Genomic DNA, 70,505 nt, shown 5'->3' on the forward strand with positions numbered 1-70,505 from the left:
AGATAACCCAGATAACCCAGATGAACCCAGTGTCTGCACAATCGCTTTTCATCTACACACGCGTGAGGACGTTATTTTGGAAGATATGCAATATTCGGCGTTTCAACTGACCTAGAAGGCAACTAGCCAGAGCATATCCATGAAATTGATATGAAATGAAGGCTGAATAACTCTACAAGTTATCTACAAGAAGGTGGCATCTATATATTCGTTCAGTAAGTGTTGGCATATTCATATACAAACGCATCCGATGTTAGCCACGTTCTTTCATACAAATTTTGGGATTTTGAGCTCAAGGTGTGAAACCCAGAAACTTTTGCATCTCGCCGATTTTGGTATCGAAGGTTCAAGGGGGTATCCCACCATTTTTACACTTTTCACTTACTGTTACATCAGGCCCGTGCAATTTGCCAATACTACCAGTTTTTTTCGAAAGCCCTCTAAGTAGCTCAGAATTTCAATTTAATGTAACCGACTCTGTGGGAGAAATCTCAATCGATTTCCTGTTCACCACTATGAAAGTGGTACATTTGAGTTGTCTTGCTTTTTCCAATGTGTGTGTTGCCATGTTTGCAGCTCACTAATGTGTCAAAATATTTGTGCATCAAGTGCTACGAAAACTTGAAACACTGCTTATACTAGACATGCAAACATGAAGCTTTTATCAGTTTACCACAGTGCCTCTTTTTGAGGCGCACTTTGACTTCGGAAATGGGTGCATCACATGATCTTCGTGATGCACTAGTTCAAACTGCGGCCTGTGCGTTTCTCGGCAACGTTTCCTTGCCCGCTGGGTTAATCCCAAATGTTCTGCTATTTCCACCCGTAGAGGTGTGCATGGTGGTTGTCATGACAATGGTGGCCTCGACTGGAGGGAAGAAGCGTAGTGCTGTTACAAAGCCTTGACAGCGTAATTTGGACTCGATAATAATTATGTTTGGTATCATTATGTCTCGATGATGCTACAGTGGCGCTACCCTGGGCTATTATGAGACGTAACTAGTGCTGAGGTTCTACTAGAGTAGGTTTTTGAAATATTTCCCAAAGGTGGGACGCTACTCCTAAAGGGAATGTACCACCTAAGAAAAGTGGTAAGCTGAAATAAGTTGGGGATGGGGCTTTTTAAGGCTTTCCCCTACGCACTTTTGTCCTGACTTTGTATACACCCTCCACTAGCTCTAGTTCTAGCTAGTTCATAGCGTGTGATTCCTAGTTCATAACTTGGAATTCCTTGTTTATTACGGGGTCTCCTAGTTTTTAACGGCGGCCTCCTAGTTCATAACGGGCCTGCTATTTCAAAACTGGGGTCCTGGGCCTCCTAGTTCATAGCGGGGCCTCCTATTTCATGGCCTAAATTTTCAGTAGTCTATGGGTCGTCCAATGCGCGTGTTTTTACATCAAAACGTGTCCCCAGCATCTGTGGCTTCGGAGCAGCGGCGGTTTTTCGGGAACACTGCACGGCAATCTACGGCATGTGCGGGCGGCGGGCGGCGACCGACGATGCCGCGGAGGGCGCGCGACGGCCGCCAGTGTTCATTTACGAAGTTATTTGTTATGAATATATGGTTTGAACATACGATTTCGATCAGGAAGGACCAAGTCAGATTGAGGCGCTGGGAGCGAAGAGTCCATGCGCAGAACAGAGAGCTGTGTCAGCCCGCAGAAAATTGATCCGATAATTGACCCCAAAACCTAATGTGTGCCCGTACGTCGTCTTTTTTATTTGACAGTCTTGGATTTGGGCTGGTCATTGAAGTTGATCTGACCTTACCTCTGGCTCATAGGCAAGGTTCTTCACCCGTACTTCACGGCAATGTACGGCATGCGGCAGATTGCCGTGCAGTGCTCCTGAAAAACCGCCGCTGGTCCGAAGCCAAATCCAATTTTTGTTTTATTTGGGACAAGCTGGCCCGTCGCCGGCAACTCACTTCTTAATTTTAGTATCTGCTTGGATTTAAGCTCTTTTACATGGCAGACACCACGTGCTTTGTCTGTTGTGCGCTGTATCCCTTGCCTTGCGAATCCCGGATTAAGTGCGCGAACTAATAAGAATAAATTTATTCTGTGTATGACTTCTGCAGGGATAAAAGTGGAGGCTGAAGGGCGACAAGTGAGCACTGTTGTGCCGAAGTTTCAGTTTGTTCTTGCCACTGGGTTCAGTTTCAGTGTTCTGTGATCAGGGACGAGTTGAGAGACGTCTTGAGCCTTGTTGGAGATCGTGACATTATTTATGTTTTGAGCTTTGTGTTCTTTATAAGAGTGTGAAGCGCAACAAAATTGATTGCTTAAGAAGAACGATGCATCACAGACCTTTGTGTTGTGTGAGCTGCACAGCATCAGACAACAGGGAATGGCAGGTGAACGATATTTTTACCAGAGTATATTATGTGCTCATTGAACAGATCATACGCATGCATCAAGCACATAAACCGTGAATAGGGAACACTTTATGAGACGCTCTTCCTTCGTTTCCATTTCTTTGAAGAGCCTCCTCTTGTATGGCCTTCATGCTTTTCATGAAATAGAGGCGCACAAGAACATTCTAAAAACCGCTTGAATTGCTCACATCTTAAGGCTGATGTCTTGAGCAATACGCGATGAAACGATCGCTATGAAAAGTGCCAAAGTTAAACTTTAACAGGGGAAGAGCACTTCGCTTCAGTGCTGGGGGTGGCTTGTCCCGAGCTGGGGCGGAGAAACTTTTTAACATTCTTGCATTTTTTGACAACTTTAGACGCGAAGACCTCTATAAATGCAATTATCCAAAGCGAGAAAATACGTTGAGCTTGCCGTAAGTACTTTAGGTGGTCCGATTACGCGCCACAGTCCAAAGATGTGATGCTTTTAACCAAACGAGGGGGCGTTTTGCCTCTAACCAGCGTGTTGAAAGAAGTATCAGGAATACTTGATCAGATATGGTGTAATACCTTATCAGATAGTGGCCTTGTCCCTGTCATTTCTGTTCAGTTTTATTGACGCCCGTGCCCTAAAAATTCTGGGATGTTGACATTTTGTAGAGTCGATATTTTACGTGTCGGTATTATGCGTTTCGACTTTTCTCATGCCAATATTTTGCGGCCCATACTATTGTCCGCCGTTGACTAGTGTGTCGATGTTTCACCCTGATATCGCCTTAGCCATATTCTATATCAGTCGTTCATTAACGTCGCAGCTCAATTTCAGGTGTGCGCATTGGCGAATGGCTTCGCACGCTGTGGTCGGGAGCCATCTTTGTACAGACAACGTCATACATCGAGACAACCAAGCCGACAAACGCCGCCGATTTGGTGGTCTCGTTCCGGCCACTTTCAGACGGACAAGGCGAAGTGGCAGGACCTATGTGGATTCACGTGTCCGAGCAGGGTCAGGGGCTGGAGACAGAGGGGGCCCAGGCGACAGAACAAGTGTTAGGCCCGCAACGGGACTGGGAACACGACCATGAACAGTCGATTGGCCTAAAACCAGCAGCAGTGCAAGAAACAGCGAGGGAAAGCCGATGGGGAGACTCAGAGCACGATAGGAAACGTCATCTGAGCCCTGAGCGGCGTGGCTCATCGTCAGACACAGAGCCAGAGCCGGAGCAGGGACAGCGCTCGGAGCCGGGGCGGGGACAGCGCCTGGAACCGGGGCAAGGACAGCGCCCGGAGACGGAACAGGGACAGCGCTCGGGGACGGAGCAGGGACAGCGCTCGGAGACGGAACAGGGACAGCGCTCGGGGACGGAGCAGGGACAGCGCTCGGAGCCGGGGCAGGGACAACGCTCGGAGCCGGGGCAGGGACAGTGCTCGGAGACGGAACAGAGACAGCGCTCGGAGCTGGAGCGGGGACAGCGCTCGGAGCCGGAGCAGGGACAGCGCTCGAAGCCGGGGCAGGGACAGCGCTCGGAGCCAGAGCCGGTGCCGGGGCGACGCGTCCGGCTCGGGCTCCTGGAGCCAGGTGTGCTCGGCCTGACGGTTCGGCTGTGGCGCGGCCTCGCCGGCCGGCCGTCCGCCCTCCTGCTGGCCAGCTGCGCCGGCGGTCGGCTGCGCATCCACCGCCGGCCAGCGCTGGACAGCACCGCTCGTGGCCGCGACGTCGGCTTCGGTGGCCAGCTGAGGGGCGTCACCCTACGCGGCAGCGTGATGATCGACGGACCGCCGCCACAGAACGGCAGCGGCCCTCTGCGCTCGGCCTCGTTGCTGGACCGAATCACGCTGAGGGGCGGTCGCATGACCGGCGGCCTGTTCTCTGTCGTATTCAACGCGCTGGCCGCCCACTTCGGCTTCGAGTACACGATCGAACCGTTCTTCATGACGCCAGGAGGGCCAGGCTGGGAGCAGGGCATTGCCGAGCTGGAAACGGGACAGCATGACGTCATTGCGCGCGACCTCTGGTACACAATCAATAATTGGAAGCGGTTCAACCTCATGCTCCCGCTCGTTGACGTGCATGCCAGCATCATCATAAAAAAGCCTGTCGTTGGCGATTATACGTTCAACGTCCTTTCGCCCTTCTCGGGTGCTGTCTGGATGACGGTCGGCGCGCTGGCCGCGGCTCTCAGCGCTCTGTTCTGGCTGACGGACCGCATTGACGAGCGGGCGGCGGCCGCCCCGCGACGCGGGCGTCTGGCCGGTGGTGCCGGCCGGGTGGGCCCGCCGCCACCGCGGCCGGGGGCAGCGGACGGAGCGGCCAGCGCGCTGCTCGTGCTCGGCACGATCGGCCGACTGAGCGTGCCGTACCGGCCGCGGTCGTGCGCCGCCGCGCTGCTGTACCTCACGGCCAGCGCGCTGGCGCTGATCGGCGGCAGCTGCTACTCCGCCGTCCTCCTCAGCCACATGGCCGTGCGCAGCGCGGAGCCGCCCTTCGCCTCGCTGCGCGCCGCCGCCGAGCGCAACTGGACCTTTCTCTACGACTCTGCTGGCTGCTTCACGGACTTCTTCGGGCAGCCGGGGTTGACGGGCAGCGCGGCCGCCTTTGCGGCGCGCGGCCAGCCCCACATGTCGCTGTCGGAGACCGAGCTGAGCCGGCGTCTGGACCGAATGGTCGGTGCGGCCGGACGTCACGCCGTCGTCACTCACAAGGGTGTGCTCGCCGCGCGCCCCGGCTGCGAGGCACCCGACGGCTGCACCCTCTGCGTCTGGCCCGAACGCCTTTTCCTCGCGCACAGCTCCATGGCGTTCAGCAAGCACTTTCGCTACGTCCGCCAGGTCAACTGGTACGTGCTGCGCATGCGCGAGACTGGTGTGCTAGCTCGCGAGGTGCGGCGAGCCTGGGGGATCGCAGACCAGAGCCTGGCTTGTGAGATAGGCGACAGGCACCCGGTGAAACTGCGGCTTGGGCTTCGGGGCGCGGCACCCATTTTTCAGTTGCTCTGCGGCGGCGTGGCCCTCTCCTTGCTAGTGCTCACCGCTGAGATCATATGCGCACGATGCTACCCGCGTTAGGGGTATGTCGGTCATGCACAACAGCCGCTGCATGGTCACGGCGTTTTGCTGGGATTGCAATGGATACACGGCTTGGGCTGTGATAATGGAAGCAGACATGTAGGTTTTTCTGTGGCAAATGCGCTAACTAGAAAGCGATGGTGTCGTTTGATAAGTTATCTATGTGGTTATCGCCCTCAGTGGGCGCTTTCTGAAAATGTCTATCTACGAAAAGACGTGTCGCCTGTCATGTAAGCAAGGCCAATGAATGTTTCTGGCAGTATTGCTGTATTCGTGGTATAAACTACGAGCACACGCACCTACACACCGGAACGAATGAAGTTTATTTGCGACTGCGCAACTCACTCGAGGAATCGTAGCTCGAAGTACTTCTAAATGTTTTATTTACGAACTGTGCGAGGCATTCAGAATATTGGAGATAGCCGCTCGCAACACCACCGCCACACGTGCAGAAAATGTGCCAGTACCGGTGCCTGGGCCAGGCGTGCAGCCAATGTCGGGCATGATGCATGGTACAAAATTTGCCGAATCTCTTCAGCTACTTAACTAGATACAAAACAAACCACTCATCCGATGACCACAACATGACGCATACCTTGAACATTTGGGCGTTGTGAAAGCGATTCCAACACGAGAGACAATGCCGGTTATCAATTGCCGCTCTCATAATTTTTACAGCCGTCACCCGGACAAGGCGCCATAAATTTCGGCGGCGTGGCGGCCCGCCGGTCCAGCATAAAGCCACGAGTTTGCAGATGATCTTCTAACATTCAAATGCATCGCAAGAGCGTTCGGCGCGCAAAGGTCACCCCTTCATGAGATTCAAGTGCAATAGGGCCGGGTACCGGAATCCGCCGCAGGTGCGTCTCGTCACGCGCCACGGGGTTTGTTGATATGTATGTATGTATCTCTTGGTCTGGCGCGAAACACTTGCGGGATCGATTCAGAGGAAATCGCGCAAAAACTGCTGCACAGCATGAAACGCCGAGTAAACGCCACGATGTGTGTGCCTGTTCTGGCCTGACCTGGGGCGGTGGACCCAGTTCCCCTGGGGCACGCGAGATGTCCCGAGTCGTGGCCCCAGGTCAGGTCAGGGATGCGACGCCAGTCTCAAGGCAATGCTGTGGCGGTGGGAATGCGGGGCGTAACCTTTACCGTAACACTGATGTTTCCTTCAAACTATGCGTGCTGGTAAGCGGCCATCTTTTTTAGACCGCATGAGCCATGACGTGATCTTGGAGATTTTGGCCTCAAATCGGTGAGGGTAATTACAGGCCGTAGCTAAATTATCGCCTATCAGTCAGCATCATTGCTCAGTTCTGCTCTGCGCAGACCAAGTCACTGATTTAGGCGCTTTACGGATTCTTGTAGGAACATTAGCGTTGACGACAAATGCACATCATCACAAGGAAACAGTTCACACAGTTAACTCACTGCGCCCACTGCACTGGATGACACAGAACACCGCGCAAAATGAACGCATCTAACCTAGAAAAGCGGCACTGCGCAAGGATCACCTGTAGATCGAGCGCGCATGCGCGACCACCGCAGTCCCGATGATTTGATTTCGCCGCCGGAGTCGACACTGCACTCATGTTTTACTGACTAGGCACGTGCCAATGGTTTGAACAGTCGCTCCGCGCGCCTCCGAGCCCCGTAAGTGGCGCTCAGGTGCTCGCGCGGGGCAGCGGCACTGGAAAATCAGGCTTCAGCGCGCGACCGAAGCGACTGTAGCCGCGGCCCAGGCCCAGCTCGTGCGCGCCGCAGCCGCGGCCGTAGCCCAGCTCCTGTGGACTGGCGTAGATGACGTCCCCGGCCGGCGGCGGCGCGCTGACCGGACGGAGCTGGGCCGCCCAGCGGCTGCGCTTCAGCCGGTACAGGCCCAGCCCGCCCAGCACGAGGCCCAGCTGGGCCAGCGCCACCGTGATCGCCACAGCCACCACTGTCGAGCGCGGCGTACAGATGGCATCCTGTGGCGGCGGAAGGCGGGGCACGGCTGGAACAGAGGTACGGTAGCGTCAGACGACGGCGAACGGGCCTCTGGTGATGGCGGGAGCAGAAGTGGGGGAGTGGGGACACCGGGAGGCGGGGATCGGCTGGAACAGAGGTACGGTAGCGTCAGACGACGGCGAACGGGCCTCTGGTGATGGCGGGAGCAGAAGTGGGGGAGTGGGGACACCGGGGGGGGGGGATCGGCTGGAACAGAGGTACGGTAGCGTCAGACGACGGTGAACGGGCCTCTGGTGATGGCGAGAGCAGAAGTGGGGGAGTGGGGATACCGGGGGGGGGGGGGGGGGGGGGGGGGGGGGGGGGGGCCGGCACGGCTGGAACAGAGGTACGGCAGCGTCAGACGACGGTGAACGGACCCCTGGTGATGGCGAGAGCAGAAGTGGGGGAGTGGGGACACCGGGAGGCGGGGATCGGCTGGAACAGAGGTACGGCAGCGTCAGACGACGGTGAACGGGCCTCTGGTGATGGCGGGAGCAGAAGTGGGGGAGTGGGGACACCGGGAGGCGGGGCACGGCTGGAACAGAGGTACGGTAGCGTCAGACGACGGCGAACGGGCCTCTGGTGATGGCGGGAGCAGAAGTGGGGGAGTGGGGACACCGGGGGGCGGGGAACGGCTGGAACAGAGGTACGGTAGCGTCAGACGACGGTGAACGGGCCTCTGGTGATGGCGAGAGCAGAAGTGGGGGGAGTGGGGGATACCGGGGGGGGGGGGGGGGCGGCACGGCTGGAACAGAGGTACGGCAGCGTCAGACGACGGTGAACGGACCCCTGGTGATGGCGAGAGCAGAAGTGGGGGAGTGGGGACACCGGGAGGCGGGGATCGGCTGGAACAGAGGTACGGCAGCGTCAGACGACGGTGAACGGGCCTCTGGTGATGGCGGGAGCAGAAGTGGGGGAGTGGGGACACCGGGAGGCGGGGCACGGCTGGAACAGAGGTACGGCAGCGTCAGACGATGGTGAACGGACCTCTGGTGATGGCGGGAGCAGAAGTGGGGGAGTGGGGACACCGGGAGGCGGGGCACGGCTGGAACAGAGGTACGGCAGCGTCAGACGACGGTGAACGGGCCTCTGGTGATGGCGGGAGCAGAAGTGGGGGAGTGGGGATACCGGGGGGCGCGGCACGGCTGGAACAGGGCACGACAGGTGTAGATGCTCAGATGGGAGCAATGCTGGAAAGAGACTGGCTGTCAAAGCACGAATACAAACAAAGGGGTCATGCGCTGAGCTATGGAATGGGTGTGTCGGTGGCTGTGCGAAAGGAAAAAAATTGAACTAAAGTCTAGATATCGTGTTTTTTCTTCTCTTCGGCGTGAGGCGTGATGTGTCGTCCGAAGACCGCTTAGCTGTGCGGAACCGCGTGCTGATGAATAAAAATCACTAAAATATAAATCACCATGAATAAAGTCTTCATGCCCTTACGTGATGCAAAACACGATTCATTAAACTGATTGACGTCAGTATTGAGCATTGGCACCCTTGCATAAATTATATCTGCATCGATGAAAGACATCGCAGCAGGATAAAGGTGGATGCCGCCTCACCTTCTGTCTGATAGGCATGACGACTCTGCCAGTTGTGCCCGAACACGACGTCGTACTTCTGCGGCTCCACCGCCTCCTCTTCTTCCTCCATCATCAGCCGCACCTTCTCAGACGAGATATCCGGTCCCACCAGCAGCTGGAGGCACGCGTGACGCCGGTCACGGTCAGGTGACGCACCCGAGGTGCGATTAGGAGCGGGAAGTGGTGGCCGGACAGCCACTGACGGTGCGATCAGGAGCGGGAAGTAATGGCCGGACAGCCACTGATGGTGCGATCAGGAGGGACAGCCACCGACGGTGCGATCAGGAGCGGGAAGTAATGGCCGGACAGCCACTGATGGTGCGATCAGGAGGGACAGCCACCGACGGTGCGATCAGGAGCGGGAAGTGATGGACAGACAGCCACTGATGGTGCCATCAGGAGGGACAGCCAATGACGGTGCGATCAGGAGCGGGAAGTAAGGACCGGACAGCCACTGATGGTGCGATGAGGAGCGTGAAGTGATGACCGGACAGACACCGATGGTGCGATCAGGAGCGGGAAGTAATGGCCGGACAGCCACTGATGGTGCGATCAGGAGGGACAGCCACCGACGGTGCGATCAGGAGCGGGAAGTGATGACCAGACAGCCACTGATGGTGCCATCAGGAGGGACAGCCAATGACGGTGCGATCACTGATGGCTCGTTGAGGAACGGGACGTGTTGATCAAACAGACACTAATGGTGCGAGAGGAGCGGGAAGTGATGACCGGGCGGCCGCTGATGGCGCGTTGAGTAGCGGGACGTATTGATCAGACACTGACGGTGCACTGACGAACGGCAAGTGATGATCAAACAGACACTGATGGTGTGTTGAGGAGCGGGAAGTGATGACCGGGCAGCCACTGGTCCCGGCCATGGGCGTCTGGTGATGAGCGGCGTTAGCTGATGTGTTTATGGATTACTGACGTCCTGATTTCAAGGGTTTGTTTCGCGTTTGCTGCAGCAATCGCTCCCAGCCGCTCCCTGAAATCAGGCGTTGTATGTAACAGGACAGACAGCGGAGTCCCCACCGCCTACTCACGGAGGTGGTGAGCGGCAAAGCCACAGGCAGCAGACTACCAGGCGTGGCGATCATGGCAGGGTGCGGCGCGGCCTCGACCGCCTCCTCCGAGGAAGGCTGGGGAGGTCGCCCACTCCCGGAGAGGACAGCGGCAACCCGCGGTGCCGCCGGCGCCTCGTCCTCCTCCAGCGGGTCCTCCGTGGGCGACTCCGGCCCGTCCTCCGGCGTCGCGCTCCTCTCGGAGGAAGAGGCGGTTGCCATCTCAGGCAGCGGCGTCACGGGGATGGGTGTGGAGGACGAGCTGGGCTCGGGGCGATCTGAGGAGGACATTCACGCCTAGTGATGGTGTCCGGGCAAGCGATGCAATCACAAGAGGGAAGTTCTCGATTATTAAGCCGACCACAAGGTGGGCACTGTTCGTAGCCGTCCGGGTGACCGAGCTACATACGCGTGGTACACGGGTGCGACGCATGGAAATTGAAATGCGTTTCAGAGTCGATGCAGCGGCCCGCTTTCATCACGTCAACCATAGACCGCCGCAGCTCATCAGATAAACTCTCGCAGCTCATCAGATAGACCCTCGTAGCTCATCAGATAGACCGCCGCAGCTCATCAGATATACCCCCGCAGCTCATCAGATAGACCCTCGTAGCTCATCTGATGGACTCTGGCAGCTCATCAGATAGACCCTTGTAGCTCCTCAGATAGACCCTCGTAACTCATCAAATAGACCCTAGCAGCTCATCAATAGACCATCGCAGCTCATCAGATAGACCCTCGTAGCTCATCAGATAGACCCTCGTAACTCATCAAATAGACCCTCGCAGCTCATCAGATGAACCGCTGCAGCTCATCACATAAACCTTTGGTGAGATTTCTAATCGCACAATCTTTTCGTACATTCACCCGTATAGCGCTCGCGAATAAGGCCGGTCAGCCGCCTGAGGCAAACACCCACCTGCGGTCGTCTGCTTAGTGGAGGGGCTAGCGGCGCTGGTCGGAACGCTGGTCGGCACGGTGGTCGGCACGGTGGTCGGCACGGTGGTCGGAGCCCTCAGCGTGACGCGGTTGTTGAGGCTGATCGGCAGATCGATAGGTACTTGAGCAGCAGCAATCGTCAGATCCATGGGTACCTCAGCGGTGGCGGCCGAGCTGGCGGGTTTCTCCGCGACGTCCTCCGCTCCGGTCTCGTTCAGCGAGCGGCGGCGACGGCCGTACGAGTTGCCCGAGGGGCAGCGCGCCTGTAAACGCGCTGCTCTCAACACGGCGCCTCCACTTGCAGCGGGCTCCGAAATGAGGACACTTTAGTGGGGATTTCAAACCTGTTCTGGACCGTTTCCAAGCATTTATCCAAGCTGAGTGGCCGGAGAGTTCCCGGCTGCCTATTGCGATTGCGCGCTGCAAAATGATTTCCCCAATCAAATCCCCTATGTGACGGTTGGGGAATCTCAGTAAAGCCCCCAATTTCCAAAAGTGGTTGTCAATATGCAGTTGCTCGATCGACGAAATCTTGGAAAACCTCAACCATTCCCAGAGCCGGTTGAGGACAACTGAGATTTCTCAAGCTTTTCCCAAGCTTTCCCAACCTTTCCCCAAACAAATTGCTGTCTGACGAACTGTCCCCTACCGGCGGACACTCGTCCTGGCAGAACTGCACGGTGGCGAAGAAGTTGACCCGCGCCGTGCTGGGGAAGCGGAACGCCTTGAAGTTAGCCATCAGGTTCTTGGACTCCCTGTCGATCTCCAGGGCCGGGAAGATGCTCGCATCCCGAGGACATCTGAGGTCATCGATGCAGATAGCACGTTAGTTGTGCGTTTCATTACAGCAAGACCGCAAAAACCAATCTCAATCAACAAGAGCATTGCTTGATTTCCGGCTAATTTAGTTACGAGGTCGTCGAAATGGATAAATGCATCATTGTGCACTAAAATCTGAAAGGCACCAAAAAAGGAAAAAAGACACTAAAAGGCATTAGAGATAGACTTCTCAAAAAGCACACGTAATGCTGGTTGCCTTCCACTGAATAATTGTCCTGCGCCGAGATTAAAGCGGTCCATCGAATTCGAAGCGGCTCGGCCGAGCAATAGCACAAAACACCGCAACAGCGCACAAACATGCGCTGAACCCAAACCAGCTGAGAGCTAACTATAAGTGGCTCCGCCGAGCAATAACACAAACACCGCAACAGCGCACAAACATCTGCTAAACCCAAACCAGCTGAGAGCTAACCATAAGTGGCTCCGCCGGGCAATAACACAAACACCGCAACAGCGCACAAACATCTGCTGAACCCAAACCATCTGAGAGCTAATCAGACGTTGGGCGCTGCTCAGTGGCGGCTGCCCCTCACCCCTGGTCGTCGATGAGCGCGAGCAGCTCTCCGTTGTCGGTGCGCGCCTCGACGCCCTTGCCGAGGATACCGAAGGCGCTGCCCGGGTCGGCGACGATCATGAAGGTCAGCTCCTCACCCAGGCTGACCTCGCTCGTGTCGCGACCCTGGCGTCCGACGATTCGGAGACTAACACTAGGGGTCGGCGCAGTGTTCGTAACCACCGAAGTACCCACGGGCCGAAAGGGCGCGCTGAAACGGAACAAGGTGGGGATGAGAGGGTAAGCGGTGGTGACGGCGGGATGGTGATGCAAACCCAGAATAGACAGCGCCGGTGAAAAAAGTATTAGGATGACCCTCTTATAGATATTGATGTTCCCTGCTTGTCAATTCACCCCACAGCTCCTTGAATAGCCAATGTACTCTGTTTGCATAAGCTTGCACTTTCACACCGCGCCAGACACCAAATAATTACTGCAAAACTTCCACACTCCCGTCCGGCAGCCGTCGCGGTCTCGTGACTGTGGACCGAGCGTCACGACGTGACGCCCGGCGTCAGGCCGAGCGTCGTGACGTGACGCTTGGCGCCGGACACAGCGTCGTGACGTGACGCTCGGCGCCGGACCCAGCGTCGTGACATGACGCCCGGCGTCTGACCCAGCGTCGTGACGTGACGCCCGGCGTCTGACCCAGCGTCGTAACGTGACGCCCGGCGTCGGGCCCAGCGCCGTGACGTGACGCCCGGCGTCGGGCCGAGCGTCGAGACGTGACGCCCGGCGTCGGGCCGAGCGCCGAGACGTGATGCCGGGCGTCGGGCCGAGCGGGCCGTGACTCACTTGACGTCGACGCCGCCGCCTTCAGTGAAGCGGTTGCCGGTGGGCGCGAGAGTCACCGTCTGGTCGTTGGCGTCGAACGTGCACTCCACCCGCACGGTCTTGTCCGACTCCTGCATGATGGTCGGGTGCTGCTGGATCACCACGTGGTTCACGTACCGGCCGCGACCCTGCGGCGGCGTGGCACAGGCAAGAGGTCAGCGGCGAACGGGGGGAGTGTGCGCGTGCTGGCCCGTCGGCGGCGTTGGGGACACGACCGAGGTAACTGCAGCAATGAAGGAGAAATCAGGCAGAAGAGGCGGCCAAAAAGGGACGCCATTCTATGGTGTCAACTTAGCTAGTTATTAGGTGTCAAGGGCGCGTCAACTGCAATGGTAATTTGTCTGATGTTAAAAAGATGTCAAAAAGTTGCACATGGTGTCACAAAGACCACATTGGCTTATACTCTTCGTTGCTAGAACATACCATTTCATTTCCACGCTTGCATTATCTGAAAGAGTGCTTTATTTGATCAGGCACCAAATCTGACATGCACGGAATATGCGCTGAACAGGAGGAAAATGAAAGGAATTTCAAGTCCGCAGAGATGGCAGGCACGTTTTACGTTACAAGCGTTTCGTCTTGGCGAGCAATCCCGTTTCGAATCATTTCGAGTAGTATAACGCGGTCCTACAACAATGCGATTCTGGCATGGACGAGCTAATCTCAACACCCTTGGCAACACCAAGGTGAAAAAAGCACGCATGGGGGAGAGAACTGCAAAACACAGCCTTTTTTACTATCCCTTCGGCATCCGCACAAGTCTCATCAAAGGGCTCATCAAAGATGAGGCTCTCAGCAACAGCACACTAGCAAGCTACACCCCGCTGTCGCGTGCGGACGCCACCGACCTCCTCAACGGTGCCACAGCGGCTGCCCAACGGGATGGAGAGCAGCACAGTCTGTCGGCCGTTGCCCATGTCGAAGCAGGCCTGCGCGTTGCCCGTGGCGTACACTCGGCCTTCGAAACGGCTCCCGAAGCTGAAGGTGACTTGCATGTCGTTCTTGCTGCACTCCACCTGAACTGTGGTGCGAGAGAGGTGTCGGTGGTGAGGCTAGGGCGACAGCGAGCGCCGCTGTCGAAGACGGCCGGCGCTTGAGGATGTGTGGGCAGCTCGCTCATCATTGGTCCTAGATGACGTCGGGTTTGTCGGCGATTGGTGATACGCCATCAGAGAATGCGGGCAGCTATGGGGTGACCTATCGCGGATCAGATGCTGATACTACCACCATTGCTTACTGAGACACTGCAGAGGTAAAGGAGCATGTATCTATGGGCGGGTATAGAGGCCACGCGATGCAGAGAACTACACATTACACAACCGACACCGCTATTAATAGTCCGCTTTCGACCGACAGACAAACTGAGCAGGCACTGAAAGTCGTTACGCCAAGTCCACGACATGCCACAGAAGGCAGAGGCTCCGAGCATGCTGAGAAGTCGGGAGGGAGGTAGAGGGAGAGAGAGAGACGGAGTACATCATGCCGTCTAGCGACCGCCGACTGCCAGCCGTCCATCGCCTCCTCCCGACCAGTCAAGCGGCATAAGAGGCGCTACCTTTCTCCGACGAAAGGGTTTTCTCCGAAGAGGGACATCCAAGTCTCTACTGTGAAAGAGGTTAGAGCTGATACGTTGTCAACCAGATAGGAAATGTGGTGCCATCTCGCACAAAGATGTGAGAAATTTCTATCTGCGATAAACAGTATACATAATTGCCCGGCATGAAATGCTTCAGGACATTGTGTAAAGTTGACTTTCGTGCATCTTACAATGCTTACAATTCAGTTTTGTGGAAGTTGATCGATATTATTAGCACAGCAAAGAAACTGAACATCTGGGCTTAGTGCATTGCAAATGACGCTGTAGAATTAGAGCATATTTTAGTACGCCTCCTCTGGCCCACTGTGCGTGTGCCGCGTGCCTTGCTGTCCTGGTGGGACGTCCTCCGCGGTGCCACTGTACTCCGTCTCTCTCTGATCTGGGTGTAGTCCGGTTTTCGTCAGGCCCGGCTTGGGAGCCTCTGCCTGCTGGAGCTGGTCAGACTCGATAGTCTCTGCCTGCTCCGGTCTGTCGGTTCCGGAAGCCTCTTCTTGCTCCAGCCTGCCGGGTTCGGGAGCCTCTCCCAGCCCCAGCAAGCCGAGTTCGGGAGCCTCTCCCAGCCCCAGCAAGCCGGGTTCGGGAGCCTCTCCCAACCCCAGAAAGCCGGGTTGGGGAGCCTCTCCCGGCCCCAGCAAGCCGGGTTGGGGAGTCTCTCCCAGCCCCAGCAAGCCGGGTTGGGGAGTCTCCCTCAGACCCAGCAAGCCGGGTTCGGGAGCCTCTCCCAGCCCCAGCAAGCCGGGTTCGGGAGCCTCTCCCAACCCCAGAAAGCCGGGTTGGGGAGCCTCTCCCGGCCCCAGCAAGCTGGGTTGGGGAGTCTCTCCCAGCCCCAGCAAGCCGGGTTGGGGAGCCTCCCTCAGCCCCAGCAAGTCGGGTTCGGAAGTCTCTCCCAGCCCCAGCAAGCCGGGTTGGGGAGCCTCTCCCAGCCCCAGCAAGCCGGGTTGGGGAGTCTCTCCCAACCCCAGCAAGCCGGGTTCGGGAGCCTCTCCCAGCCCCAGCAAGCCGGGTTCGAGAGACTCTTCCTGCTCCAGCCTGCCGGGTTTGGAAGTCTCTCTCCGACGGCCGGAGGCAGTGCCGGTGTCTCGGTTGCGACCGGTCAGCAGGGCTTTACCGGTGCGGCAGACGCTCCGCTCGCTGAACACGCTCTCCACGTCGGCCACGAGCGCCCGCTCGCCCAGACTGCCCGTGTCGTCACTGCTGAGCGTGCACTCCCTCCGCCGGTCGTTGTAGTTGTAGCTGCGGCACCTGAGGTCGGGAAGAGCGTGAGGGGCTGGGCTCAGACCCGCGGCGGCAGAGGACACAGAGCAGAGAAGGTGAGGAGAGGCACATGGTGTAGGGAATCTCCGGCGGTAACCGAGAACACCCGTTTCGGTTGTGGGCCCATAGTGCTGACGTTAAAAAAATTTGGGCGAGCTAGGTGCAGACAGCTTAACCTGAGACCTTGGGAGGCATCGCGCATTTGAAAACACTGTTACAGCTGAGGTGAATATGGCTCTGACAACGATGTTCGGAGGCGAGTACGTGGCCTCCAATGGCAAATTTGGCCTCGTGAAACGCAGACCTCTTTCGTTCTCCGTCCACTACTCTCACCTAACACCTCAATGAACAGCTCACATCACAGTTCGCACCTTCAACTTACCTTACCACCGTGGCCTTGGGACAATTGGCCCTCCAGTGCGTACCTCGTGCCACGTGGCCCCCTAACGCGCTGCGTACATGGTGATGGTCGCGCGACCAACACGCTACGCTGCGGTCTTTCGGACTGCCGTCTGCTTACTTGAAGTCGAGCTCCACGTCACAGCTGCGCATACACTCGGCTTTGTTGGCGACCCGCGCGATCATGCGGTCCACGAAGGGCAGGAACCGGCTCTCAACATCCCGGTACTCGCAGTTGGGCGGGTCTGGAACGGAGAGCCTCCACTGTACAGGACCGCCATCCGCCGCCAGACGGCGAGGCGCGTCGCGCTCACCGGGAGGTCATCGGAGGGAACCCACGGCTGTGCCCTACAGTCAGGCGGGCGGCGCAGCAGCCACCTACGGACTCGGCTACCCAAGCCCGGTGACCTCGGTTATTCAATGCCAGCACTGGTCAGCAGTGGTCGCCATCGCAGCGATGAAGGAGCGCCCGGGCACGACCGCCGACGATCAGCACCGCCCGGGCACGACCGCCGACGATCAGCACCGCCTGGGCACGACCGCACACGATCAGCACCGCCTGGAGCGTGAATGGAGCGCGCGGCAGCTTACCGGGTGCACACTGGTTCTCCAGGTATTCGACGTCGGCGTCGTACACAAACTCGGAGGGCTGGGTGCGGCGGGTCTGGGTTGACAGGGCGCACGTTTGCTCGCGGAAATTGTACTCAGCCGATCTGAAACGCGACAGGTCAGCAGGCGCTCGGGCGGCCCGCTCAGGCTTCAACTTCTGTCACCGCTCTTTCACCGCGCGTGCGAAAACTGAGTGCGTTCGGCAATAGAAATCGCTACCTATCTTAATGCTTGGACCATGCGCTAGGGTCACCTAGTGGCTCTTAGAGGCATGGACGGCATGCCTGGGCTGAACGGGGGGAGGGGGGCATAGGGCGCTCGCAAAGGCGCTCAATGCCTTGCCTTCCTACATCCAGACTTAGCTAACCAGACAACACCCCATTACGGACACTGTTGAAGGCTTGCTTACACAAAGGTGTGACGCCAGCAAAGTGTCATCAGGCAGTTCCATACATCGAGAAGTTCCGATGACATCAGCTCCCGTGTATGTTGAAATACTGACCGGCACGGCATGCGAATGTTCTGCAGGCAGAGCGTCTCGCACATCTCCTTGTTCCTGACGCGAGGGATCACCAGATCGTCGTGACCTTCGATCACGTAGTTCGGCACGCGCTCGAAGGTCCAGCCCTTGCCGCAGGTGCGCTCTGTGGGAACGCCGACCTTGAGTGCGGATGACCGACACATGCTAAGTGCTTCCAGCGTCTCCAGCTTAAGACCAAGGCATATCGTCCTGTCTTGATGCAGGCTTGCACGAAGCCTGCCAAGCTCCAGCACAGTTCCCAGCGTGGGCACGTCGCCACCCCCGGGTGGAACTCATCTGAAACAAATATTTACAAAGCCGGCGTCCTACGAGCGACTGTTTGTAAAACCCACTGTCAAGACAACCCCCCCCCCTCCCCCCCCCCCTCCCCCCCCTCCCCCCTCCCCCCCACACACACTTGGCTCACCTTCGATGCAGACTTTCTCGAAGTAGGACATGCCATCGGCGACGCTGAGCGTGCCGCCATCTTGGCCGGCCGAGGTCTCCAGGCCGTAGCAGCGCTCGCCCTGCTCGCCGTACTCCAGACTGATGCCCAGGCAGCGACGATTCCGCTCGCACTGAGGGGAGCGCCGGCCGTCGCCGTCAGCACGCTGCGCACCTCCCAAGACCGCCAGAGTATCGACAAACTGCGGCCAGTCGGCCGATCGACCCGGGGATCACCCGCGGGCATCCAATGTCCAGCTCTGCGGACAGTGCTGCAGACTGCAGTGCAGCAGCTGACGAAGCTGCCTTCCCTTACTCAGGGTCTCATGACACTAAAGGCGCATGGCACTACGTGTTTTCCGTCGGACTGTAGCTCGTGCAAGTCTACGGGAAGCAGCATGATAATCTCGGTTATCTTACGGAACGCGGGATTGAAGCAACCATTGCTTTAGAAAACAGGATGCTCTAATTGGTGACGTATGCAACTCATTACCGCACTCACTGCACACTCCACATAAGCGGCCTGGCAAGCCCAACGCTTCAGTCGGTCAACACCCTGGGTTACCGTCCTCCCGCGCCCAGCGCTTCAGTCGGTCAACACCCTGGGTCACCGTCGTCCCGTGCAGTGCTCCTCACCTGTAGCAGGCAGGGCACGGTGACGCCGCGGCCGCGGCCGCGTGCCTCGATCTCGAAGCGGCGAGCCGGCCGGTACTCGACGTTGAGCACCTTCTCGTAGGTGGGAGTGACGCGGCAGCGCTGGATGTCGGGCGACCGGCGGCCGCCGGTGTCCACCTCGTTGCCGCCTGTTGTGGTTGAGTCGTCGTCTTACATAAGGGTGACGGCCCGAGGGAATGTTAGTCGGCAGTGGCGCGGCTCTGGCGGTCTAGGCGGTCAAGCCAGGTCCCACGGCACAAGCGGGTAGAGTGAGGCTAAGGATTTGCTCGTGCAGATGGCTGGTTCGCCCGTTTTCTCCAGACGTGCCCGACACGGCAGAACCACGACCGGAATGTCGGCGTAACCACGACTCTCACAGGTGAGCCTCTCCTGCCATCCGCCACCTCTCGCGCCCAGCCCCGCTGAGGCAGTCGAATGTCACTGCCAAGCCAATGCACACACAACGCACCCGCCACCTGGCGGACACTCACAGCATCACAAGCAGGGTTCGATATCGCAAATACAACCGTATGGGGAACTGGCATGAGTGTGGCTTAATCGTATGTATATTCTTGATGATGTGAAAGCCCTTAGTGTATGGACTTGCCAGCTGTCTACTGCCAATTCTCGGGCATTAGCCTCCCGTTTGCAGCTGTAAGTGAAGTGCAGCGGATAATATTGCCAAGTGCTCCGAGTGCCTTACACAATAACTTGTACATTTCGGTGTATCCACCTCACTGATATGGCCGTGTGGACAACATCATGTCCAATCGGATCATGGGTGCTGCCCCAGGCAATCAGGCTCATGCGTGAGTTTTAGATTTCCCTGAACTATACTGCCGCAAACGTCAAGAGTCGATGGGGCCACTGACCTGCAAACTTACTGGTGTCTTGGAAACCAGTAGCGCAAGAGGACCTTTAGACTAACAAAGACAATGCTCATAAGCAAACGCTATCATTATTGACAGCTGTGTGCTTAGCTTCCCTGTGACCTGCCTTCATACCTGGATCGGGGCGGCCACCCGAGCCCGGCCTCCCGCCACTGTCGGGCCTTCCGCCGCTGCCCGGCCTTCCCCCGCTGCCGGGCCTTCCCCCGCTGCCGGGTCTTCCCCCGCCGCCAGGACGTCCCCCGCTGTCGGGTCTTCCTCCAGTGCCGGGTCTTCCTCCGCTGTCGGGCCGTCCCCCGCTGTCGGGTCTTCCCCCAGTGCCGGGTCTTCCCCCGCTGTCGGGCCGTCCTCCGCCGTCCGGCCTTCCGGACGCCCGGTCTTGGCAGATGCGCTCGGCGTACAGGGCGCCATCCAGGAACTGCACCCCGCTGCGATCCAGGTCGTTGGCACGCACCCCAGACAGCAAGCATGAGGCTTGCCGGTCCCGGCCCTGCAGATAACGCCGCGCGTGAGGCCGGTCACAGGTCGTCGCGAATGACCTCCGCTCGGGTAGTGGCGTGCCGTTTGGACGACAGTGGCATGTTAACTACAATGCACATCACTTACAGCCAATGTGGAAGTGTTCAGAGGTATGGTGCTTGTTGGACAGTGAGCAGTGCATCGCAGTTAGGAGCTTGTACGGAATATAAATCTACAGTCATTTTCGCTAGGCCTCGCCGGATGTAACCAGGCAGTCTTAATATGAGCTAATAAATCAGAGATACCAAGCTGGTAAGACGGATCCCTGGTCCTGGCAGAGCCATGAAAGAATAAGGAGCGTCCCAGCGCACGTGCCATCACTGACCGTGGCGAGGAAGGAGTAGGAGGCGCAGTTGAAGTCGCGCTCGCGGTCGCAGGCCTCGCGGCATCGCGAGTCACTGAACTCGGACACCGCCTTGTGCGTGTACACCAGGAACACGTCGCGGTTCTCGTTCCGGTACGAGCACTCTCGGAACTCTGCAAGCGATGGCGAGAGGCGTCAGGTTGATGCGGTCCAAGCCGCGTGAAGGAGACACCGGTGCTGCCGGCGGCCGTCCTACCGCCCACATCGAAAGGGAGCTGTTCGTCTGACTGGAACTCGCATCGCTCGTCTGGAGCAATACACCCCTGCGCCCCACACACGGCGTTACACAGACATGCGCGTTGTTCTGTGCCCTGTTTGGCATCGCAGCTCTGGTGGTGAGCACATGGCACGCCCGTGCCGTGTTGCTCACCCCTGGCGCACTGGTTCTCGAAGTAGTCCCTGCCGTTGGTGCGCCTCAGCGCTCGGGGGAGCGCTCTGTCTGTTCTCGCGACTCAGCAGGCACAGCCGTTCTCTGTAGTCGTACGTGACGGATCTGGCAGGCAGGGCAGCGCGTCAGTACACAGCACCACATCACGCACAGCTTGTACCTCGAGGTTTACATGTGCGTCGAGGCGCACCACCTGTGTTTCAGAATTACGTTACGCGTATGTCAAAACAATGCGTGACAATGTTGGGAGCACAGTAGGACACGTTGGTGCGTGTCGGCAAAAAGCAACTGCACTGACCTGCAGTCAAATCTGGTCTCCTGCAGACACTCGTCCTGGCACTCGAGCTTGGTGACGTCACGGACTAGCCTGTCCTCCCGCACGGACAGCTCGGCGTTCACCAGTCGCTCAAATGTGTACAGTTTGCCGCACCCTCGACCTGTCGGCAAATTTGGAGACCGCTGCTGACAGCTGCTCTGACGAGCATGGCGGTTTGGACAGATTACCGTTGGTTAGTTGCAGAGTGGATGTCAGTATCGCGAACGCTTCTCTGCAAGGGGTGAAGGTCGTGATTAATGCACCGTTAGCGTCCGCCCCTGCAGCCCATTCCCAATCGGTTAGAGCACCTGCCTCCTGACCTGTACGTGGCGGAGTGTGTGGGTTCGAGTTGCCTCGGTGCTGGCTATTTGCCACAGGCTTCAATGGCCTGTGGCTTTGACCCTTCGGGCGATTCAAATGTTTTGACTATTTTGCTTTAGTGTAGAATTTGGTTGCTCTGATGTCAGTGGCATGGAGCCACATCGAATTCTTCTCGTCCGGATAATCTACACCCACTCCAGCTCCGTGGATAACGACAATTAAGGGCGCTGGACTCACACCAAAAAGTTCTGCATCGCGGTATTCTGGAAAATGCTCTGAAAAACATCAACTGACGTTGATGCCCAAACAGTGAACTCAGCCAGCAACCACAGCCGTGATCAAACACGCATAACCTTGCACTTTAACCAAGTGCATGGTCGAAAAACGCATCCACACCAGCAGGCGGCACTCGCCCCGAACGCGCCGCTGGGCGGTCGCCGTGCTCACTTCTGGGGCAGATCTTCTGCATGAAGCTGACGCCGGGCGTGTCGGTGAGGTCGCGGGGGTCAACCTCGATGTTCTCGCGCAGCTCGAGGGCCGAACAGCGGGCTTCGCGCGCCCGCCGGTCCCGCCCGCGGTGCTCCAGGTTGAAGGCCGAGCAGCGCCGAGACCGGGTGCACCTGAGGTCACCACGAGGGGTGTTACGGCCGGGTGCACCTGAGGTCACCGCGAGGGGGTGTCACGGCCGGGTGCATCTGAGGTGACCGCGAGAGGGCATTATGGCCGGGTGCACCCGAAGCCATTGCGAGGGGGCGTTACGGCCGGGTGCACCTGAGGTCACCGCGAGGGGGTTTCATGGCCGGGTGCACCCGAGGCCATCGCGAGGGGGCGTTACGGCCGGGTGCACCTGAGGTCACCGTGAGGGGGTGCCCGGCCGGGTGCACTGAAGGTCGAGGGGAAGGGGTGAGATGCAGCTCTGAGCATGGCGCGTGAAGGCCAAGATAACAGGGATGTATTGGGATGAAAATAGGGCTTTAGGCTGGCAGAAGCAGACGACAACGCGCTGAATGTTCTTTAGCAGGGGAAATAAAGCACGCGGCATTAAGTTGGTGGCCTAGGAGCCCCTGGCATGTAATGTGGCACTGAAGTGTGTTACAAAGCGCTGTCCCCTCTCCCCAAAAAATTAAACAGATGAAATACACTACTTTGGATTTAGTACGTAATAACAGCGGCTTATGCTTGGCGAAGTGGCGACTTAGAAAGCAGATGCACCCGTCGAAGCCATAACATGAAACGCGTGGATAGTACCTGAATTGCCGTTAGCGCCAAGTCATGTTGTACTCACTCCCTGGTGCATTCGGCCATGATGCCGGGGTTGTCGAAGTCCGAGACGAGCTCTGAGCCCCGGATTTGTCGCATCTCCACGCCCGTAATGAGCTCGTACTGGTCACAGTCGATCCCGCCTGTCCCACGGAGGCACCAGAGTCATTCACTGCGAAGAACTATGATGGCGTTTCGGCCACAGCACCACACCATAGTGTGTGTTGACAAGGTTTTCATGCAATTGGCTGACTGGAGCGGTCAGAACACGATATACATAACAGGAAAGGGAATCAGCTGATCATATGCATTCTACGGCTAATCATGAGTATCATTATTTAAGTTGACACCGGTTTGACGGTGCCTGATCTGTGTGCATGAAACCTTCGTGTCACATCTATGCTGTTTGAAAACACACTTGCATCACAAAACGGAATCGGAAAAAGATGGATGAGCATCGAAAAGAGGCGAGTTGCATAGCTGCATACACGAGTAGCGGTAATATCCAGCGATGTGCAACAAAGCCTGCCCAGATATGTCAGCCAGATGTGATCTAAACAGACCGGCTCGCAACGGTCAAGTAAGGAGTGTTGGAGGAGGGGCGCAAGGCGCCTGCCGATGCTGATCCGATGTTAAAGACACCAAGGGAAATAAGACAGAAATGATCGCGCAGTGGCGGGGGAGATTTGCAATTAGACTAAGCGCTGTGGAAGAGGAAGGACGGATGCCTGAAAAAAACATCAGTCATATGGTAGTAAAAGGTATGGAGTAACCATAAAAATATGGAGTAATCGAGTAAGACTTTAGCTCTATAAAAATATGGAGATTAAGTACAGGACATAAGAAATAGGTTGAAAGGGTAATACCACCACCCAAAAATGGTTATAGGATGCTACAAAGTAACGATTATTGAGCTGTAGCCGGCCGTTCACCACAACTAGTACAAATACGTCAAGAGCAATTCTCAAGCAGATCCTTTCAGCCAAAGCATAGCCAACGGCCTTCAGCAAGATGCATCGGCCTGAAGAAAGCACTGATGGCTTACTCTGTGGCTGTTTCCGCCCGTCCATCGGCTTACTCCGATTCTGGTCGCGACTAAGAGCGGGCTTAATCCACTCGGCGCTGGTGTCGTTGCCGGTCGGAGAAAGCTCGGGGAACGGCTGCACTCCCGCCACCTGGCGAGTCCGAGCGAACGTCTCGGCAGCCGGGGGCGGGCCCGGCTGGGGCGGAGCCGACGGGGCGACTGGCCAGCGCCAGCCCGTAACTGGCGGAGGCACCGGCGGGCCGCGGCGGACGGGAGGGAACAAAAGCGACGGGGTGGGAGCGCGGCGGCTGGGCCCGGCGCTGTTTAACACATACAGGGTCCGGCGCCGGCGAAACGGGGTCCGTCCGCCTGCAGGGAGCGCCATGTTCGCACCTCCCGGCCGCCCGCTGTCTGGTCGTCCGCCGTCCGGCCGCCCACCATCTGGTCGCCCACCGCCGGGTCTACCGCCGTCAGGTCTGCCGCCATCAGGTCTGCCGCCATCAGGCCTGCCGCCATCAGGTCTGCCGCCATCAGGCCTGCCGCCATCAGGCCTGCCGCCATCAGGCCTGCCGCCATCAGGTCTGCCGCCGCCGCCAGGACGACGACCCACGCAGTCCCGCTGGTAGAAATCCGTCCCGGCGCGTGACAGATAGGCCTTCTCACCGGCCGAGACTGAAACAGAATCATCCCGCTGTTGTTACCGACAGAGCAAGTATCGGCGACTTGACCGGCACCGAACCGACCATGAATAGGATAGTGAGCTTTAATAAATCTAATAGAGTGGCTTTTAATGACTAATCAACGATCTCGAGGTCTGAGGGTAGTGCTATTTACACGAAGAGCCTTAGCACGCCTGTATCTCCCGCCCAGTAGACGCCGTTCACTTCTCAGCTCCGTCGCATTCGTCCAGCAGACGCCACCCGAACTCAAATTCATGCTCCCAGCTCCGTCGCATTCGTCCAGCAGACGCAACCCGAACTCAAGTTCATGCTCCCAGCTCCGGAAATTTGTAGCACTCACTCTCATCGTCTCCGCTCAGCAGACACTGTCCGGCCGTGGTGTACAGAGCGAACGAGCGGCACACGAACTGGCGGTTGTTCGTGCAGAGCCGCTCGCAGTCCGTGATGCGGTCCACGCGCGGGATCGTCAGGTCGATGTAGCGCGGGTACTTGTCCGTGGTCGGCACGTAGTCGCAGCGCGTGTCCGCTGCGGGTGCGACGCTCGGGTTAGCGGGCGTGGCGTCTCGCGCTAGACTTGTAGTGAAGTTCTGCATGAGTGGTGGACAGCAATAGTAACAGACAGCAGACGTCCGTGTTTCGTGAAGGAAACATAGCTAGCTGTCCAAGACGATAAATACCATACTGCACCATCTATCATGATCATCCCATCTCCACCCCACACCCCCCACACCCTCTCCCTCTCTCTCCCTCTCTCCTTCTTTCTTTCTTTCGCGCTCCCTCACCAAGTCGATTTTGTTTTACTTCGCTCTTAAACCTTCGACCCTCTCCCCAAGTGTGCCCCCTGCACGAGCTTCATTGCACCTTCGCCAGTCCCCAGGCCTCAGTCTCACGCCTAAGCCCCACGCGCCGCGTCCCGGTCCTCACCGCCCAGACACTGGTTCTCTAGGTACTCGACGCCTCGGCCGGCTTCCACGTAGTCGTCCGGGAACTGGCGCCGGCTGGCCCTGCTCAGGCGGCACTCCAGCGTCTCTGCGTCGAAGGTGGCAGACCTGGCCGAGTCGTGGCGGTGCGTCACGCCTGGTGCCGCGACACAGCGCGCTCCAGCGGGAGCGACGGGGAGGGTGTGACGCAGCGAGCACATAGGTGCGGACGTCTCTAACTAGGGTACAGAACACGGGCCGGAGGGAGCGGTGTTGCGAAACCGCCGCTGCCCAACGGCCACTGAGCAGGCTGTGGGGTTTAATGGCGTAACAAATACTAGCGTGAAAATATTCAGACTCAATTACAGCCTCAGCGACCACCTGTTCACAAAACTGAGGTTGGCTGATGGAAAGGCTTTATTCAGACACAACACATACCTGTTAGTGCCCAAGCGGCTTATGTTGTGCATGTCGCAGCTATACACACGTGATCTCTGCGTTGTGGATGCGTGGCTGGCCCTGCCGCGAACGGTGGCCGGCGGGCGTGCCTACCTGCAGTTGTCAGCCAAGCAGGCGTTCTGGCAGTCCTTGCGGTTAGGTACCGCCCTCAGCACACGGTCGTCGTGGTCTCTCAGCTGCATGCCTGGCACACGCTCGAATGCCCAGGTTCGGCCGCGGCAGCTGGTGGCGGCGGGTCCTGAGGGTAGCCTCCTCCCGTTACGACGCTGGTGGCGGCGGGCCCTGAGGGTAGCCTCCTCCCGTTACGACAGCTGGTGGCGGCGGGTCCTGCGGGTAGCCTCCTCCCGTTACGACAGCTGGTGGCGGCGGGTCCTGAGGGTAGCCTCCTCCGTTACGACAGCTGGTGGCGGCGGGCCCTGCGGGTAGCCTCCTCCCGTTACGACAGCTGGTGGCGACGGACCCTGCGAGCAGCCTTCGCACGCTACGAATCCTGCGGGCAGCCTCCTCCCTTTACGGATCCTGCGGGGAGCCTTCTCCAGTTACAGATCCTGCGGGGAGCTTCCTCCAGTTACAGATCCTGCGGGGAGCTTCCTCCCGTCGCGGGCACTGCCCTTCTCCCGTTACGGACGGCGCCTGGGGATGCTGTGGGCACCGGTTTCGCAGTTGTTCGCGTTGGTTGCAGAATGGGAACCGAAAAAGGGTCTTCGAGAGAGCGACTTAACAGTCTCAGAAAAGCAGCCAAAACTGAGAGTGTCCAGCTAGGTCGCAGCTGTGACCTCACGGCTCCGCGGTCAGATGTGGCGATGTCGACGAGACTGTGCTGTATGACGTACGGTCCTTCGGAAGAGGCGCCACCACAAGTAAAGCACCAGGTACCGATCGCGGCCTGTTTAGGGCACATAAGGGCAAGTGGTGCAGGCATGTTCGGAATGGCGGAGTCTGCAGACAACTTTGGGTGTCGTTCACGCGTATGTTAACACGAGAGGGTGTTTCAGAAGAAGCAGGTTGAATTAATGCCACCTGCCCGTATTTCGTCCGCCATGCTGGAGCGCCAGCGATGTTTTATTTAGTAGGTTATGTGTGAACATTTCTTTTGGGCGTTAAACCTTCAGTCGGCAAATCAGGCCATTCAAATGACCTAGTTTTCAGACATAGGCGTTTCCAGCCTCCAGATAAAAGCAAGCATCTCATTTCCGGACGACAACGCATAACGTAAGATGTCAATAAGATGTCAATAAAAAGCTTGAGTATTTTCAGTGTGTAACATTCTACGTTACGTCGCTGCCCCCATGGTATCGGAAAGAAGACCTGAACACGCCTCTGATTTCTCTGAGCTGGTTACGCAACGCACCCATCGTTATAAATCAATGAATTGATGGGCACCATTTTGGCTGCCCAACTACCATGATCGTGTTGCGGCTCGAAATGCAGTTAGGTAACGGGGGGCGAGGTCGTGTCGAAGCGTATTTGGTTAGTGCCTGAAAGTAGGTCACCGACCGTGAACCGGACTGGTGTAAGTGGTGGGGGCGGGGGGGGTTGATTGATCATGCATATTGCCAGTCATCGAAAGAACTATGTTTTATGAGCGAGTTGTTTGACTGTTTTGAGTGATTGGGTAGAGCTTATTTGCATTTGTTTTACTCGAATATTGCACTGGTACCTACGGGTTAAGGGGGGCTGCGACGCTAACGAAAGTTGTTGATCTAACAAAAAAAAAATACTGCAAGCGAAATTTGCAGATTACCATCTCTTTGCGTGAGCCAGACTGTTCTGCGAGTCATCAGTTAAGGTCAACCCCATTCCCCTGCACGAATTGTCTAATTTTGAAGCGATGATGAGGCTGCAATGCATTGTTGAGGACTCAGCCGACCGCTGATCACGAAAAACGGCCTCCCTCGTGCCTCGCGTGCGACAGCAGGCATTGCGTTCACGCCTGAGCCGTGCGCGTGCTCAAACGCTATCGGCCTCCTCCATGCATGAGAAACCGATCCGTGGCCATTCATTTTTGACCGTGATGCACGGCCTCGCCGAGCCCACGCTTCTCATCTGGGTCAGGTCACGAGATCAAGGGTGCAGAGGCGCATACGCAGCCGGCCGGTCAGCCACAGACACGAGCCTGAGCAATGGCCAGAACCGTGACCTCTGCACGGGCTGTCGTAGATATCAAAGCTCTATTATGTTCTGTGTGGTGCGATTTAACTCGCGCCTACTTTGAGTCGGGTTCTGAATATGCACAATAGTTACATATTCAGACAATACGCTGTAATGATATCATCGCCGACTGTTAATGGTCGCGCTGTAAATGACAAGTAAGGCGACAGGCAGACCCAATCTCATGGCAGCGTTCCGGAATCCCACAGCTGTAACAATCATGTCGCACTAAACTTGTTTCATGCCTATGTCCCCTTGAGTTCCAAATAACCAAAGGGCAATGGCGGATTTTGCCCATGGCAAGACTTTAAAATTTCATATCACATGAAATGCTCGGCACCACAGCCACATTATACATTACTTAGATCACAAGTCCTGATCATGAAACAACGCCACTGTTGCGTCCTTTTGTCATGGAGCCGAAAGCCCCGGAAGCCCTCATCTTCTGCCCCGGTCCCGGTCCTGCCATCCTGGGCGGGCGGGCCGAGACGGAGGCTCCTCCTCCAGCCCGGGGCAATGACCGTCAGCGCCCGTCAGCCAGCCAATCCGCGCCTTTCAACCAGCCAATCCCGCACGTGCATAGAGGCGGGAATCTACCCGCCTCCAGCAGACACTGCCGGCTAGCACCGGCGGCTCGCCGCCCGGGACAGGTATGTCGCCACTTCCGGTCTGCCGCCGGCTCGCCTCTGCGCCCCGGGCCGATTTACATGGTTAATGACTGTGCGGCGCGCCACCTCGGCAATTATCGCCGGCTAACAGCCGGGCGTGCCCCGCCGTTCCCCGCCAGGGGGGAGCGGGCGGCGTCCGCGCCCGCCGAGCCGTTCCAGAGCTGCATAATGGATGATATCGGATGGCGGATAATCAAATCAGGCGGGTGCGATTGAGTGTGCCATGTCTGGTGTGGGTAACGGGATCGTTACGCTCTAGGCGACGGCACGGATTTTCGGACGCGTGACGGGTCTGTGCGTGTTAACGGCGGTATTTCTCAGGGGAACGTGTTCGCTCAGTCATCACGCGAGGTATGAGGATGGGAAATGGACAACAATAGACAGTTGCAGCGATGAATCAGGACTGAGCAGCATTTATCAGAATCAGAGCCAGGCTCAAACCCAAGAAACCAGTGAATATCTCAGAGGAGCCCAAAAACTACAAATAACCCAAGCATACATCGGCCAATTAAGCTCAATTTGCATTAAAAACCGATCAGTCTTGCCACCATTATCAGACATAACGGCCCTGGCATAGGCAATTCTATTCGGTGAAATCCAAACAATACCGTAAAACCAGCCGGTGCGGTCAAACAACGTAGTTCAGCTGAGCTGCTGCACTATTGTTCAGACCTCGCACGAAACAAAGCACGGCGGCGGCATCAGCTGCCGGTTGCGTCAGCTGCCGCCACAGCCCGCGACCCCGTGTCGGACCGAACCGTGGGTCTCGGCGTTCCTCGATCTTCCGGCCCGGCGCGGGCGGACAAAGCGCACTGCAGGGAGGGGCCGCCGTCCGCCACTGCCACCGCGCCGCCGACCGATTGGTTCCCAGCGTGGCCGGCCGTCCGATCTGGTCGGTATCGTCTGACCGATCAACCGATGTCCGGACCGGCGGCCGTTGACCGCCGCCGTTCGCGCCGGCCACACCCCTGTCAGCGGCCGCGCCGCTCAGCTGCGCGTGCTGTTCGGACGGGTTTACGAGCGTCTGTGCAAACACGCACGTGTTCACTGGCAATGTAATGAGGGGGGGGGGGGGGCTGAGATTGTGATCTGTACGCTTTCGGTTGGAATGGTAAACCAGGCTCCTTTTGTTACCTGGTCCAAATTGTTTAAAGGGCGGGCGTGGTCCACACGGTTTTTGCGAACCACCTAATAGTTACACGATGCGAATTTGCGACGTATGCGTGAAATATGGGTATTTATGTTCCCGACACTATCGAAAAAGGGACGACACATGCGGCAGGCAACCCCTTCAAAAAAACGGGGGTGCCTCGGCAGCCTCCCATAAGCTGAAGCATTGCACGTTGCGAGCGCCACAGCGCAGACATCCTACGCCGACTGACCCATGAGGCAGATTTTCTCGAAGTAGTTGAAGCCCTCCCTGGCCTGCAGGTCCTGCACCCGGCCTTGCGTGTTGCGGTCCAGCCGGTAGCAGCGCTGGCTGAAGTAGTCGATCACCAGCGCCGGACATTCGGTGCCCGTCTGCAACGACCCACCTCAGGTCATCCAGCAGGAGCGGGCAGGGTCTGGGCACGACCTGACGTCGGTCAGTGCACGTCGCTGGCCCACGTGTCAGCTTCAGATGCACGTGCTGCAACTGGGCCGAACCGTGGTTAAAGCAGGAGTCGCTTCCTTTGAAGACAAAGTGCGATTTCGTGCCACGCACCCAGGTGGCCGGTTCAATGCCCGTCGCTCAGGTGGGGGTGGGGAAGCAGCAATTGACCCCCGGAAATCACAATAACTAATACAGCTAGACACCAGTTCATAGGGTGTGTTGCCCTGCACGTGAACTTACCTATGTCGCAACGTGAGGTTCCTAGTTCGTGACCTTCGGATAATATAAGATCCGTCGAGGTCAGCCCCAGACCTTCCCATGCAACCACCGTGACCTCAGATACTTTTTCTGAGCAAAAAATAACTGGTGTTCATCTAAGGTCCTATCTTGCCTGACCTTTAGAAGGTCATGGTGACCAAAATCATATAAGACTGCTTCGATTTTTGGATGTGAATAAGCATCAGGGATTACGCTAGGTGGTACGTTGCTAAAAACAACGTATTGATCTGGAGCATAAAAGGTCAGTGACCCACTCCGAACTTAAAGTAGTCCACGGGAAATGTATGATGCGGTGCCTTTTAGGAAAAAATTCAAAATGAGCACTAGATACTATCCCGTACAGCAGCCTTTCGTGTAAGAGTGGATTGGTTTTGACCTTGGCCTGACCTTTGTACCCGACCCTAGGTCAGTGGAATTTCAGCGTTCTTCTTAAGTTAGCGAATTAACGATGGTTCTAGCAAATAATTCGAGCACTAACGGCAAGCTTATACTCGGGCGTCGACCAGACACAGCAAAATGAGAAAATAGGGCTGGGGTCATCACATGCTGTCGGCCGTACCCACCTCATCACGTTGGTCACTGCACGGGGTGATGATGCCCTGGTCAGCCTACCCACCTCATCACACTGGTTACTGCACGGGGTGGTGATGCCTGGTCAGCCGTACCCACCTCATCACACTGGTCACTGCACGGGGTGGTGATGCCCTGGTCGGCTGAGGGCGGCAGCGGGAACGGCTCCTGGTTGGCGCCCCGCAGAATATGACCGGTGACCTTCTCATACGTCAGCACACCGTCGTCGCATGACTCTGTGGGAGACAGGTCACGTTACGCATCACTAGCACTGGACTGGCTGTAAAACGTGTGCCTCTGACATGGGACACGTTTAACAATGTCCTCAGTTTTTGTCGCCGGTGATGTCTGACGCCGCCCACATTATTTCTACCGAAAGGCAATGCATCATTCAGATGGATCACGATATGATCTCGAATCAATGGCGCTGAGCGAACTCATCGCATATCGAAGCTCCCAGAAGACAGGTCAGCATATACCGTTGAATGCAGAGGAGGTCAATGATGAAGTGAGGAACCATACATTCCCGAAGGCACACGGTATCTGCCGACCGCACCAGCTTATGTCCACGCGACCCACGCATTCGAGCTCCATGCCCACGTGAGCTCTACCCCCACCCCCACCCATTCCCACTGACTGTCCACCCCTCTTCGCCGCCCGGTCCGACCCACCAAGCGTGCAGACGCGCTGGCTGGTGACGGCGCCCTCCATGGCCGGCAGCTCGACTCGGCCCAGGCTGACGAAGTCGTCCCCGCTCAGGTAGCAGCGGTTCTTGACCCGGTCAAACGTGTACATGCGACAGACGAAGCGACGCTCGCGGGTGCAGGCGGCCTCGCAGGCGGCTGACGACTCGGCGAAGTCCAACGAGTCCGGCGTCAGCACCATCACGCCCCGCTGGGGAGGGTCGTACCGGCAGTCGGGCAGCTCTGGGGAGGAGGTCGCAGCGTCAGCACCATCACGCCCCGCTGGGGAGGGTCGTACCGACAGTCGGGCAGCTCTGGGGAGGAGGTCACAGCGTCAGCACCATCACGTCCCGCTGGGGAGGGCCGCACTGGAATTCGGGCAATTCTAGGGAAGGGGCCACAGAGTGAGCACCAGCAGGCTATCGCATCACTGTGCGAAGTTTTGGTGACTGCAGTCTGTTCGTTTCCAAGTGAGGGCAGTCCGGTGCAGCCAGAACAGGCGATTCATGGTGAATATGTGTCGAACCGCCAAACGGACCTTGTCAGCAGGCACAGACGCCGGTTGGACTGCGGTCCACGCTAACAGTTATCTTCTGCTGACGAAGGTGGCAATGCAGTGAAGCTCCAGGACATTTAGCGGGTGAAGCACGGGGAAAATACCCCAGTGCCCACACCCGGCCCATTCCCCTTCCCCACTGGCTGGTTACCTCTACTCTTCCTCCACCCACGTGGTCGTGGTGGGGCTAAAACGGCTATGGAAGGAGTTCCATAGCTGTCTTAGTTAGTCCATCATGGACCGGTATACCCCCATAATATATGGCAGTCAATTCACCACATATTTTGTGTCCTTTTCCTCTGAACGCAAGGATAAGGTGACCTCCTAAATTCAAAGAGAAATCCGAATTTCGGGGTAAGTTAGGCAAACCCCTATTGCGGGTATGTCACGCCAATGGCACGACCCCGCTCCAAATTGCTTAACACGCACTCGTATGGGAGTCAAATTGACCCCCCAGGGGTTTCCAGAATGGTTTCCGAATAGCGCGTTGTCGCTGCGCCAAATTTTGCGTAGTTGTAGACAATGTAGTAGCAAATAGTTCGGTATGAAAATTTAGATGAATCTTGTAAGGCCGCTGATCTATGGCAGGTCAAAGTCAGGCCATGGTTTCAGCGAAGTCAATTTCCAGAGATCGTTCAATCTGATGCAACGGCGGAGTGCTAGACGAAGCCACACATCTCTGAGATGCTTTCTTAGGCAGCACAAATATTGAATGTGCAAATTATGTTGATCAAAGGTCAGGTATGAAGGTCAGACCAAGGTCAAAACCAATGTGTTTTACTACTGTAGGGTTTGCTGTATGGGATAGTTTCTGTTGCTTATTTCGAATAGACTTCTCAGAGGGCAGAATAGGTTATTAACCTAAAATGACCCAGGTCAACATTTTGTTTTTTGAAACATGCTGCCTATCGTAATCTTTGTCGCTTATTCAAATGCAAAACTTGGAGCAGTCTTGTATGATTTTGTTCACCATGATCCTCAAAAGGTCAAACAAGGTCACTGACCTTAAAGGAGCATGTGACCTTTTGCTTAGCAACAGGCTCTGGGGGCACTTTGTAGGCCGAGCTGGAATTTGACCTTGTTGGACCTTATTTGATCCGAAGGTCATGACCTAGGAACCTCAAACTTTGACCTCTGTGACTTCATATACAGATCAACATACTCTGTAAATTTCATGTTTCGGGTAAATTTATATTCATAATCAATACCCTGTAAATATGCATAAAGATTTATATATATATATATATATATATATATATATATATACATATACATATATATATATATACATATACATATATATATATAAATATATATATATATATATATTGGAATATTTTGGCAGAATTCTTTCTTTGATACATGTTTGATTAAAGATAACTGCTGACTCAGCATTGACGAGCTTTTTGATGCATCGTCCTAGTTTCCGGGCCTTTGACTTTGCGCCATCGCTTAGATTAAAGATGGTTCGCACAAAATTACTCATATATTCATCACTCTGGTCACCAAGGAAACTAGAACGATGCATCAAAAGGCTCGTCAATGCTGAGTCAGCAGTTATTTTTAATCAAACATATATATATATATATATATATATATATATATATATATATATATATATGTATATATATATGCATATATTCACAGATTCATAAAAAATATAAATGTAAATATAAATACAAATTTATGAATTCATGCCCTGTAAGTTTCATGTTCACGTACAAGTCAACATAGCCTATAGCTTTCTTAGTTTCCGAGATCTCAGGGGGTCAAATTGACCCCCCCCCCCCACATCCGAGCGAAAAGTATCTAGCCGGTCACCAGGGCGTGTGTTAGGCACCTGCCCTTCTCCTCTATCTCGAAGTCTTCTATATGTAGTCACTCTATTACAGTCTTCCGAGCTTAGCCGTCCCTCCCCCAGGTGCGTGATCATGAAAACGGGTGCAGAGCTCCGGTCGCCCCTCCCCCCCCCCCCCCCCCCTCAGCCCCAGACGTTTGGACACTCACGCCTGGCGCACTGGTTCTCCAGATATTCGATGGTGCTGCGGCCGCGGCGGAAGGCCTGTGGCTGCGTGCGCCGGTCCTCCTTGCTGAGCCGACACACTCGCTCCACGCTGTCGTAGTCGGCTGACCTGGCCATCCGAGAAGCACGGGGTCAGGCGCAATAGGGTCAGGGCCGGCCTGCATCCCACGCACGGGCTTCTGCATAAGTGACCGCACTAGAAGAGACAGGGCACGTCCGTTTCTGGGCTGATAGGGTATGGTATCTGTTGGAACGAGAGCGTCACAGCACGATGCTGCGTGGTTTGCAGAATGCCTCGGCTCACATACATGAGAAAAAGCAAGATACCAAATGTGTTTACCAAGTATGTGTGGCAATAAGCATGCATGCTATTCCGGCCCTGAAATACATGATGCGCGATGCTAATTCTATTACGCCATGAAGCACTAGTGCTACTCCAACAAAGGTGTGCCCACTGTGACCGCACCGCGCGGACAGCTCTCTAGTCGCCGGGCCCCCGCTAGCCGGCGGCGGTCGATGACTGCCGACCTGCAGTTGAAATCCTTCTCCGTGAGGCAGGCGCGCTCGCAGTCGACGCGACTCTGGACCGAGGGCATCTCCTTCGTGTCGAACCCATCCAGCATGGCGCCCAACACGCGCTCGAACGCCCAGAGCCGGTCGTCACCGCACATCTCGGTGAACTCCTCCGCCACTGCCGAACAGCGCGGGCCCGGGTTCACATGCGCACATGGTCACCAGAACACACAGTTCCGACTCTGACTATGAGTCACGCACGGCCAGTCGACGTCAGGAGACGACATGGTCTTGGACTCTTACTCAGTCGCATGCATAGTCACCCACTGTCAGGAGACAGGACTGGCACTGCTCGTGCGTACTATTTATTCCCGTCGGAAAACGGTAGTGGGTCATGAATTATGAAACCCGTCGCTTAGCGTACACAATACAGTGGTGGCCGTTATACCCAACGCATATAAGCGGCAGAGAACGACAGGCGGATCCGCACAGGCTGCCGAGCCAATGCTCCAGGCGGCGGGCCGCCCGGAGACAGATCTCACCGCCCCGGAGACAGATCTCACCGTCCCGGAGACAGATCTCACCTCCCCGGAGACAGATCTCACCGCCCCGGAGACGATCTCACCGCCCCGGAGACAGATCTCACCGCCCCGAAGACAGATCTCACCGCCCCGGAGACAGATCTCACCGTCCCGGAGACAGATCTCACTGCCCTGGAGACAGATCTCACCGCCCCGGAGACAGATCTCACCGCCCCGGAGACAGATCTCACCGCCCCGGAGACAGATCTCACCGCCCCGGAGACAGATCGCAGATCTCACCGCCCCGGAGACGGATCTCACTGCCACGGAGACAGATCTCACCGCCCCGGAGACAGATCTCACCGCCACGGAGACAGATCTCCTCGTAGTAGCTGGTGCCTTCTTTGTCGATCAGATCACTCTCTCGAGTGGCGGACTCCAGGTCGTACGACACGCACCTGCCCTCCTCATAGTCTGGAACGAACGTCCGGGATGGTGTCACGCGTGGGAACAGGAGCAGCCTGGCCAGGGTGGGGGTGGTGGTGTCTGCAAGTGCAGGCTAGTTCACAGGTGTGTAATGGTGGGCGTGTTGTCACAGGCTCGCCGTGTGCATCTGCGCACACATTACGCACATCTACGCACGCTTGAGGTAGGATATGTTTTGGAATTTTGCTTGGCTCCGTGATAGAAATACCGCATTTTGTACAGAAAATTGATTCCGATAACCAGGGATTACCGTACGGTTCCGGTCAAGCACCAGCTTCTTATGCACGCAAGCCTGCCTCGGTGTTGACATAAAACCGGCATAGATGAGTTCACGCACTGTTACAGAAGCACCCATGCTGGTCCACTGCAGTCTGACGGTTCCGAGCCGATATACTGAACCCTTGCACCGCATACCGGGTGTGTGACTGAGACAGCGTCTGTTTTCTGAAGAATTTCGCTCAAATCCCCCAGCTCCCAAGGAGCAGCGGGGCAGTCCCGTTAGACTGTCCCACCGTACGTTGGTGTTCGGCGGTACAGCATGTGGCCGCGTTTGCTTTGCGAAGAATGTCTCGAAGTTAAGTATTGGGCTTGGCGGCGCCCACCCAACAAACGAGTACTTACGCTTGTCACGACCGCTTGATGATGGAAGCGGGATTGAGCTTTTCAGACTGTTGTGATCAAATGGCGACCGTGCAAAATAAATGGTAAAGACCTACGAACTAAATATCCCTGCTCCCCAGCTCTTGTTCCATTCACATGGAATTGGATTGGATTGGGTCACGACCGCTTGATGATGGAAGCGGGATTGAGCCTTTCAGACTGTTGTGATCAAATGGCGACCGTGCAAAATAAATGGTAAAGACCTACGAACTAAACATCCCTGCTCCCCAGCTCCTGTCCCATTCACATGAGCCGTACGTCCCTCAGCAGGAGGCGGACGCTTCCACCGTCGGTGACCGGAGGGTCAGTGGGGGCGGGGGGGGGGGGGGGGGGAGGGGGGAGGGATGGGGGACGGCCGCGCCCGGCCCGTAACCTCACCGAGCACGAAGCCGCTGCAGTAGGTGGCCTGGCTGCAGATCGCCGTGCAGTCCCGCAGCACGGGAGAGTTGGTGTTGACCAGCAGGTCACGCTTCTCGGCACCCGACGGCTGGAACGTGCGACCCACCGTCTTCTCGAAGGTCAGCGTGCCGCCGAAACATTGCGCTGGGGGCGGAACAGGGTCGTTAGAGGACACCTGCCACGCGGGAAAGGGTCGTCAGAAGGCACCCGCCACACGGGACGGGTCCTGGAGGTCTCAGCGGCTGCAGCGACCTTGTAAAAGGGCGCATGAGCCATGCGATGACATATATTATATGTAGCTGCATAAAACATTATTGTTCGAGTTGTTCCCCACAGAGCAGAACAGGCACAGCTCGCAGTGCTTCATCCGCATCATCACCTGAACAGGCGCACGGGTGTGGACGGTTGAATACCTTACGCCTGGACGAAGGTCACTTGACTCCCCCCTGCGATCTAAAAAAAAAACTAAGAGAGCCGAAGATGCCAAATTTACAGGGTGAATGATCCTGTAGGAAAACTCGTTTGTGTCAGTATTTGAGCCTCCTAGGTCATTAATTTGGGGTCAAATAAGGTCAAACAAGGTCAAACCCAGAGCGCTTTCCAAAGTGCCCCCAGGTCTCATCATGGAACGGTCTTTAACCTGGATACATGTTCTAAGCAAGAGGTCACTGGTGCTCACTTCAGGCTAGTGACCTTGTTTCAACGTTAGAGGGTCAGAATGACCAAATACCTATGAGATTGCTAAGATTATTTTAAGATCTGAATCGGCGTCAAGGATTACGTTGGGTTATATGCTTCTAAAAAAGGTTGATCCGGGCCATACCAGGTCAGCGACCTTCTCTGACCTTTGGGAAGTTCATGGAAGATGTCTGTTGCGGTTTCTGTTGTCGGTTTCTGTTGTTAAGAAATTGGAGATGAGCACAAGAGGCTACCACATAATTATCAGTAAGATCGCTACACACATCGGGAACATAGGTCCACACATCTGCGGCCTGTCACACAATCCAGAGTTGAGCTGAGGTCACGATCAGCGATCCATACGGATCTGGCCGTTCACCGGCACGGATATCCGCTCAGCGCGGCCGGATCCGCGCCCATTAAGCCGTCCCGCGGCAGCCAAACGCCACAACACGGAGCCGGATGTCGCGTACGGCTCCGATCGAGCCCATTTGGCGGCCTGGTGGAATGTCAACGGTGTCGGAGCATCGGCCCGACCTGGTCAGAAGCCCGAGATCGGAAAGCAAAAAGTATTTTGAAAGAATTGAGCTTCAGGAGAGTTTGGTATGTGAGCTCCAGCAACGGTTAGAGGCTGCATATGCATTGACTGACAAGGACGAGGACGACAAGACCCTTCCTCGGCTAACCCGGAATGTCTGTGACAGGCTTACACTGGCCAGTCCCAACTCTCCATGTCTCCGCAGCTGCCGATCGTGTGGGGCGGGGCAGTGGGGGGGAGGGAGGGGTCCGCCCCAGCGCGGACGCTGGAGTGGCCTTGCGCTGATGACACACGGCTCGGTAACGAGCGGGGGCAGCCGGCGGGGCGGCGATCCGGCTGATCCGGCCTGGCCGCCGCTGCCGCCACCGCAGCCGTGACGTGCCGGTTTGCGCCCAGAGCCGCTCTGCCCGGCTCCGCCCGCTATGGTAGCGGGGTGCGGGGTTGCGGACGTCTGCAACTCTCCCAGCGAGTTGGTTTGGAAGCGAAGATTGATGCACGAACGCGCGGTAACTGAACCATAGCCAGGCTGGATGGGAATCGATGTTTGGATGTGCTTTGCCTTTGTTCCAGTTTTGATGTCGCATGTGGAACGGTGCTTCTTATGGGCTGGAGGTTGATGCGAAGTAAATTTCAGCTATGTGTGGTCCGTACAACCTCGCTTACTCCACATCCTCACCGCGTGTGCTATGTATAGTTGCTTATTCCGGCGGGCACTCACCATTTGAGATGTCAACTGAACAGATGACGACTAGAAGTGTTGTCCACAGTCTCCATACCATGTCGTCTTTCCGCCGCCCCACCTGCAAAGGCACGGAAAGGGCAGCGTAAGCATGGGTCACCATCAACACACCCAACCGGTCACGGGCTGATATTCGACGCATCTGAGACCGTCAGCAGAGGCTCACGATCTCGGCCCGGCGCCAAGGCTGCCCGCGGCGTTGACCGGGAGCGAGGGGACCGGTCCCGTGCAGTGAACCATCGCCGCCAAAGTCAACGTCCGCGCCGATCAGTGCTCGTATTTCACGGTTGTCTAACTCTGCCGGCGGCCACGCCCGCGGTAATGACGGCCGCGCGGCCGCGGCGGCCGGCGAGCTGCGCTGGCCGGGCCGGGCCGCGCCCGGCGGCGACCGCAGGCAGGCGGGGAGCGCACAGAGCGTGGCCAGAAACAGACTGGGCCCGCAGAGGGCAGGGGCAGGGCAGAGTGACGTGGCGGTGGCGGGGCGTGGGGCTGGTGTGATGCACTGACGTAAGGGGAGAAGCGAACGGGCGCAGACTGTTGTCCAAGAGGTAGGGAATAAGAGACAGAGACCATTGTCAGTTGAACGCTATGAGATACAACTGAGATCATGACCCGCTGATGTTGGTCACTTGAAAAGAGCAGTTCGGGAGCAGGAGTACACACGCATGTACCACACAGATTGGATGTCAGGCAATAGAAAGGTGGCCAACACAACATGCTTGGTGTGAATGAGAGTTCCCATCAATAGTGAATCTGAAAATATGTTCCAAACTCGTTCCATTAGCTCGTCTATCTTCACTCTTCACTTCACTCACGTCCCATTCGCTCGTATGTGTAATGTTATCACGTAAATCGAAAGCATCCAACTTACACGTGCTTGCCGGTGTAAGTGCCAGGTTCGAAACATAAACAAGCCTAGCGGTCAGAAGTACACTCTCAAAGGGAAACGGCATACACCTCGCACAAAACCGTGACCTGTTTCACCTAAATTAAGTTTCAAGAATGCTCACGCCACTTATCGAGCGCAACGAGCGCTGAGCACGTCAAGACCGTGACGGTTCATGTTGCTATGTTGACCAGTCGGCTAGCGGTCGCCACCAGAGCGTCACGGGACCGGATGCGGGAGCGAAGCCGGGCGCATGTGCAGATATGCGGTGCAGTTACCGTTAGTACGGTACCGGACCAAGTTCTGCAAAATTTGCAAATCCTGTGCAGTTTGGGTGCGTTCTGTGTGAGTGTTGCACGTCTATATGCTAGCCGAGACTAGGAGCTTCGTGCAAATCCCGCATACTGAATATAATTTTGGACTGTTTAATGCATACGCACATCAGAAACTTGCTGGTACATTATGCCTTTGCTAGAACAAAAATAAAATTGTTTACCGAGCGAACTGAACTCAAGTTTGCTATGGCATCATATCTGAGGTGTGGTTAACGCTACTGAAATGCAGGGAAGGAAACAGTCCTCTTCCGACGTCTTGCTATGCTGCGCCTTTCCTACCAGCCCTTACTCTAACTAACTCTAACTCCTAACTCCAGCCCTGCGCTGGCCGATGCGAGAGATCACCCGCTCTGTTTTGAGGTCAAAGGGTATTAGCGCCCGGCCAACTCGAGGCCGCGCCTGGCTGTGACGTCACAAGCGCATCACGGCCTCGGCGGGGGACCGTGCGGGATGTCATGCCGTTTCCAGGGGCAGGGGCGTACCCAGGGAGCCGACAGGAGGAGCTGGGGAAGGAGCTGAGCGATACCCGCGGCCGTACGGGCATGTGTGGTCTGCTGCTTGGTATTTGCTAATGAAGTACATATTTGGGCTGGATTCGCCACCGCAGTTTTCAATAAGAGTTTTGGGGGTTGAACAACGCGTTCGATCTCTCAGGCTACTGGGAGTTAACAAATCTAGCGCAAAACAACGCAAGGAAATAGAACCCACTGGACGGTAGTCAAGCTCGAGCCCCACATCGTGTACGGTCGTGGGGCAAACGGCTCTCTCCACCCGAGGTTCTCCACCCTCTCCACCTGAGCTTCTCCACCCTCTCCACCTGAGCTTCTCCACCCTCTCCGCCTGAGCTTCTCCACCCTCTCCGCCTGAGCTTCTCCACCCTCTCCACCTGAGCTTCTCCACCCTCTCCGCCTGAGCTTCTCCACCCTCTCCGCCTGAGCTTCTCCGCCCTCTCCGCCTGAGCTTCTCCGCCCTCTCCGCCTGAGCTTCTCCACCCTCTCCGCCTGAGCTTCTCCACCCTCTCCGCCTAAGCTTCTCCACCCTCTCCGCCTGAGCTTCTCCACCCCCTCCGCCTGAGCTTCTCCACCCTCTCCGCCTGAGCTTCTCCACCCTCTCCACCTGAGCTTCTCCACCCTCTCCGCCTGAGCTTCTCCACCCTCTCCGCCTGAGCTTCTCCACTCTCTCCGCAGCTTCAGTCCCCGATCATTTTATCACCACCAACAGCGCACACCTTTATCTGGGCTTGACGGGTAGATGTGTAGTAGATGGGCGAGTGTTGGTCAAGCCCTGTCATGACCAGCCTATAGCAAGTCTCTTCTTCACCACATACGAGGTGTTATCGACAGCGGATTAAAGGGCTTTGAGACGTTTGTATTTTCTCTTACATACCGTTTTTGTTTCTGGAACAAACACAACAGTTTCATCCAGCGAAGTAAGCACGCGGGCATACGGAGCCAGAAAATAACACATCTAGAAGCGACAGCAGAGCTATCGTCATATATCACTTGACGCTCCGAATACTAAATTATCACAATGTATTTTGAACCACACGGACTATGCTCACACCGCATACATCTAAGCACTTAAACGACGTCCCGAATGTGTCTCACAAGGTTTGAGCTGACATAGAGTTGCTCAGCACGAACTTCACAGCTTTTATGCCACGAATGTTGCATTTTGGAGACAGAAAAGCTTGTTAAAAAGTAAATATATCCCTCTTACTAAAGCCGTTTCTACTATCGCCGTTGATGAAACCGGTGGCTCCCATATGCGCACGTCAAAAGTCGCATTGCTCGCTACATTATCTGACCCCGAAAGCAAAAGGGTCGACAAAACTACACTAACGGCCGCGCAGTGAGGCGGCGCCACTTGCCGGTAGTTCTTGTCGCTACACCACCCATCGTCCCTGTCCAGGTGCCATCTACGGTGCACGCAAACGCAACCATTGTGCAAGCAACATGAAGTGTGATTAGCGAGAGGCGTCTACCTGATCCCCTCAGCGTCGAGGGTATATATCTTCCAAATCACCATGCAGACATGAGTGTCATATTGTGGGCAATATGGGCACAGCTCATTACCCTTTGACTTCCCTCACGCTGTGTCGCGAACCCAGCGAGAGAATTAAACGCCAGTGCTCTCACTAAACCGGCCGATGGTGTCTTGTGTTCGAAGCAAGTCTCCGGCACCGTGAGCGCATCACGCGCAGGCGGTGGGGGATAATGGAGAGGCAACGCTTTCTTACAGGCGATTAAGGCTCATAGTATAGATTTTCAAAGAGGTAATCTGCACAGCGGAGACATTGCTTAATTTGGAATACTACCACCGCAGTGGACACACTGGCATCAGCCTAACACCAAATGAGGATCTCCTTGTGATTAATTTGCATTGGCAATCGCTGGCGATTGCATTCTAGGTCTTGTTCATTCAAGTCATTCCGAACTAAGGAATCGTTTCATTTGTAGCATAGATAACATCATACACCAAGAACAAAAACCGGCCAACTTCGCTCGTTCAGAAACTTTGTTTCGAATGGTTTGTTCAGATGACTTAGGGTCCTGTCAGACCTTGTTAAGTGAGCCCTGGAACTATCATTCATGCCGCATTGCTCCAGTACATGGCATCACTGCGTGTCCGGCCCTTTTGATCACACGTGAGTGCGGTAGGCCTTTTTCGTGCTGTATACAATGTTACAACACGGTCGCCTCGCGGCAGGTCGACCGTCTTTGCCACTTGCTAGGTGACCTTTCGTTGTAGATCAGGTCATGTCAGGAACACGCTCCGTACCAAGTGTCATTGGATCACTAGTTTACCATCCGTACAACGGACCACAGATGCGTCGGTATGGCTGAACAATGGATGAAGGGCTTTTGAATGAATGTCACATTGTATGCGCTCCAAAGGCGACATTTCCCTCTGTGCAGCGTTCTAGTGTGCCTCATCATAAAGCGATTGCTGTTTAACAGTGACGAAACTGACTATCGAGAGGCATGCATGGAGCTGCTGATGTCGTTAGGATTGGGACCACCTATTAGGCGTTTTGCGTTCCGGACATCAATACGGACGCTGCATTCTTCGTGGGTAGTGTTTCAGCGTGGTAACGTGAGCTGCATCAGTGTTCAGAACTCCCCTGGCGCCTTTGCACGGACCGTAACCATAGTCAGCAAGGTTAAAGGACACCGCGCAAGGCTCATTACACTGACTGCCTTATGATTACTACGAGTCACGCTTACGGAATAGTGACGACCTTGGAAGAACAAAGCAACTATGCATCTTCGTGCGTGACGGGAATGTGTGTATAGCTGTGTCTGGCTTTGAGTACAGAGCTTCTGTCGTTAATGATTCGTTGCCGATGTGAATTACAACGAATCTGCTGCATGTGAAGCATGTAGCGTTGATAAAACCCTCAAAAGGCCGCAGCCAGCATGCCCTTGAAAAGCACGTCTAATTGCTTCCGAACAGTGCCGTTCTTCGAAGGCCGTTTACTACACCTTTTGAGGTTAACTCGTCTAGTTTTACTTGACGAAATATGTTTAGTAAATTATGTTACTTTACGAGCACCGTGTGCATCTCAGTCCAGAGCACGTTTCGAATTAATCTCTGGAAATATTGAGCTGGAGCGTCTTGGGGTATAAAAGTCAGCACATGCTATCGGCCAAGGCTTTGTTTAGAGTCTAATGTGGACCGGGTCACGTAACGTACCTAACTCAGAAAATGACCATGCGTTTTCGGTGCTGGAGATACGAAATAAGAACTCAGACGGGGCTGTTTACAAAACATATCGGCCAATCATTGCGATTGGGTCAATCGCTAAAGGGCACTGGTTTTGCACCTCTGCTCCAATCCGCACGACCCCTAACCCCGAAACCTCCGCTCCAGTCCATATGTCCCACGCCACCGAGCCCCGGATCCGTCCACATGTCCCGTATCCCCGGATATCCGCCCCGGTCCACCTGACCCCAGACAACTTCCCCATGGTCCACACGTCTTGCGTCCCGAGCCTTCACTCCACTCCACGCGTCCCACGCCGCCGCACGGCGCCGTCCACCCGTCTACCCGCCCGTCCCGCCACGTCCGGCGGCGCGCCGGGCGGGCCGCCGCCCCGGCCGGCGCACGTCCGCGGCCGCTGACCGGCAAAAAGGCGGTGGGGTGGGGCGCGTCCGCGGCCCGGGAGGGGAGCCGCCCGCACGTGATGGCCCACCGCGCCCCGCCCAGGGGGACGCTGGCCGCCCGTTCCGGCAGGGCACGCGTCCGAGCGACAGCCCTGGCAGCGGACATCGCCTTCCGCGCCACGGCTTCCGGCGTCAGGCCACTTTGCGAGGGGTCGCGGATGTGTGAATGGGGCCTACCGCAAAATAAACAGGAGGGACTTGGGCTGCCACGAAATGCGACTGTTTGTTGTCGGATCAGATTCCTGAATTCGCAAAACAATCCTTGCCAACTTGTTATATTCATATGAGTTATTCCCAGCATGCGCTCAGCACATATGCTTACACTTCACAACAACCGAACTCGTGATGATTGACGTTGTTATCTAAGATTATCTGCTCAGGTTTGCGGAGCCGAGGAGCATCGAGCGCCCCCATGGCGGACCCGCAGCCGGGCTCCTGCAGACGCGTGCCCCACTTCCGGCGGCCGCCAGAGGTGCGGGGAGGCGTGAGTCACGTCACCGCACCGTCACGCCTCCTGAAGACGCGCAGCGGCGCATCCGACCGCTCAATGCCAAGGGCGGGGCGGCACAGCCACAGCGTCACGCGGCACCGGTCACGTGGTCTGGGATCACTCTCACCGACAGGTGCGTCGCTGCGGTTGCGGCGCTTCACTGCGTCTCGCGGGGATTGGCGCGTGCGCGCTGGGAACATGCACTGGGCCCTTCATCTAGGAAATGCAAGAGACAGGTACAAGGTCCAGGATGCATCGAAAGCGACCGGTGATTGCTGGTGGACAGATCGCTGCTCGCTGATTAGGATCCATGTGCTCAGGACCGATGCTGACAAATCAGCGCGAGTAAAGGAGTGCATCAAAGGGCAGGGGTGTTTCCGGGATTTTTAATGTTGGTGCGAATTTGTGTGGGTGCGTCGAAGATTCTAGGGAATTGCTTTGCCGCTTAACGCATGCTTGAAATTCTTACTGGAAGTACCAACTCAGATGACGAGATCGGTTCGAGGGCATCAGCCACACCATGAGCGGCGCATGAAAGGGAGGTAGGCGGGGTCGGCATAGCACTGAGCTTTTCGAAAGAATAGATTACCTCCCGTGGTCAAAAGCGGGAGATTTGAATAATCTGCCACTGTGCAAAGAGCTGGACAATCCCGGACCTTGTTGCAAAAAGCATGTCATGTTGATTAAATACTGTTTGGCGCGTGGGAATTGGGTGAAATGTGGACAACACCGCTAATCCTATCAGAATGCATGCGGTGTTTCAGAATGTTAATCGAGATAGTTGCTATTTCCCTTTACGAGGCCGCATGCTGGAAATCGCGAAATGTTTGCCGTCGAGATTTGGGAGGCAATTTTCCATCTAGATTAGAAAGGTGTTTCCAATTTCGCGCCCAAGGCACATGTGCAATTATCAAATGCCTTTGGCTGAGTTGTTTGGCTCACCAACGGATAGTGCACCTTTTGAGGTGGTAAAAGGCCGATTTTAGTGTAGACGTATTCGAATGGACGAGCAATTTAATGTTTGGGCAAAGCCAACACAAATTGATGCATTAATGCCCTTTTCATGCCAGCCATTTCGAGCGGTGCCTAACTTGGTCTCGCTGCATTTTATAGGCACGTAAGCATAAAATGCACAGAAAATAGGACAAACGGCGGGTGAAACCAGTCATTCGCCGTCAGGCCCTACCAAATAGCTGGTAAACTTTGCTGTGGAAGCTTTCTTATTGTCATCTTGTACCATTCGTCATGTTACGCTTGTGTTGTTGGTTTCATGCCAACAAATGATGAAGTAGTGAAAATGTGAAATAACAGAAAGGTGCATGATAACCAAACAAAAGCGTCACCGAGGTGAATGGCTTTGATGGTCCTGACGGCAATGAAAACGGATTTCACTTCGACTTCCTTTTATCGTAGCATTTGAGCATTCAGCTTTGGTTCCAAATTAGGCCCCTGTTTCATACTGCCTGCGTAAACAGAGCCTAAATTTAAAGATAGGCTTTGTACTTCGTCTTTGGTCTTAATGTTATGGGCTAAACTAACATGTTGTCATCATGGCAGTTCAGTTAGATGTTGCCCCGTGTTTGTTTCATCTCCGACTGGGCCCTAGTTATGGCTTAAATTGTGCATAATTTTTACGGCCCAAAGACGAAACTTTCGACCAAAAGAAATATGCCATATGAATGAGGTAAGTGCATCTCAATCTTCTACGTGTTTATATCAATATTTTTCGGAGGATCCATTCTCTTAAATGTCCTATCTCATCGGTTGTCAGACTGGTGATATGTGGTCATACGAACGCGGACATGCGTGCACGCGTGGCGAACGGCGTAACGGGGAGGCGGACGAACCCGGGAAAAAGCCTAACGGTTAGGGGAACATTTACGTGTCTAGATCGTCTTGGCGAGGAGCGATGTGAGTCGGCAAAGACCGACGTCATCCGCCGCTGCACATACACCACCGCGCTGCGGATGGCACCCGTTACTGGGACGGTCCTATGCAGGTCCAGGGATGAGGTGGATTGGATTGCAGGTGTGTGAAATTCAGAAATCACTCCTGTTGACGATTGCATACTGGCTCTTGACACATTTTGTTGAGTTAACGTTGGATTGTATGCGTCTGAATTTCATCCTCAATGCATTTCTTCGTAAACATCAGACCCAGAGCTCTCGCTGTACATTTTCGGACATTTTGTACCTCGAGAAAGGAAGTCGAGTGCGTAATTTTGAACAGAGTCGACGAACTACGAATATAAATGACGGTCTGCAAAGTTTGTCCTTACATCTTAAGTCCGCGTGACAAGAACGTGCCCCCAGCCAAATCTGAGCTCCTCTGCGCCTGGTCATCAACTCAAGTTTTATCCAACAGTAAGCAAGATTAGAAGGTGTTTGTCGCCACCACGCTTGCTAATCACAAAGTAAACACAGAGTTTACTCTGTAAAAACAGAGAGCTTACGGGACTCATCACAAAGTACAGCACGAAAACATACGGAAGCGTAGCCAGCGTAAACTAACGGCGGCCAGCCACCCAGTTCACCAAGAGACAGAGCCAGGGACTATTCCAACCATTCATACTACATCACTAGCCCACCCTCTCCCCATGCCGGGAGGACAGACAACCAAGTCCTAGACGTCCCCCACCTCCCCGCCCCTCGTGGGCCTCACCTTCTTTCCAGTCGTCATCTCGCCTCTCTGATCCGCCGCATGCCGCGCGGGCGTCTCCGACCGTCTCCACTCCGACGAACGCGGCGCGGGCGCGGCGGGCGGGGGCGACGCGACCGGCAGCGGACGCGGCGGCGCGGCTCTGGTCGCGGCGCTCGTCTGACGCCGCGCTCCCCGCGCCATTTGGGTCACTGTTCGCGCGCTGGTTCCGCTACGCTTCCCCGCAGGCCCGCTTCCGGTTGGTGTGGCGGCGCGCCGGCGGCAACGCCTGCCGATGGCGGGGCGCGCGCTGGTGCCCCGCTGATGCGGCTGGGGTGGAGGGCGACCCGGGGAGAGGGGCCGTGACCTGTGCTGGCTCCAACGCTGGTGCCCCGCTGATGCGACTGGGGTGGAGGGCGACCCGTGGAGAGGGGCCGTGACCTGTGCTGGCTCCAACGCTGGTGCTCCGCTGATGCGGCTGGGGTGGAGGGCGACCCGGGGAAGGGGCCGTGACCTGTGCTGGTTCCGATGCTGGTGCCGATGCTGATGCGGCTGGGGTGGAGGGCGACCCGGGGAAGGGGGCCGTGACCTGTCCTGGCTCAAACGTTGGTGTCTCCGCTGATTCGGCTGGGGTGGAGGGCGACCCGGGGAAGGGGGCCGTGACCTGTGCTGGCTCCAACGCTGGTGCCCCACTGATGCGGCTGGGGTGGAGGGCGACCCGGGGAAGGGGGCCGTGACCTGTGCTGGCTCCAACGCTGGTGCCCCACTGATGCGGCTGGGGTGGAAGACCCGGGGAAAGGGGCCCTGACCTGTGCTGGTTCCAACGTTGGTGTCTCCGCTGATGTGGCTGGGGTGGAGAGCGACCCGGGGAAGGGGGCCCTGACCTGTGCTGGTTCCAACGCTGGTGTCTCCGCTGATGTGGCTGGGGTGGAGAGCGACCCGGGGAAGAGGGCCGTGACCTGTGCTAACTCTAACGCTGGTGCCTCCGCTGATGCGGCTGGGGTGGAAGACCCGGGGAAAGGGGCCCTGACCTGAGCTGGTTCTGACGCTGGGGCCTATGCTGATGTCGCCGGGGCCGCGTGGGGACCCAGGTTGGAGGTCTTATGCCCTGCGCTGGCGCCGCTGCAAGTGCCACCCGGGCGCCGCCGGGGTGAAGGGACGACCGGGGTAGCCCATGATCTGTGCTGGTGCCGCCCTCGGGGTCGCCGGGGTGGACGACCCAGGAAGCCCATCGCCTGTGCTGGTGCCGACCCCGGTGCTGCCAAGGTGAAGGGACGACCCAGAAAGCCCATGACCTGTGCTGGTGTCGCTCCCGGTGCCGCCAGGGTGCAGGGGCGAGGCAGAAAGCCCATGACCAGTGCTGGTGTCGCTCCCGGTGCCGCCAGGGTGCAGGGGCGAGGCAGAAAGCCCATGGCCTGTGCTGGTGTCGCTCCCGGTGCCGCCAGGGTGCAATGGCGACCCAGGACGGGGGAGCCGTGACCTATGCTGGCGCCGCTCGGGGATGGAATGGCTCTGTTGTCGGCGCTGAGATGAGCTGGTGTTACCGACCAAATCGGACGAGTCTGATCTGACAATAAGCGAAAAGTACAAAAGGGTGGCATACTTCCTTTAACGTGAGGACAAACCCGACCGTTGGCGTCATGTATAAATTAATAATTAACAACCAAACCGGAATTATTCGCTTCGCAAACCACTTCTGACGAGCTTTATTTCATTGCTGCTGGCATAGATCTGTGAACTCGGTGGTAAAAGTCTCGCTGTCACGGATTAACTTTCGCATCGGAACAGCATAATTTTTATTTCATTACTCGACAGAATTTTTTAGACGAGACGTTAGCACTAAGGAGATGATTATGAGAAAAACTGTGCCCGTGAACCGTACGATTATTTCACGCATTTTGTCCATTGTTTCTCCGGCCTAAAGGTGGGACAAGGTCAAGGTGGGACTATAGGTCAAGGTGGGACAAAGGTCAAGGTGGGACTATAGACCGCCAAGACCGTTAATGTTCACCGTAATGGGACCATACATCGGCATTCGCGGTATACCGTATGTGCTACGTAACCATACTTTTGTGACCACCAGCCTCGGTCGGCTTGGTTTTGCCGCATCTTCCCTCCGTAACGTGACGTCATAGTGACGCATGGCGGTGTGACTGTCCGCGATCTTTCCACACCTTACTGTCACATTGCACCTGTCACTTCTTCGCAAACCTTGTGTTTATGGCACTTAAAATATGTTGGCACCTGAAGGAGTGTGTTTGCGATCATGCACCTAATTGACAGAGACTAGATGTTCGGACGGTATTATTTCTTTTTTATTGCTGTAGCTCAGCAAATAGCGGCATTAGCTTGGCGAGCTAACTGATGTTTGCTTTAGGCGTGTGCTCTTTACCCGCTTGGAATACCGGCATTTTCGGTTAGTTTTCGCGGTAATGTATTAAAATCAGCCTACGGTGGACAAAACATCCAATTAAAAGCCCTCTTCACTAAGCCATTGATATAATGCTTTCCACGCTAGTATGCGCCTTTCTTGTCGTTCTCCGCGGCGTGGTCCGCAGTGCCAATGACCGCTTTCATCCTCCCCCCGCGGTCCGCTACACGGCGGGTGGCGACACCCCTCCCTTCCCACCGTGCCGTGCCGTGGCGCTGGCGGCGGCGGGGCGGCAGTCCGGCCCGCTGCCCTGGGCGTGGCCCGCCCCGCCGGCCGGGGGACGCCGAGGGAGGGGCAGCCAGTTCCGGGAGCGCGCCACTTGAACCGGGATCAATCATCGGCCGCCCAGTGACGGCCGACTGCGCGCGCTAATGCTTGGCGCCGGGGCCGCGGCCGCGGGCGGTTCGGCCGGCGCGGCACGGGTCACGGCCACGGAATGTGATACGTGTCGCTGGGTGAGGGCTGCGTCGCTGAGGAACGGTGTGGTGCCTGGTGCGCGCGGTCCGGACGCGGAAGTGTCGAGAGCTTGCGGGCTGGCGGCGACATTTTTGTCTTTCTCGGTAGCACGTGACCCGAACAGGAGTTATACAGATGAACTGAAAAATAGGCATGGTGCTTGCACCACAAAATGCTTATTTGTCAAGAATGTCAGCCCATTAATGGACAAGTAAGGACAGCATGGTAGCACCGACGACAGGAGAGCGTGTGGATCGAATGACAAATGACGCACCGAGCGCAGCCACATGAATGTGACATGATCCATGATAACGTTGTTTCTATAAGGCTTGGTAATGAAGGGTCACTAATTTCCTGAATTATTCTGAAACATGCACCAATAAGACAGCAGGAACATAGCCAGAACAAACTCCCAGAGGAGGGGGGGGGGGGGCAGCGTCCCGACAAGAGGGCAAGAGAGCAGAGGGTTTCAAAGCGACCCATTTTTTCCCGGCTGAGACAGTCATATCATTCACCTGTTTTTCTTCAAATGAGTTGCAAATCTCAACACAAAAAAGGCTTTATTGAACCTTCTTGACACCCACGCCCAACTAGAGGTTATACGGAACGTAGCTGGGCTGCATGTCAAATTTCAGGGGATGCCCGGGCACCCAGCGGGCCCGCCTGGTTACGGGCCGGACAGCGCGCAGACACGTCGATAACGCTCCACTATTCAGAGCATTATAGTCGCGTGACGTTATCTCTTATTTTTGCCCAAAGTTGGCCAAACAGCTCAAACGCAAAAACAGAACGTATCACTCGGAACATTATAACATACTTGGGGAGAAAACGGGAGGGCCTGCCAGCAACAGCATGAGCACAACAGTGAGGTATCGGCACATGAGTACATCAACGCCTCTAGAGGCACTGCGAGCAATACAGATCAAACGTCCGTGACGCGTCAATCCTGTCTTTTTACATCGGACCCAAACCATGTGATGAAACATTTTGTTTTCAGACCGTCTTTGACATGGACTACCATGCCAGCATCTCACACCAATCTAGCAGCCTTTACGAAACGAAAATGAACGTAGCTCAAAAATGGGGAAGGCTTTTTTGAATACTTACTATTTATGACGGGTTTACACTTCATTCGAAGATAGCAGCCTACTATCTGTCATCTATGGCATTGACAATGGCAGGCATGTAACACAAACATAAAAAATTAAATAAATAGGACGTATTGAAGCGCATCTTTCCAGCCTGATGCTGTTGGTTCGTTTCGTTTCTATGGCCGCCTCCACGGCGCTGGGCATTGGGATGCTACACGCCATGAACCGCATCGAGACGACGGGCACGCCGACCCGAGCCGAGATTTGAAACTATTGTCAGCATAGGCATGGGTATAGTTACCTCTCCGGAAACCTGCGAACGGCGCTACCAAAATCGTCTTAGCGAGAAGAAACTCCATAGCTGACATCCATACTGGAAACTTTACATCGCTCGATGGTTGGGTCTTCCAACGTGCACACATTATCTCAACGCATGCGAGGGCGGACTCCATGCGCGTGTGATTTTGACGGCGATTATGTGAGAATCGCTGGGCACCCGAATTGGGAAGAGCGACTATCGCGTCGAGCAACAGGGTACCAGCGACTCAAATATGGCGGCACTTTCCTTTCGTTGGCCGACGCCCGCCGCCTATCTTGCCCGAACACGTTCCAGCAGTCCTCTGTCTATTCTGGCGGATGGTGATCTGACATGACTGGGCAGGTGCCGGGTCCATAGAGCGCCAGGTCACACTAAATATCAATCGACGCCACAGCGGTGTCAATTCCTTCTCCGAACTTAGAGTGCGGGGTTTATTTAAACCCATGCCAGTGGTACGACGCAACGTTGGGCAGACCTCGATTCCGTGCAGAATGGCCCGGTTCCGCTGCCGTCGGCGAAGGAGATGTACCGTTCAGTGGGATACGGGAAGCCGAAAGTACATCTATTTTGAGGGGAAAAGATATGGTTGCGTTGCAGCTGGCACAAACACGACGTGAATATGCGGCTATCTACATTCATATCTCAGCCGAATCATTGATAATCCAATAAACCCCGGCCCGATGCACAAATCTAAAGCAATCATTTGCAGCGACAACCAAAATGTGGTCGATTTCGGTTTCAGATGGAGCCATATACAAGTGAGCACGCAAGTGATGTTGAGCCCCGCATGAGCCCCTGCATCCTTGATGTGGCCTCTGATCTGTAGTGGCATAAGGCACTGCAGTGCACCAAGTCTATACGATCATTTACAGCGCCAGCGGATGTACGGCGCGGCGCACGACCGCCCGGCCTCCGGACATCGGGCGAGGACACGGCCTCGTCCATTACACACGTCACACGTCATACGTCGTACGTAATAAGTCAATGGCCCGACACAGGTTGATCAGACATATATTTCATTAGTCAGCAGGGAACACTGCTGTTGCAAATTACGGTACCACACATTCCTTCATTAAGTACATGGCTTCAGCGGCACGTGTCAAAACGTAGATCACAATTACGTAACACGTCACACATTTTCGACATCACACCAGTAGCCATTGCGCGCCTGCTTTTCAATCCGTTTTGAGCCAGCGCCTTCCTGTCACACATCACTCCGCACACCGTCGGACGTCTAGCAGCCGGGAGGTATCCTGTGGAACAGACCGGGGGAATATGTCAGGGAGAAAACGGCAGGCCCGCCAGTGAGCATTGTTTTCCTGATATAAAAACGACGCAAGATGGAGTGGGACGCAAAACAAACACATCGACACACTTAAGCACAGTGGGGCTGCCGGGACGAACAAGCTCGCAGATTACGATGACAAGGTGCATTCATCAGTTGTAACGAAATAACACGAGGCAAGCAGGAGCGCTGGCATGCATTGCTTTACCTTTATTAATCAGCTGACGTGGTGAGGTAATCGACCATGCCTAGCCTCCGTGGTATATCACAGCAAACACATAACTGGTAGATACATAAAAAACTGGACACCACCCTACGCTCCCTATAGATAGGACGAAGTCATTTTGAAATCGCACTGTACAGAAATCTACGCCTCTCAAAACACTGAACGTGGGCTGAATCATGGCAACTGATGCGCACGGCCCGGTCCACCGGCAGGACGCCACCGCCTCACGTCAGCCGTTCCTTACGTCTGGAAGCCATCCAGCGCGTGCGTGAGCTTGTTGCGGACCAGGAAGGTGGCGACTATGCCGGCAACCCGGTCCGGCACGTCCTCGTGCACGGCGTGACCAGAGCGGGGCACCACCTGGATCTGGAACTTGCCTGCAATCCGGCGATACAGCGTAAACGCCGGATATGCCAAAATATGGAGCTGCCTGGCGAGACGGAGCGTCATCTAGCGCCGATGTCTCTAGATTGAGGTTCTACATTAGTCCAGAGATGGCGCCATAGTGGAACAAAGTGCATGCGATTCCAAAGCATGTCGCAACACGCTTAACCATCGTCGCTACGTCCAGTCTACATACCGATGGAGAGGAAGCCGGAGGCACATATGAGTGCGTCTCACATTCAGCATTAAAGAACTATGAGCCGCGAACAGTGTCAGGAATGGGGGAGACATAATACTATCTATCAGCCACAACACAAGCCATCAGCCGTAGTCACGTGACCAAACCGACACGGCTTTCCAACCCTTGAATCACAACATGGGCGCCCCGCAACAGCACATCTGTCACCGCCCGGCACCGCGCACGGCCGCCGCCTGGAGTCGACCCCGGCGCCCGCCCGACTGACCCTGCATCTGGCCGACGGAGAGCTCGCGGTCGAGCCGATCTATGCCGGCCAGCAGGAGAACTTTGGGAGGCGGCGCGGACAGGAAGAGGCCGGACAGGCCGCGGAACCAGCCCTGCCAGTGCGGCTCCGTCGACGCCAGGTCGATCCGCCAGGTGTAGGACTGCGGACAGGGCAGCGCCGTCGGTGCTGGCTGGGGCACCTGCTGACGTCCCTGGTCCCAGACGTGGGCGCACCCGCAAGAGAAGGCGAGGTCGAGACATGTCGGCTACACGCGGCAGATGTGATGGCTGGAGGCGCCGTGCTCAAAACGACGGGTGTAGACTGCACGCACAAGCGCGTTAGGAGTTCTTCCCATATTGTGTGTGTGTGTGAGAATCGCCCAAAGCCTTATAGGTGGAAGCCACGTCGGTGCTCAACAATTTCACGTGGGCCACGCCTAGCTGCTCGATCTAAAATTACTACATTAATCCATATAAGTTTAATAATGGCGAGCTATTCATATTAATAGCAAAAGTGACTTCTTCAACTGGGAACCACATAAGTGTGCAGAGGGGGAGTTTCATTGGAAAACCATGAATCTCCAGCGAAGGAAGCGGACAGTATCAGACCCACACACGACCAAATCACGACAGGGGGGGGGGGGGGGGGTATAGCTGCAGGCCAGCTGCTCCGTCGAAGAGCGCTCGGCACGTGCCGTCCGGCCGAGCCCCTCACCTGGGCGGCCGTGGGCGGCGGGCTCGGCTGCGGTGCGGCGGGGGTCTCCTGCTCGTCCTCGTCCTCCTCCTCCTCGGGGATGGAGCCGGCCGGCCGGGCGGCGGCGGCGGCGCTGGCCGGCGGCGAGGTCGGACTGCCGCTGCTCAGGCCGGCCGCCAGGTCACGGGTGGCCGGCGCGTCCGTCTTCACGCTGCCCGGTCAGGGCCGCACGTCAGGTGGACGGACGTGGCTTACCGCTCCGCACCGGGCCGGGCCAAGCGAGCAACCACACAGGCAGCCTCTCACGTTCACCAAGCGCCGCTGAGAGGTGGGCGCAGCGGCGTTGCATTGTGGCGTATTTAAACGTTGTGTGTGTGTCACTGGGGCTTTACGACGCACCCAGCTGCTAAGGCTATATGGCGTCGCCTGCCTCTCACCCTGGCAGGAAGGGCGGGGGTGGTTAACGCAGACGCGTTAACCACTACACTATCGGCATCCCGTATTTAAACGTTGATTGTGCGTGAAAATCGTGAGCATGTATGAAAAGGAACGCAAGGGAACGAACACAAGGACATGTTGCCCAGGAAAAATGACAACCGCTTACTTTTTTAGTTGTCCCGGCACGGAAACGCGCGCCGATTCTGCATTCCTGACAGCTCCGGACTTCACGCTGAAACACACCATGGCAGCCTGCAGCGCCGATTAATACTGCCAAACCGACAGCAAAGTAACGCAATGATGAGGCAGAACAATAAAACACAACGAAAGCGACATAAATGCACAGCAGCCAAGCAAAGACCCGTCATGGTTTTGCAGGTCTTCTTCGCGCTCGTCACGTGACACCCCCGCCTCCATACTGCCTCGACACTATCTAGTATCGATCATCACGCGTCTGACCTATCGAGTGGACAGACCAAACCGCACCGCGCTCCACTGACCACCACTCGATGCCGTGCTGGACGGAGGCGAAGCGCTCGGGCCGGCCGCGCAGGAAGGTGTGCATGGCGCCGAGCGCGTCGACGGCCGTGCCCTCGACCACGTCGATGACGACGAGGCCGACGAGCGGGCCGCAGCACCAGGCGTGGGCCGCGTGCACGGCCAGCGCGCCGCCCAGGCTGTGGCCGACCAGGACGGCCGGCGGCGCGGCCGGCCCGTACACGGCCGATACCACCGACGTCAGGTCACTACGCGGTGGCGGGGGACGGGGAGGTTGTCAGGGGTCAAGGCACGGCGAAGGAGAGTATCCGGGGAGACCCGTCTTGGAGCAAGAGGCACTGGGAACGCTCGGTTCAAAACGGCATCTGTCGATAAAGTCACTGAACCTACGGCCGTCACCGCAACCACGGTGTCGCAGAATCGCAAGCTCTTGGACGAGATAACTTCCACTGAAAGGTCATAACAGGGCCAACATTTACGCCAATGACAGGATAGCTTAGCACCATACACTTGTGCACTGGAGTGTAGCAGCACGCTCGGCATCCCTCCTCACTGATGGGCGCTACATGACCGCGCGGCCGAAGCTCCCTAAAGCCTCAACTACTAGCACTGCCCTCCTCACCGCGCTCCAGCACCGACCCTCCCCACCGCCGGCCTGTCTGGAGCGCACGCCGCCGGCTCGACCCTCACCTGACCAGCCGCTCCATGGACAGGTCCTTCTCGTCGGCGGCAGCCGTCTCGCCGTGACCGCGCATGTCCACGGCCAGCACCTGGCAGTCCACACTCTGCACTATCCGCTCCTGAAAGGCGCCCGTGAGGTGGATCGCGCGCGAGACATCCGGCACACGCGGCTGTTCGCTGATGTGGAGGGAAGAGGCAACAGGTGGGCCCACAACAGGCATGGTTCAAAGTGATCAGTGAACAGGAAGGTATGCTGGACTTTCGGCGAATACCAGTGACGACCGGAAAAGGCCCATAGTACTTCCATCCGCAGTGTGGCAGAGTTCAGCCACCTGAGTGCCAAAGACGTGGATACTTTTTCATGCTATTGCACATGTGTCTTGGGTCAAATCAGGTCGACCAATCACGCAGCGAGTCGGATGACGGCCAATCCAGCATCTATGCGCCCCGGGCAACGCAGATCGGGCGGCCATGTCTAGATGAGCGTTCAGAGTCAAAGGACAGCAGTGTGTGGCGCGGACAGCAGTGTGGGCGTGGTGTTGTGGTGGTGGTGTGGGGGAGGGGGGGGGGGGGGGGGAGAGGCAGCGGGAGTGGCCGAGTTCTGGTGACATTAATTTGTATTCATATCCCTGGCATCAAGCTGAACAAATTTTGCCACAATGTCTGTCAGTTCCCAAAAAAATCAGTGACACCCTGCACCTTAACAAATGGCCATGATGTCCAAATGAGTCAAACAGAACTCATGATGAGGCTCTCATGCTGAATAGCAAGGTCAATGAAAGTCGGTGGTTACAGACCCGTGATGCTCACCAAGGCTCACTGGTGAGTTCGTCAGGATTTTGGTGATGAGGTTGACCAAGAAAAGTTTGAATAAAGAATAGGTACATTGTCAGAAAAAACGTGACAGGCAGCACCAGAAACAATCATAAGGTAAGGAACACTAAAAGCTCATGTCAACTGACACCAAAACTGTCTACTGTGCTCACAGGGCAGTAATGCAACAATTTGAGACTTCTACACAAACGATAGAGCCAAAATGTCTGCCAAGCTGTCAGCCACTGACCGTGAAGAGCGCCCAGGTGAGCCCACTGAAGCCGCCGCCGTGCAAGAGCACGAGCAGCGGCCCGGAGGAGCCAGACCGGTACACGTGGAACACGTCTCCTCCATCCAGCTGGACATCTTCAGCAGAGCTGAAATACCGCTGCCAGGTGGTCGGTGTCAGGTCCCGCCTACGCCTGTTGACAGGGGATGGGATGAAATACCAGGTGGTCGGTGTCAGGTCCCGCTGAGGCCTGCTGACAGGGGATCGGATGAAGAACCACTGCCAGGCGGTCAGTGTCGGGTCCCACCAGCACCTGCTGACAGGGGATGGGATGAAATACCAGGTGGTCGGTGTCAGGTCCCGCTGAGGCCTGCTGACAGGGGATCGGATGAAGAACCACTGCCAGGCGGTCAGTGTCGGGTCCCACCAACACCTGCTGACAGGGGATGGGATGAAATACCAGGTGGTCGGTGACAGGTCCCGCTGAGGCCTGCTGACAGGGGATCGGATGAAGAATCACTGCCAGGCGGTCAGTGTCGGGTCCCACCAACACCTGCTGACAGGGGATGGGATGAAGTACCGCTGCGAGATGGTCGGTGTCAGGCCCTACCAACATCTGATGATGAGGGATGGGATGAAGTACTGCTGCTAGCTGGGCAGCGTCAGGTTTGGCCGACACCTGCCGATGGGATGGGATGAAGCACTGCTGCCAGGTGGTCAGTCATGTCTCAATGACACCTGCTGATGGAAGATGGGGGTCAGCATAGGACATGGATCCAGACATAGCTGTGCCCAACTTACCAAATACCTTACAAGGTTACCCACAGGCTAGACTATTTACCCACATGATGAGATACAGCCCACTATGTAAAAGGCTTGGAGATGTGAGTTCCTGCAAGAAGAGCTCCTTGACAAATGATGATAATCCTGATCATGTTATACTGAAAGGTGAAACCAGCAATGGTTAAAGTATTCTTTAAAAATACTGTGAGGTGCATGGTACAATACATGGCATAAAAAAACAAAACAAAAGAGCATTGAACAAATGGGTATAACATTACATACTGACCATCACGCAGATTACATGGTGGCCCATGACACAATGTTGAGCATCTGTGTACTTAATTTGGAGTGAAGAGGCCCTTAATCTGAGGTTCTTGACCATCCATGATAATTTATCCAAACAGTCACACTGCACATCCAAACCTAGAGCAAAAAAGATGGAGCTAGTCAAATGACCACCTTTTGACCTATTCTTTTGACCACCTATTCATATTAAATTACTATTTTTAGCATACTGCCCAACCTTTATTTTCACAGCAGCTCTCCAAGGCTAATACTGAATTAATCATCTGCTCAAAATCAGAATGATAATTAGTTATCCATAAGAGTAAAAAAGGCTTGCTGAGACATGCTACTCAGCAAATCAAGGCATCTGCCTGGCATGGGCATGTGTGGTACAGAGGTGGGGCAGCAACAGGATCAGCAGAACCCTGGTGATCCTGCTGCTGCCACTTTGTGTAGCCTGGGTTTGGGCCATGCATGACATAAAGTAACATCACTGTGGTCATCTATCTGAACATGGATCTTGTAAACTTCCAGCCATGTTGCAGCATGTTGTTTCAAAATTTTGCCAAGACTTATACCCATTGTCCCAAAAATAATTAGAGAGAGATAAGACTATATATGTGTGTTTATATCTGTGTTAAACCACTCATGGCATTCATCACACCTGGGTACGGGATGCACACTATCATTGCACACACAGACACACACAATTCACATACCTGCCAGCAGAAGCTCCTGGTACATTTCCCATAGGTGGAAGAGGACACTTCATTTTTAGTGCTTGCTTTTGGAGAGATGACATTGTCACAGTGCCAGATTTAGACCTGAAAAAACATGGTTATACTTAGGCATGTGACCTTCACATTTTCTGTGGAATGTTGGGGGGGGGGGGGGGGTGCAAAGTAACAATGCAGTTTTGCTCCAAGCTATGCATAACAAAAGCCTCTGATCTAGTTTGTGAAGAGCTTGACTACGCTAACCTAATTTTGCAGTTGTCAAGCCACCTGTCGGACATGTAGCTATGTGTCCAAGTGACTTAGGGACGTAGAGATTACCATCTTAAACCAACACCTTTAAGGCCTCCAACACTAGGGTCACAGGGCAGGCGCAAAACAGCAGGACCGGGCAACCCCCCACCTCTCGCCTTCAATTTCTGCACCCAATAGCCCTAGGGCAATATCGTTCTGTCAATATCACGGCTAACCGGCGCTGACCTTCGACCAAAACAATCGCGGGGCCCCAGCACGTTCCCGGGATGTTGTTAAGGTTGGGTATTTTCGAAAAGTACATAGGGTGTTGGGAATGTGCCCGCTGTGTTCAATGGACCGAGTGCAAGGACCGGTAATTGGGCTAGATAGGCAGCACAGTTAGCTTGTTTGATGATATTTAAATACACATTTACATTTTTGCATTAAGGATGGTCAAAATTTTTGGTAAGGTGAAACGATGGCGAATAATGTATAACGCATGTGATAAAGGCAGCAGCAAAAAACAGATCGAAGACTAGAACTAACGCAAAACATTGGCAGAAAATTGTTGACTTGATCGCATGTTTCTGCAACGAGACAGCATATCCTTGGCTCTAATAGCTTAAAGTGCAAGAAACAAAAATAGCTGATGGTCACGTCGACGGAGAAACGTACTATGAGTATGTAGCCGTTTCATCTATTTATATTTTCAGTCGTTGTTTAACTGGCAATATAAATATTTCCTTAATAGGGTACGTGACGTGCAGCCTTTGTAAAAATGCAATATCCTAATTTTGATGTGAATTGATTCATATTAATATCACTGGTTTAAACATAAGACAGGATGCACAGAGATAAGTCTTCAATGCGCCTCTAGCAAATTTTGGCAGTATTAGAGTAGATACCAAATGACGAAAACGACGCAAGACCGGCATCAGCATGCGCAACGATTTCCGGCGCGTCGCGACGGTATGGCGATGGAGAAGCGGTTGCGCTGTGTGTCGTAAGATTGATGTATATCTAACACTTCAGTGGACGGAGGGAACATAAAGTATGATTTAAGCCACCTGAGTTTAGCACGTTTTAAGGGCGTTACAGTGTTGAATATTGTCTCGAGTGCACGATCACCGGAAAAACACCAGTGTAAGTTGGAAACATTTTCCTAATTTCCGTGCTCTGTTGGTCTAAGTGGGCATGATCGTCATTGGGCAACCAGCAGGACTGAGAGAGCTCGGAATCGAATCAGGGGCATGATTATTTCAGCATTTTTCAGACACTTGTTTTCTGCCATGTTTAGGCTGATATTTGTGTAATGTAACTCAAGCACAATCCATGCCCATGCCAGACTGCTAAACAGTTATGCCATTTCCAACAGAATTTCATGTGTCAGTTTTCATTTAGATTTCATTTCATCAGTCAACAGAATTGCATGGTATGTACACCATAATGGTGGATTACTGGAGTTTGGTTCAGTCACCATCAATTTCACCACACAAATAATCTCTGGGCATTGTTACATTGCAAAGGGAATTTCAGATGTAGTGCTGTGAAAATAGTTTTGCACCCTGAATAATTCAAACATAAAGGGAATGTCTCACATTTGCAGATGTTGAAGCAAGCATCAGACATCATGAAACTAACTTACTTATAATTATTGGTGTACTTGTAAACACAAAAGACTGCTTTAGACAGCATTATTTCTCTGTTGAGTACATATGTTCATTGATACATCATTGTTTGATTGAGCCATCATACCTTGCACAAAGTTGTTCATGAGTCAATTAATGGGCATCATGTCTGGTGTCCAAAACACAAGATATGAATGATTTGACCATTGTTTTGTTCTTGGCCTTGATCATGGCTTATGGAATGGTAGGATTTCAATCATTTTATTTTGATGTCATACCTACTAAGGTGTCCTTAAACTGCTCTCCCTGAAATAGTCCCACCATCTTCACAGATATGGAGCTCAGAAATGGTCTTAGGGATTTAGGTCTTAAGAAAGGCAGGTCTGTAGACTGAACCCAAAGATTTTCAAGATGGCTATTTTAGTTCATAATCTTATAGAAATGTGGAATACTCCCTTTAAACACATTTTTGCTAGCCTGAGTTTGGTGTGTATGAAAGCAAAGTGTAGCAGAAGGATGACATGTAGGCATGCTGTGTAGTGGATACATTTTTTTACCTAAACTTCATGTGCATGTAGGTACAGTTTGATACATGAGGAGGGTGTAATACTGAGATCACTGTTTTAGTAAATGAACAGTGCATTCTTTGACCATGCATGTATATCCTCCCAAATGGATGTTGGTTACAAATCATCACTGCACTGAAAAATGGAGTGTGGCTAGGCACTAGACTCCAAAATGCTCCAAATAGAGGCCAGCTACATATGAGACTTACACACCCTCTGAAACTCCTGGCCCACCCAGCCACTGCATTGCTCCAGCTTTATGCCATTGTGGTACCAATTTACATGGGCATTGCCCACATACTTGCAAATGCTGTTTCTTTTTCCAATTGGCAGATGCCTTTGAGAGCAGAATCATGGTAATATATTATATATTGATACATTGTCTATTTCAAGCTTTACCTATGTCTGAGAGCAAGAAGTGCAAAGTAAGCATTGACTACCTCAAATGAGCATTACTCTGTGCACAACTTGGTATTGTCATATGTTGGGGAAATGAAAAGGTGAAATTGCTAGCTGATGAATGAAATTTGCATGCAACATGTTTAATATGAATGCATTATGATAGATTTTTGTCAAGGGCAAACACCTGATAATGTGGTTCCAACATGGTTCAGCTTTAAACTGAAAGCCTTTGGTCTGGGAGGCCTCATCTCATTACACCAGGTCAAGGGGCAAAGTCATCAACCACCATGCTGCTGCATTGGAGAGCTGTTGCAGCCTGCTATGCACATCAACTTTCATGCCATGAGCCATGCAATGTTGGTGATCACAGAAAAAATGGCAGTTTAGCCCAGCATTATTGATCATGGGTTCTGATCAAATTGTGAGCTGTCCTGCCCAGTTACATGGCCTTGGTTGTGTGGACTGGATCCCCAGTGTGGGTGGTGTTTGGGCCAGTTGTGCACACTCAATGCCCTCCAAGACTATAAGTGTGCATAAGCTGGGTGTGTACAATGATCCCCAATATTTTTTTGGGGGGGAGGGGGAATGTAGACCTAGTGTACACCCACCATTTTGGAGAGTGCATAAGCCTGGTGTGTAATCACCCTGTTTTGGAGGGCATATGCTCACAGCCCATTTTTCTATATCTGTGTACCTTATAAGTGAGTGGTGGAACAGCAACTGTTATCAAGTCATGTTATCAGTTATCAACAAGATATCACTGGTTAAGGCAGTCAGGTATCAAGCCATGTGATACTTGATGGTGTCTGCAGTTTTTCATGTGTGTGGTATCACCTCAGGGTATTGCTTTCTGCAGTTTTTCATGTGTGTGTTACATGATTAGCAAAAATGTTGGGCTCAGGGTATTGTTTTCCACAGCCTTTTGATGCGTGCATGCGTGCGTGCGTGCGTGCGTGTTATTGAGTAGCAAGTGCTGGTGCTGAGCAATGTCCACAACATGGTGTGATACAGATGGGCGCAGAATGGCCGCTGGCATCGGCAGGCGGGTCAACCGCAGTCACCATCAGCCAATTACAGAGTGCTTCAAACACGACATAAGGCGCCTCTGTTGCGACGTGAAACACAGGTGGTCTTGGTTACAATAATATATGCTGGGTAGCCATATCAAAAGGGTGGTCCGGGGCAGTCCCAAGGAATTTTGCCCATATGAACTTTTGCCTCTCCTTGTCCCAATAATGCAACTTCCTACATCGACTCACCCCAGCCTGGCCACCACTGCCACCACCACCATCACCATCGGCCCGACGCTGCCGCAGGCGGCGATGGAGGCGGTGGCGGCCGAGGAGTTCGTGCGCCGGCTACGCGGCCTCATCGAGCCGGACGCGCAGCTGCAGCGGGCCGGCCTCGCCTACCTGGACGGCCTCAAGGCGTCCGACGACGGCTGGCGGCTGTGCGTGGACGCGCTGCTCTCGCCGGCGCTCGACGCTGAGGAGCACGTGCAGTTCTACTGCCTGCAGGCGGTGGAGCACTTCGTCAAGACGCGCTACCCGGCCGAGGCCGACGGTGCGGCGCCCGCCGTGCGGCTCTTCATCAGCGGCTGGGTGCAGCGCCAGGTGTGTGGCAGCGGGGAAGGGCGGGGTGCTGGGGTCGCAGACCTCGGCCGCTGCTTGTGATCAGCGCTGCTGGGGTTGGCTTGGTCTCTTGCGGGACGCGAGCCGCGGCTGCCTTTATAGAGTGCGTGTCTGGTGGTCTTGCGCGCACTGTAGTCCTGCTGAGCTTCGTGTCGTAGGATTAATTACACCTCGGCCGCGTTATGTGCTGGTTCTTGCTGTTCGCCGCCGTGAGCCAGCTCGTGGCCGTAGCCGGCCACCAACGTCAGCACTCGCCATTGACCGCGGCGCGCCGTCCTTCGCAGTGCAAGCTGGGAGCCGCCGGCGCCAAGACGTACCTGCGCAACAAGGCTGCGCAGGTGTTCGCTCTGATCTTCGTCGCCGACTTCCCGGACCGCTGGCCGACCTTCCTGCTGGACCTGATGGGCATGGCCGCGCTGGGCCCGCCCGCTGTTGACATGTACCTGCGCACTCTGCTGCAGATCGACCAGGAGGTACGCGACCCACCCGTGTCGGCGTCCGAGGGGACGTGGGCCGGCTCCCGCAGCCTCGCACGGCTCCGGCGCGAAGGATCCGGGAGGTTGTACATCGGGTGGTGCGTGTGTGGGCGCGCGAGTGGGCGGCCTGCCCAAGTGCTAGCGATTTGCATATGTTGCGTCGCAGCACGCGTACCGGTCCCCCGCCACTCAGCCGCAGTGGGATTTTTTCAGCGTAGTTCCGTGAGGTGAACCATCGACCCTGTTCCCTGGTGATCATCGCCAAAGAACATGCGCACCATGAACCGCCTGGTATTACTGACACGTTCAAAAATTATTTGTATGTTGTCTTCGTTATGGTCATTATGGTTAAAAAGTAAACACATGGAGTACATATGGAGTAAAAATGACCTTTCCAGTGTGATAGCGGGCTTGGCGCGGTTCAAAGTTCCGAAGGCTCCTAGCTTGCTTTTATGAGACGAAACTTGCTGGATCGGCTCGTCCTGTCGCATCGCAAATTCGGCGTTGCGGGTGCGTTGAGGACAAGCAATACCCAGCCTCAATGCCAGTTCTAGGCAGACGGCTCGAGGCCGTTTTTGTCTTCATTAAGGTCATCGACGCCATTTATCACCTTTTCGGCCCTGGCATCAGGCGAACCGTCTCGGAGATGTACCGTGACCAGTCTCCGCTGTCCTCACCCCTCCCCCCCCCCGCAGATCGTGGACCGGGACGTGGTGCACTCTGAGCAGGAGGCGCGCCGCAACACGCGCATCCGCGACGCCATGCGTGAGAAGTGCGTGCTGCAGCTGGTGGAGTCATGGCACGGCACGCTGCAGTCGTACGCCACCACGCAGCCCCATCTCGTCTGCATGTGCCTCGAGGTGGTCGGCAAGTTCGTCTCCTGGATCGACATCGGCCTGGTGGGTGGAGAGGTTGAGCGCCGGGGTCGGGTCGAGCGCGTGTGAACTCCGTGCAACGTTAGCCGTGCGTGTCAAGTTTGAGATCTGAGCCTTGGTTAAATATTGGTTCGGAATTTGAGTGCCTTTGTTTGGTGTGTGGAATGTTGGTAACAAACCCGCTATGGGAGGGCGTGGTGGTCGCCAGAATGCCTGACGGCCACCGCCGTGACAAATGCAGAATAGCCTGCAGCGGGCAGTCCGCGACGCGAAGGCCGTTTTACCCCCGTGCTGGCGCCATGCCGCGCTCCGCAAGGTGTTGCCTGTTTGCCACGCTGTAGCAGCCAGGCCAGCTGTACCCGTACACAGATTGCGTGACCGTCCAGAATCCGTCAGGGCGCCCTCTTGTGCCCTCCTCGGCCCCCGGGAGCATGTCGGGATTCAATCGTGTCCTTGCACGTCATTTCTCGTGCGATCCGCGCTGTATGTGCGCCGCGCGTCGGCAGGTGGCCAACGAGCGCTTCGTCGCCGTGCTGGTGACGCTGCTGGGGCTGGTGGACGTGCGGGAGGCGGCCGCCGACTGTCTGCATGACATCACGCACAAGGGCATGGAGCCCGTGCCCAAGGTGCAGCTGGTCGAGTCGCTGTTCGCCGTACTGCAGCAGGCGGCCGTGTTCCAGCTGCTGGAGCGCGTCAACGATCAGGTGAGGTGGACGGGGCTGGACGCCGCTCGTGCCGGGGGATGGACACGCACGAGCCGGCACGAGTTCAGAGCATGCATGGGTTCGACTTAGCCCGCGACTGGGTGAACGCTGAAGTGGCCTGCAATAAGGCGGATGTTGTATGGTTCACACTGTGTTGTGTTTGCTCGAGTACATGGTGACTAACTCGGTAATTGCCTGTGGAGGGATGATGCGCGTTCGTGCGACGGTCGCGCTTTACGTCTACGACATCGCTGCGTCGGTCGCTACGCCTGCTGAGAGGTATGTTTCGGACACTCGTGCGCGCGCAACCAGCTGTCTGTCGTCGCCCGTCTGGAGCACCGCACGTGTCCGCTTCGCAGACGCCGGCCGAGGACGTCGACTATCTCTGCAAGCTGGGCAAGGTACTGAACGGCATGGGCATCGAGCTGGTGCTCTGCTACCACAAGCTGGCCAAGGCGGCGGCGGCGGCGCCCGGGTCTGGCGCGCTGGCCGCCACCGAGGCGGCCATCGGTGCCAAGGTGCAGCACATGCTGGCCTTCCTCAAGTGCGACTACGACGACCCTTCGCGCAGCGTCATCGACTTCGCCCGCGACTACGTGCAGGTGCGGCGTTCGTGTGGTCTTATGTGGCGCTCAGGTGGTCTTATGTGGCGCTCAGGTGGTCGTAGGTGGCGCTCAGGTGGTCTAATGTGGCGCTGAGGCGGGCTTACGTGGCGTTCGGGTGGTCTTATGCGGCGCTCGGGTGGTCGTAGGTGGCGCTCAGGTGGTCTTATGTGGCGCCGAGGCGGGCTTACGTGGCGTTCGGGTGGTCTTATGCGGCGCTCGGGTGGTCTTATGCGGCGCTCGGGTGGTCTTATGCGGCGCTCGGGCGGTCTCGTGCGGTGGTTGTTGGCGCGCGGTGGCGTGGGTGCTTTTCCGTGCTACAATGCCGGTGGTACTGGAAGTAGTCGGACACCTTTTTGGGCTTCGCCTTGAGGTGGATGGTTGTTGTGTGCGTGCATGAATGTCCTTTTTTGAATTTCGTACCTCGTGGCTGACGGGTTTTCCACGTCAGACTCGTAAATAGCTGCACTGCTTGACTTTGTGTGAAGGTGGGATGGAAGGGAAATGTTCCACATAAATGTTATAACACGTTGCAGGATTAAGACATCGTTGAAAGGACTACCCAAGCGTTCCAAGAATATGCACGTGTAGGAAGAGCGTAAAGCCTGTCTTGACAATCTGATGTAGTGACCATGTTCCCCGTTGCTGACGATTGACCCCGTTCGCAGTTGTTGAAGACGAAGCCGATGCTGTCTGAGGCCGAGACGGGCCACGTCCGTGACATGGTCTACGTCATCATCCACAAGCTCAAGTACGACGATGACTACGACTTCCAGGCCATGGGCGAGGATGAGGCCATGTTCCAGGAGTACAGGTACGGACTGCGGGTCAGATGAGGACGATGGCGGGGCCATGCTCTAGGAGTGCATGTACGGACTGCGGGCCAGATGAGAACCAGGACAGGATCAAGGCTCGGCCCATGAGATGAGGGCACTCAGCTTAATCGAACTCGGACCTAAGGAAGATCAGACATGGAGCTCCACATTGCCTGACATAACAACGCGACCGATATGCTACTGATGGTGGAGGCGGGAGTGGCATCGCGTGACGTCACGCGACGGTACCTCTGGGCGTCCTCAGGAAGCGGCTGAAGGTGCTGTACGACAACCTGGCGGCCGTGGACCGGGACCTGGTGCTGCACATCACGCAGCAGTTCATCTGCTCCACGCTCGACTGCTGGAAGTCGCTGCCCATGCGGGACGTGGAGGCCGCCATCACCATGCTGTACATGCTGGGCGAGGCGCTGCCGCCCGCCTCCGCTGGCAACTTCTTCTCCGACGAGCCGGTGCGTGGTGCTGCCCATATGAACAGTGGGCTGCCCGGATTATGGCATGCCTGTGACGGCTGATGAAGCCTTCTTTTGAACTGCGACCCCGTCCGCTCTCTCAAACGTGGATCAGTCATGCTGCCTCGGCGGATGCCGCCAGTTTAGTATGGTCGGAGATCTCGTTAACAGAGAACCCAGTGCAGTCTCGTCACGTGCCGGAATGGTCGTCCAGTCCTGTTGGCATGGCAGCCGGCTGACGCCTCCCCGGCGCTGTTGCAGGCGAAGGTGACGCTGCTGCAGACGATGATGCGCCGCCTGGTAACCTCAGACGTCGTCTCGTACCCGCACCACATCGTGCCGTTTCAGTACTTCGAGACGGTCTCCCGCTACGAGAAGTTCTTCACCGTGGAGGCGGCCCTCCTGCCGCAGGTGGGCCGCCGTTTGAAACGAACATGCAGCCGAGCACTGACGCGGCACGTGGCGGTGCGCGCGACTGTCAGTAACCTGCGCCTCACAGCGCTGTTGAACTATACTGTTACACTTAAGCGGTTTGCAGTGTAACGTAGGCGTAACGTCCGCCGCACGAGTTGCTGGTGTTCTGTTGCTTGCGCCGTGTCCACCGTTAGAGATACGTAGCGCGTGAGATGTGAACCTATGTATTGGGAGTCCACTGCGCTGTTGAGCTCTCTTTCGACAGCTCCGACGTTTCCTAGGCCTGGTTACGAACGGACCGTGGACTGTACACTAGCCGTCCTGGTGTGCTGTGCTCCCCATGTTAACTGCCTGTGTTGTCTGCTGATGACTGGTGATTGGTGTCCTGAGTGTTCTGATGGTGACTGGTGAGTGGTGTCCTGAGTGTCCTGATGGTGACTGATGGCCTGACTGGTTCCCTGGCTGGCAGGTGTTGACTGCCTTCCTGGACGAGCGGGGGATGAACCACCCCAACGAGCGCAACAGGGCGCGCGCTGTCTACCTCTTCTCGCGTTTCATCAAATGTCTCAAGTAAGCAGGTTTTGGTATGGCATCTGTAGAGGCAGCTGTGAAAGCCGTCTGTTGCGATGGGCTTAGTGTATGCGATGGATGTTGTCCTTTTATTTGCGAGATGCGTTTTATTTTTGGAGAAGGTCCATAAGGAATAAGACGTATAATGTTTGTGAAGTTACCGAAGAAAGTTTTGAAGAATCGTCAATCTTTAGTATGTAAGCAAGGATGTTGCTGCCATAAGTGTGTAATAAAAACAGCAGCCAATACCTGAGTGAATGCTGCTCGGGTAGTTGCAGGGATCTATCGAGGTGATTCATTGTTCATGCCGAGTGCTGACGCGCCTGGCATCAGTTCTGAAGTTTGCCGCGTGCTGAGCTCGGCTGTGTCCTCGTCAGGGTGCAGATGGGCCCATTCACGGACACCATCCTGGGTCAGATCAAGAACCTGCTCTCGCTGGACCCGTCCGACGCCACGCTGCTCAACCGCGAGGACCAGCTGTACCTCTTCGAAACCGTCGCCGTCCTCATCATCTCGGCGGCTTCGGACAATAAGGTACGTGCTCGGGGTCCGTACTGTACCTCTTCGAAACCGTCGCCGTCCTCATCATCTCGGCGACGTCGGACAAGGTACGTGCTCAGCATCCGTACTGTACCTCTTCGAAACCGTCGCCGTCCTCATCATCTCGGCGGCGTCGGACAACATGGTGCGTGCTCGGCGTCCGTACTGTACCTCTTCGAAACCGTCGCCGTCCTCACCATCTCGGCGGCGTCGGACAACAACGTACGTGCTTGGCATCGCTCCGTGCACGTGGTGTAGAGGTGTTCGGTGAATGGTGCGCCTTAAAGTGCTCGTGGGGTTTTGGTTAGTCAGATTAGATCTTGCAGCGAAAATGGTGATCTTTTGGCGAGTTCTTTTGGGTTGATGTGTTTTTCTTTGTCATCGGGTGCTTCATGTTTGCGGGGACATTTTAACAGTGTTCGGTGTCATTAAAATCCCGCATTGGGAGCTCATTTCAACTATTTTAATCATGCCAGTGGTATTAGCTGCTTTGGGGATCATGGCTGGCTGGTTTGAATATTGAACCATCTCGTGTCAGCACGTGACGGGGCGCAAGTGTTCCATTCCTCACCTCGGGCAGTTATGCGACGCTCGGCCTTTTCTCGCTGCGTGACGCCCAATGCTTCCACCCGGCGCCACCTCGCCACCTGGTGACCCCTGCCCGTGTCCACCTCGGCAGCACAAGTGCGAGCAGCTGCAGCAGCTGCTGGGCCCGGTGGTGGGCCAGGTGGGCACGCTGTCGGCGCAGCTGGAGTCGGCGCCCGAGGGCTCGCCGCTGGCCGAGCGGCTGCAGCGGCAGGCGCGCCACGCCGTCGGCGTCACCGCCCGCACCACCAAGGCTTTCTCGGCCGGCCAGACGATGCGGCTGGTCGGCTGCGTCCAGCTCTACCTGGAGGCGCTGCAGATCTTCCTGAACACACTGCAGGTGGGTCGCGCGCGACGACGGGGCTGAAGCGATCCGGGCACGTGCGCCGCCGCGGGGTGGTTTATGGCCAAACTAGCCTCTCGGTTTCGTGTGCTAATGTCGGTGTGCTCTGGTGGCATCGCTCCAGGGGTGAAGGAACGTGCTATGGAGTGGAAGGGTCAACTCCGTCTTTAGTCAAGTTCTTCCCACGCATCCTCACAGCGTCAACGATAAGCTATCTGAAGATGCGGTCGGGCGTTGGTCCGCCCTGTGTTTCACTGCTCCATCTCGATGTGACCCAGGTGCCTGACCGTCTGACCGGCGTGCGCCGTGTGCCGCCGCAGGGCCCGCGCCAGTACCCGCTGCTGCAGTCGGGCGTGATCCAGCTGCTGCACCGGCTGGTGGTGTGCCTGGAGGAGGAGGTGCTGCCCTACATCCCGGCCGCCTCCGAGGCG

General features: G+C 55.6%; 3 protein-coding genes across 3 annotated transcripts; 1 reads left to right on the plus strand and 2 right to left on the minus strand.

Annotated features, from left to right (window-relative positions):
• Positions 1 to 5,767: 5,767 nt before the first annotated feature.
• Positions 5,768 to 47,529, minus strand: LOC119091170 (uncharacterized). Its single transcript, XM_037213828.1, has 35 exons — positions 47,434 to 47,529; positions 38,875 to 38,956; positions 36,920 to 37,084; positions 35,759 to 35,869; positions 34,890 to 35,052; positions 34,346 to 34,470; positions 31,771 to 32,025; positions 31,199 to 31,335; positions 30,039 to 30,177; positions 25,931 to 26,075; positions 25,383 to 25,507; positions 24,799 to 24,984; positions 24,389 to 24,450; positions 23,800 to 23,929; positions 22,780 to 22,897; positions 21,942 to 22,114; positions 21,156 to 21,294; positions 20,892 to 20,962; positions 20,431 to 20,582; positions 19,949 to 20,076; positions 19,704 to 19,741; positions 18,682 to 18,848; positions 18,029 to 18,179; positions 17,584 to 17,725; positions 17,064 to 17,185; positions 16,594 to 16,717; positions 15,928 to 16,061; positions 14,071 to 14,243; positions 13,184 to 13,350; positions 12,369 to 12,599; positions 11,645 to 11,795; positions 10,976 to 11,258; positions 10,039 to 10,334; positions 8,975 to 9,110; positions 5,768 to 7,419 (listed from the first exon to the last, which is right to left on the minus strand). The coding sequence occupies exons 1-35, from the start codon at positions 47,449 to 47,451 to the stop codon at positions 7,091 to 7,093; spliced, it is 5,268 nt and encodes a 1,755-aa protein (XP_037069723.1). The 5' UTR covers positions 47,452 to 47,529; the 3' UTR covers positions 5,768 to 7,090.
• A 4,599-nt stretch (positions 47,530 to 52,128) lies between these two features.
• LOC119091171 (protein phosphatase methylesterase 1) lies at positions 52,129 to 59,801 on the minus strand. The gene is made up of 11 exons (XM_037213829.1): positions 59,774 to 59,801; positions 59,205 to 59,309; positions 57,439 to 57,610; positions 56,385 to 56,494; positions 55,697 to 55,942; positions 55,363 to 55,428; positions 54,936 to 54,969; positions 54,780 to 54,827; positions 54,066 to 54,225; positions 53,462 to 53,594; positions 52,129 to 52,959 (listed from the first exon to the last, which is right to left on the minus strand). Coding segments are annotated over exons 1-11 (1,095 nt in total). The 5' UTR covers positions 59,776 to 59,801; the 3' UTR covers positions 52,129 to 52,940.
• Positions 59,802 to 60,432: 631 nt separating this feature from the next.
• On the plus strand, positions 60,433 to 69,127 carry LOC119091174 (exportin-T; the record flags this gene model as incomplete). The annotated part of the gene is given in 11 exon segments (XM_037213832.1): positions 60,433 to 60,596; positions 63,366 to 63,662; positions 63,965 to 64,153; positions 64,852 to 65,055; positions 65,538 to 65,735; positions 66,095 to 66,337; positions 67,006 to 67,151; positions 67,418 to 67,622; positions 67,884 to 68,033; positions 68,506 to 68,606; positions 68,984 to 69,127. Coding segments are annotated over 10 exon segments (1,871 nt in total), but the record flags the coding sequence as incomplete, so codon positions are not given.
• Between the last annotated feature and the right edge of the window lie 1,378 nt (positions 69,128 to 70,505).

This window comes from Pollicipes pollicipes, unplaced genomic scaffold, assembly GCF_011947565.3.
Source record: "Pollicipes pollicipes isolate AB1234 unplaced genomic scaffold, Ppol_2.1 Scaffold_332;HRSCAF=371_pilon_pilon_pilon, whole genome shotgun sequence".
NCBI classification, from domain to species: domain Eukaryota; kingdom Metazoa; phylum Arthropoda; class Thecostraca; order Pollicipedomorpha; family Pollicipedidae; genus Pollicipes; species Pollicipes pollicipes.

Coding starts and splice junctions, on each gene's coding strand:
- LOC119091170 (XM_037213828.1), bottom strand. Junction 22,898..23,799: donor CGGGCGGAAACAGCCACAGA/GTAAGCCATCAG, acceptor TCCGTGGGACAG/GCGGGATCGACTGTGACCAG. Junction 22,115..22,779: donor ATGGCCGAATGCACCAGGGA/GTGAGTACAACA, acceptor TGGTGACCTCAG/GTGCACCCGGTCTCGGCGCT.
- LOC119091171 (XM_037213829.1), bottom strand. Junction 57,611..59,204: donor CCAGGAGCTTCTGCTGGCAG/GTATGTGAATTG, acceptor CCCTGTCAACAG/GCGTAGGCGGGACCTGACAC. Junction 53,595..54,065: donor CTCCGTCGGCCAGATGCAGG/GTCAGTCGGGCG, acceptor GCCGGATTGCAG/GCAAGTTCCAGATCCAGGTG.